This window comes from Ictidomys tridecemlineatus, chromosome 5, assembly GCF_052094955.1.
Source record: "Ictidomys tridecemlineatus isolate mIctTri1 chromosome 5, mIctTri1.hap1, whole genome shotgun sequence".
NCBI lineage: Eukaryota > Metazoa > Chordata > Mammalia > Rodentia > Sciuridae > Ictidomys > Ictidomys tridecemlineatus.
The window spans coordinates 112357937-112418884 of record NC_135481.1 but is presented as its reverse complement, the minus strand read 5'-3'; the positions used below and the strand labels follow the sequence as shown (position 1 = coordinate 112418884).

Below are 60948 nucleotides of genomic sequence, written 5' to 3'. Positions count from 1 at the left end.
TAGTAACAGCAGGCCTCACCCCATGTCTGCCAGGAAGTGAGTCCAAATGTCAGGTTCCCTATTTCCCTTAGCTTCACAGTCAGACAGGGAATGAAGTCCAGGTTAACAACTCCAAAGACCTCCTGTTAATCATTTTGTGCATCTCTCCTCACTGAGTTCTTGATTTCTGAATTTGCATTTGACACTAGTTCTTCCTCTCCTTTATTTCCAAGGTAAAGATTCCAAAACATTAAATCTGTTTAAAGCAGCTCTACCAGCCACAGGGGGGGAAGAAAGGCCCCAAAAGTGGGACAGGTGAGCGGTGTCATGCTGTGAAAGCATTTGGAACAGAGGAAATATCATGTGGCTCTGGATTAAACCCCAGCTTTAACTAAGATGACCATTGTTTGATTTTGAAGTGGTGGCAAGGAAAGCAAAGCCCAGGAAATAAAGAGATCCCAGAGTTTCATTCCATGGGCAGAGAGACACCAGGGTTTCCTTTTCTACAGGGCAGGGAACCCGCTTGTCTTCTTTTACGAACATCCTCACACCCTGCCTCTCATCCACACCACCGTCATCTTCCTTTTCCTGAGTCACCTGCTGCTGTCCCTTTGGGACAGGTCCACAATCCCAGTCACTCCTTTGAATCTACTCTAATCAAGTGTGCACTTGGGGGTATTTAGAACTCTGGATTTGTGTCCTGGCTGTGGTTCTTAATTAGTAATGATAAACGCCCAGAGAAAGCCTGAGTCCTCTCCTCGTCATCATAACATGGGGGCCACTCGTTGGATCTGGCATGAGCCGCTGGGAGCATCAAGTCAAAGTCATGTAGGAGAAGGGAGAGAAACACGCTGGTGTTCACCCATAGCCCTCTTCATTCTAGGCCGGCCACTGAATGGAAACCCTGGGCCTCACATATTGACTGGTGGACAAGGCGCCCTATCACGATGGCTTACAAATGTGCTTCTTGCCAAAAGGAGTTCATCCTGTCGGAGCCAGAAGCACCGGTGCTTCTGGGATGGCTGCTTGAGGCCCACGGGTGGCTCTGGACTTTTCCCAGTTGTCCTGCTTTTCCCCACGGTGAAAGGCCTTTAATGATTACTAGGGAAAAGGGAAATGAGGAGAGGGACAGTTGGAACAATTTTTCTAAAAAATTTGTTCTGGCTCTTCCAGGAGGGTCAGGGTCAAATATGGGCTCCCAAGTTTTAAAGACCTTTTAAAAAATTTATTTTTATAGCAGCCAGAGAAGAAAAAGCAACTGTAGGTAATTCACACATAAGATGCTGGCACTGGAAGTCAATTCTGGGAACAGTGATGTCTCGAGGGAAGGTGGTGCCAAGATTACCAATGGTCTCATTTACTTGTTTTTTTTTTTTTTTTTTTTTTGTGTGTGTGTGTGTGTGGTGCTGGGGACGGACCCCAGGTCCTCCTGCATGCTAGGCAGGTGTTCCAGCCCTGAGCTCCAGCGCTGTTTAGTTGTGAAATGTTGAAGTCTTCCTCCCCAAACAGAGAGGCCACTACACTTTGAGCACAGTCAGGCCACTATGAGGAAGGAAGGAACTCTGCACCTTATGTGATGACCAGCTTCTTGGAGGCTTTTCATGATCCTTAGCTCACTTCTTTGGAAGGTCCTCTCTTTCCAAAACAAATTTTTAAAAATTAAGAGCTACCCCAGCACAAACCTAAAATATCCTTAGTTCCCATTCGCTTTGGCTTCCAGGACCTTGAACAAGCTTCTTTCTCTCTTCTGGCTCTAAGTCAGTTATTAGTATTCTTAAAAAAGTGATACGGAGGCTGAGGCTGCTTGCAATTTTTTGCTAGTGTTAAAATCACCATGAGACCTGACATTACGAATGTCAGCATTTCAGATGACAGAGAAAAAAAATGGAACTCGTCCAACAACTGCAAAGAGCTGAATAATGACGTTTGGACGTATTTGTAAGCATTAAAAGATGTTTATAAACAAGTGAAGTTTTTCTCTAAGGACAAATACAAATTGTATCCACATCAAGGATAACATTTCATTAAAAGAGATGGATGCAAGACTGCGGTTGTGGCTCAGTGGCAGAGCACTTGCCTAGTATATGTGAGCCACCGGATTCAATTCTCAGCACTGTATATAAATAAAATAAAATAAAGGTCCATCCACAACTAAAAACATATTTTTTTAAAAGTTGGATGAAGGCCAAAAAGATAATTAGGATAGGGCTTTTTTCTGTTTGTGTTTTCCTACGCCTTGTAAATTTTCTATAATGTGAATTTATTATTTATTGGGAGGGGGAAGGAAAAAAGGGGAGAGAATGTCTTCTGAGTAGGCTCTGAGTGGAGTCTTACCAAAAATAAAGCAAGACCACCACCATCCTTATTTTAAGGTCTATTAGTAATTGCAGGGCACTACTAGTGCATTAATAATGGGGCCCTATGTTCATCATTATTTTTGGTAGCCATTTCAACTTTAGTCCAGTAAAATGCTTCTTTTTAAAACCTAAAATTCTAACTTTCATCTCTCCATTATAGATTTGTGCCATTAATTCAGAAAGACAAGTGGCATTTCACGTTCTTAGATTTAGCGCACCATCCAAAGTTGTACACGAGCTACTTCTTCCGGTGGCAGGTCATTTGCCAAATTTCTTAAACTGCCACATAATATCCTTAGCCAGGAAACACAAAAATATCAAGTAAAGCAAGATAGCCAGGTGTGGTGCTCCACACCTGTAATCCCAGCGGCCCAGGAGGCTGAAGCAGGAGGATTGCAAGTTCAAGGCCTGTCTCAGCAACTAAGTGAGGCCCTAAGCAACTTAGCAAGACCCTGCCACAAAATTTAAAAAGATAAAAAGGGCTACAGATGTGACTCAGTAGTTAAGTGCCCCTGGGTTTAATCCCCAGTACCAAAAAATAACAAATAAATAAAATGTCAAGTAAAGAAAGATGAAGACAGAACCCGCCAAGTTCAGAATAGCATGTATCTGCCAATGAGCAGCATTTAAAATGGTTTTGAAAGGGTGGGAACTCAGCTGGTCGAATCTTAGCCCAACCCCCACCTGTCCTTCTTGTCCATAAAGATCTTGAGAAACTGTTAGATGGTTTTTTAGAACCCACATATAAGCAATTCTGGATGTTTGAATGTTTCAAGGTCCTCAAGCAGTCTGGATTTTCTTATTTTTGACCAAGAGGTGCCTGTTTGTTATTCTATGGAGAATAGCATAGAACCAGCAGGAAATATGAGAAGATTCAGTATCTTTTTTAATTTATATATATATATATATATATATATATATATATATATATTGTTGATAGAACTTTATTTATTTATATGCAGTGCTGAGAATCAACCCAGTGCCTCACATATGACAGGCAAGTGAGCTACCACTGAGCCCCAGCCCCAAGATTCAGTATCTTAAGATTAACTGCATCACCACATTGACTAAACCAGAAAGGTTGCTGCGTTTAAGTTGTCAGAGAATGTCTCAGACCTGCGTTAGGTAGCGTGGTGTAAATTCCACTGTTATTTCAGGAGATGGTGAGTGATACAGAGGCAGTGACTTTAAAGTAATCTCTTCTGGAAGCTAAAAGGATAAATATCAGAGTGCTTTTCTGTAGATGGAATGGCATGGGAAAAGCACCAATTCACCAGCAATCAGCTGCGTGACTTTGAAAAAGCCACCTAGGCCTCTCAGAGCAAGTGTCTTTAATTGTACAAATGGGGGTGACAACCTAGCTGTCTGGATCATCAGGTCATATAGTGAGTCAGTGTACGGGAGTGTGGCATTGAATTGTGACCCTGTGTGAGATGCTGACCATGCAGCACACTAGAGCTGTGGGTGGTCCCCACGCCAATCACTGACCCTGCCAATGGCGCAACTGCTGCCCCCATATGTTCGGCGTGCTACCAAATAAAGTGGCCCAAGCATGTGATGGCCTTGGCGTCTGAAGCCCCTGGCCCCAGAGCCTTCACGCTTAACTACAGCATCTCGAGTGGATATCTGTAGTTTCACCTCCCAGCTTCCATTCTTCTTCATTTGGGTAACAGCCCATCATGTCTTCTGGAGCGCTCTCCCTATCTGTGTCCAGCTGTGCCGAGGCTGGTGACTAACGCATCCCTGTCACTAGCCATTGAGATGGCACCGAGTGAAACTCCAGGTGATGCTAGATTTTCCTCAGGACACTGTTTGTTGAGGGACCCAAATGGTAGCTGGTTCACTCTCAGTAGAGGGACTGTGGGGTCTGCTGCCTGGGTCCCTGGCGACACCTGGGGATATTGTCTCATCAAACAGCCATTTTCCCCCAGTGGCCAGGGAACAGTTTCTTTTGCTTGGAACTGAAGAGCCCTTAATACATGGTAATGCCCATTGTGTGTGACCACGGCAGGACCAGGCAGACTAGAAGGCGCAGCTTCCTCATCTCTGAGTGGGAGTAGCAGTGCCCGAACTGCCACAGTCGTGATGGTTGACACAGTGCTTGTGAAGTCCTTAGTTCAGCACTTGGTACACAGGAACTGCTCAGTGAGAGCCACCATTGCTTAGGAGCTTGGCTATTTTTATTTTATTTTTTGAGGAAAAGGGCACCTGAGCATTTATTCCCATTAGGTGAACTAAATCTCCAAACTGGAAATAATTATGGTCATAGAATCCATTTTCCACAGGTAGAAATAAGCTCTAATAATTGCTATCCAGGATGCCCACACTGGTTACATAATTGGACTCCATCCTGAGCTTCCTGAGGAATCATTTGTCCAGGGGCAGGATATTATTCCTCCCACTCCAAATGGTTAAGACTGAAGAATAACTGACTGTTTAATAAAAGAACCTCACCACTCAATACAGTGAACTTGGTCCTGACACTCCTAAAACTTACAGAGTTAAGGGGGTGGAAGATCCGAATGATGAACTGACAGCAGCTCTCTTGCAAGGACAGTTATAAAATAATGTGAACACATGATTTAAGATCTTTAACTGCTCCGTGTTCTCTCTGGGAGAGTATTTGGGTTGAGATCATGGCTGTATCACCTTCATTTTCATACTTCCTCCAGTAACCCCATCCACAGCAGTCATTATTCAGTCTGCTGCTTGCTTGAACATTATGTGCAAGACTTAATTACAGAGTAGAAAGGAGGAAAACATTTTAACAAAATGACCAAAACAAAACTCGAAGACTGCACAGTCCCAAAGTGGAAACCTTCAGAACCTGCACATAGCTGATCACTGCTAGAGCACCAGGGATGGAATGCCTGTTTTGGCCCCAGCTGAGCCAAAGGTGCCAGCTTTAAAATACCCTTGATGGCCTTCCATTGGCAGGTGTTGCCATCGATCGGGGAAAGGGAGGAAACAGTTCCTGAAGCAGTTGGGAGCAAAGGAGCCAGCCCATGGTCAGGAGATTGGCTAATCCCGGAGTGAAAAAATAAGCCAATACATTATGAACTCTGAGAGTCTGGTTTTTAAACACAGGGTAAAGGAGTTACAAATGTGGAAAGGGGGGAAACTAGACTAAACCCTGGGAAGTAAGAGTAAACTGGAGATCGGGGGAACTGGTGGTTTGTAATATGTGCAGACGGATGGATGAGGAAACAAGCGTACATGCAGGTATTTCCCAGTCTGTCCGCTAAGAGCACCTAGTAGAAGTGATAGCACAGTGACAAGGAACAAGGCCTGGCACCCAGACCTTGATTCTAAATGCTATTCTCCACTCAAATGAACCAGGACTCCTTGGTGAAACAGCTGTCCCAGCACTGGGTAGGAAAATGCAGATGAGCCAGGGACATCTTGTGGTGCCAGAAACATAAGGAAGTGCTCAAAGTACCATGAGGACATGTCCAAAGGACGGCAGAACCAGCTTGAAAGTGCTCTGCCAGTCAAAGCCAGGGCAACTGGAGCATCAAAATAGATCATAACACAGAAACAAAACAGGAGTCCACACTCCATACTGATGTAGAATAAATAAATGGGGAAGAAGATGAAGTTCTATCTTACAGTAGAATGTCACATGTCGAAGGAATGGTAGAACTGGGAAAATCACCATTGTACAATAAGTGATTCAGATAAAAATCAGCAATGATGTTAAATGCTATGGTTTGGATATGAGGTGTCCCTCAAAACTCATGTGTGGGACAATGCAAGGATGTTCAGAGGTGAAATGGTTAGATAAGGAACTGTATCCAAATGAGTGGATTATGTGGATTAACAAGGTGGTAACTAAGGTAGGTAGGGTGTGACTGGAGGAAGTAAGTCATTGGAGGTGTGACTTTCGGGTTTATACTTTGTCCCTGGTGAGCAGAGCTCTCTGCTCTCAGGTCACTGTGCCCTGAGCTGCTTTCTTATACCACATCTTCTGCCATGCCCTATGGAGTCAGCCAACCAGAGACTGAACTTCTGAAATGTTGAGCCAAAATAAACTTTTCCTCCTCTAAATTGTTCTTAGCAGATATTTTAATTTTTTAAAATTGTAAATGGATGCCATACTTTTATTTATTTTTTATGTGATGCTGACGATCGAAACCAGTGCCTCACACATGCTAGGCAAGCCCTCTACCACTGAGCTACAACCTCAGCCCCTCTTGTAAGATATTTTGGTCACAGCAATGAAAAGCTAATTAAAACATTAAAAACTAGATTGAATTTTGAGAAAGAACAAAATATTGCCACAGTCTCAGAGTAGCTCCTCACAAATACCTAGTCCTCATTAATTAGTAAGTACTGCAGTAAGCATTTCACTGTGAATGTGTATATCAAAATCATGTTTTACATTTCAACCTAATACCCCCCACAAAAAAAGGAAGAAGAAAAAATGGGGAAAATATTTATTAACTTTATAATGGAGAAACCAAACCTTGAAGACATCATAACCCTGTATCAAAAATTAAACCAGGGCCAGGCACGATGGTGCATGCCTATAATCCCAGAAGCTTAGGAGGCTGAGACAGGAGGATCGCAAGTTTAAAGTCAGCCTCAGCAACTTAGCAAGGCACTAAGCAACTCAGCGAACCCTGTTTCTAAATATAAAATAAGAAATAGGGCTAGGGATGTGTGGCTCAGTGGTTGAGTGCCCCCGAGTTCAATTGCCAGTATCAAAAAAAAAAAAAACCCAATTAAACCAGGGGGTGGAAATGTGACTCAGTGGTAGAGCACTTGCCTAGTATGCATGAGGTCCTGGCTTTAATCCCCAGCGTACACACACACCCTCACATACATAAATTCACCAAAAAAATGACTCTATGTGCCTCCTGATATAATGCAGAGAAGAACACAGCATCACTTCTCTGATATTCCTAACCAAAATTCAAAAACTGAATTGAATCATTAGAAAGCACAAATCCAAAAGGGAGAACCACCTATGGACTAACTGGCCTGCACTCTTCAAAAATGCCTATGTCATGCTGGGCAAAGTGGTGCATCCATGTAATTCCAGTGTCTCCAGAGGCTGAGACAGGAGGATCCTGAAGTTCAAGGCCAATGTGGGCAACTTGGCAAGAACTTGTCTTAAAATAAAAAGAACAGGGATTCAGCTCAGTGGTAAAATGCCTTCTGGGTTCTCTCCCCCAAAACAAGGAAAAACATCTAGGTCATATAAAAGTGCAAGCAGAGAAACCACTCCAGATTACGGAAGACAAGAGAGAAAACATAACTAAATGCACACTTCATCCTGGATTGTATCCAGGTCAAAGAGGAGTTGTGACTTTTTTTGAATAATTAGTAACAAATGAATTGGGTTTATGAGTTAAACAGCAGAATTTCATCTATGTTAGTTTCCTGGTTTTTTTTTTTGGGTTATGCAGGACAATGTCCTTATTTTTTAAAAACGCTAAGTATTGAGGATTTATGTGCTAACTGTAACATAGTATCCAATTATTCAAGAAATGATATGTAATAGAACAGTAAAAGTAAAATGGCAAAATATTAACAGAAGACCTAGGGAAGGATATTATTCTTGTAACTCTGCTGTAAGTTTAAAGCTATTTCAAAATAAAAAGTTCTTAAAAATCAGTATATGTGGTCCTTCAGCTACTAGGAATTTATTACATCAGCTTTTATACTAATAGAAAAATCACTACTTAATGGTTTCATTATCTTAAAGTATTCAAAATAATAGTTAAAATAAATGTGAAAGCAGCTTTCCTTAAAGAGTAATAATGTAGTTATAAAATTCTGCTTAAGAGTTAAAAATGCAGTGTTCTAAATCTTCATTAAACATTCTTTCTCCAAAGGAAAAGAGAAATCACAGAAAAGAAATATTTAAAGGGGCTGGGGTTGTGGCTCAAGTGGTAGCGCACTCGCCTGGCATGCGTGCGGCCTGGGTTCGATCCTCAGCACCACATACAAAGATGTTATGTCTGCCGAAAACTAAAAAAAAAAGAAATTAAAAAAAAAAAAAGAAATATTTAAAAACCTTGAGTAGTTACATTCTGCACATTGAGAAGTTATTTCTCTTAATCTCAAAGTACTTATACAATCTCAGGTCTTTGTGTTCTTTTGATATTAATATAAAAATTCACCTATATCACAGCCTATGGGTAAAGTTGGAAAATATCTTTATAGGGGCTGGGGATGTGGCTCAAGCGGTAGCACGCTCGCCTGGCATGCGTGCGGCCCGGGTTCGATCCTCAGCACCACATACAAACAAAGATGTTGTGTTCACCGAGAACTAAAAAATAAATATTAAAAAAAAAAAGAAAATATCTTTATAACTTTTAGTATATATTCCACTATGTTTAGTGAATTTGGTATTAATTTTTAATATAAAAAACTGCCTGAGCCAGGTGTGTTAGCACATGCCCGTTAATCCTAGCTACTCTGAAGGCTGAGGCAGGAGAATGGAATGATCAAGGCCACCCTAAGCAACATAGCAAAACCCTGTCTCATTTACCTAGCATGTGAGAGGCTCTGGGTTCAATCCCCAATACCATCTCCCCTGCAAAAAAAAAAAAAGTATACCCTAAGAGGAAGGGTTTTCAATTTTTTTTCCCCTTCATTTAGAATCAAGTAGTAATGCCCAATTGGGCCAAGACCACAGTGTATTTCTAAAACAATTTACAACATTTCTAATAAGCCTGGGAAATAAACTGGAAGTAAAGCAACAATTTCAAAAACATTAAAAACGAGGGTGGTGGCAGCCCCCTTGGAACAGATTCCCATAATGATTTATCTGAAGGACTTCACTAGTTTTGAATGTCCACTTAGTAGTTCCTTTTTTAAAAAACATAATTGTCAGGAAAAAATACCTGACAAATTGGATATTAAACACTGACACAAACTTAGCCTCAGAAAGTGATTAAGTCCCTAAAAATCCTCTGCATATTCTATACTTATGTAGTTATAAAATTCTGCTTAATAGTCAACAATGCAATGTTCTAAATCTTCATTAAACATTCATTCTCCAAAGGGGGGGGGACACAGACAAAAGATATTAAAAACCTTGAGAAGTTGAATTCTCCACAATTGAGAAGTTATTTCTCTTATACTAGAAGTATTTATACAATCACTCAGCATTAAAAATTTGAGTAGGGGGCTGGGGATGTGGCTCAAGCGGTAGCGCGCTCCCCTGGCGTGCGTGCGGCCCAGGTTCGATCCTCAGCACCACATACAAACAAAGATGTTGTGTCCGCCAAAAAATAAATAAAAAATTAAAATTTGAGTAGGGGCTGAGCCTATGGCTAGCATGCGTGAAGCCCTGGGTTCGATCCTCAGCACCACATAAAGTAAAATATTGTGTCCACCTACAATAAATATATTTAAAAAAATTGAGTAAGGGGTCGGGATGTGGCTCAGTGGTACAGCACTTGCCTAAGTATGTGTGTAGCCCTGGGTTAAACTCCTATTAGCTCCTTTAGAATCATATTTGGACTTCTAGAATAAAAATGAAAGGGACCAAGTAATGAATTTTGAAAAGTTCCACCAAAAGGCGAAGCCATGTGTTGCACATGTGTGGGGAAGATCAGAAGCAAGAAAAATGAGATGCCCCTTGTTCCAGCAATCTTCTGGTTTTTAAATTAATTTTGGTAGTTTTGGGCATCTTTCCACAAACACAACTGAAATGGTTAAAGTAAGAAAAAAAGTGAAAAAGGAGGGCAAATCTTATCTTGGAACCTGCCCAAGTGGGCAGATCTGAATGTTCCTTCTCTAGATCCTGGTGCGTCTTCACGTGTTCATTTTATAGTTACCACTAAAACAATCTGTGACAATCACTGCCTATGAACCACTATTTACATCCTTTGACTTAAGTAATCATCAGTTCATTGATATTTTTGTAAAGGACAATAACTTGTGATAAAACTGTAGAAGCTTACAACCAAAGAGAAGTGCAGAATGTGACATTTACTCTTTCTGGCTGTTACTGGCCATGATATAGAATGGAAATCAATCTCCTTAGCATGCTAGTGTCCTAAATAACAGTTGCCATTCTTAGAGCACATGAATTGAACATGTGGACTGAACAAGCAACTCGGCAGCATAGAAGTGACTGAATTCTGTAAGGCTGGGTCCTGGTCCCAGCTCTCTTTAACTAGCTATGTGGATCTCAAATTCTTTTTGCTTCACAGGCTCATTCATTCAACACTAAAATAAGTGGGTTGAACTAGATGTGTTCTGTAGTCCCTTTTAGCCACTGCATTCAAGGTTTTAAATTGTAAACTTCAACTGCTGTTTTTCCCTATTAAAAATGAGTGGGCTTTTTTGGCAGAAATTGATTAAGCTAATACTCTCATGGAAATGCAAGGAACCCAGCACAGACAAAACAATCTTGAAAAAGAACAAGGTGGAGAATTCACACTTCCTGAATTCAAAACAGTGTGATGTTGGCATACAGGTAGATACATAGATTACTGACACAGAACTGGGAGTCTATTAACATTTATGGGCAATTAATTTTCAAAAAGGATGGCAAAACACTTCAATGGGCAAAGTTTTTCAACAAAAGATGCCAGGCCAACTGGATCTCTAAATGCAAAAAAATAAAATTAGGGCCCTGGCAGAAGGTGGTGACCTTCAGCTGTCTGCTGCTTGTCCTGCCCCTAGCCATGCATCTTCAGGGTACAGGTGTCCCCACAGGGTAGGTGGTTCCACACACTGCACAGCAGCTGGGTAACAGGTGCACTGCTGGGGACTGAGCACTGCCGGGGACTGCATGATGGGCTGCTGGGCTCCGGAAACAGGCAGCCAGAGAGCACCGCCAGGGCCAGAGCGGGGTGGAGAAAGGGCAGGCTGGTCCTCTCCCCGCACTCACTGCACTCTGCTCAGCTCTGGCCGCTCAGTCCTCCTGGAGACAGCCTTGCAGCCATCCAGGGCTCGCCTTCAAGTGCAGCCCATGGGACAGCTCTCTACTGTCCACTGCTTCCCTTTGCGAGTCTGTAACCACCAGTTCTTTGGGTCAGATTTTTTAATGTAATATGAAATCATAAATTTTGATTTAAAAAATGATTAGATCCCCCACCTCACACATTAAACAAAAATCAATTCAAAATGGGTGAAAGAACTAACTTCAAAAACCAAAACTCTTAGAAAAAATAGGTCTCTATCTTTGGATGAGGCAATGGTTTCTAAGAAATGACACGCAGAGCACAGGAACTAAATATCGTACAAGGAACCAAAGGGAAAAAATTGGACTGCATCCAAATTATAAACTGTGTGTGCTTCAAAGTATCTACCAAGTGAAGAAAAGCCAAAGAATGAAATAAAGTAATTACAAAACTTATCATAACTCAACAAAAAGATAAACTAATTTAAAAATGGACAAAGAATTTGAACAGTCATTATTGCAAAGATGACATACAAGTAGCCAATAAGCACAGAGATGCCCAACACCATTATTCCTTAAGGAAATGCAAATCAAAACCTCAAAAACTAGGCTGGCTAAAATAAAAAGATGGGAAATAATAAAGATTGGCAGGGATGCAGAGAAAATGCCATCCTCAAGCACATGTAGGTGGGACATGAAACAGTGTGGTCACTTTGGAGAGTACTCTGGCAGTTTCTCAAATGGTTAGAGTTGTCATATGATCCGGCCATTCTATTCTTAAGTACATAACTCAAAATTACTGAAAATCTCTGCTCATACAAAAAAACATATATGGGTGTTCAAAAGAGCATTCCTCATAACAGCCCCAAACTGGGAACAACTCAAAATGTTCAGCAACTGGTAATAAACAATGTGTACAGTATACGATAGAATATAATTCAGCCCTAAAAAGGATACTGATACATGCTGCATTGATGAAACCTGAAAACATCATGCTAAGTGAAAGAAGTCAGACACAAAAGGCCACGTGTCACATGATTCCATTTTTATGAAATGTCCAGAAGAGATAAATCCACAAAGATAGAATGGTTACTGATTAACAATGTGTTAGGGAGAAGGGAAAATGGGCATAACTGCTAATGGGTAAGGGGTTTCTTTTTGGAATGATGAAATATTCTGGAATTACATAGTAGTAGTGGTTGCACAACTCTAAATACACCAAAAACAAATGAAATATACACTTTAAAAGAATGAGTATTTTATAGTATGTAAATTGTACCTCAATTTTTTAAAAAAAGGTAATAAGCCCTCCTTACATAATTGATTCCCTCCACTTCTATTTCAGGTCTCTTACTGGTTCATGAAAACAGAAATAATTGGAATGATACCTGACATGTACAATCCCACTGCAAAACAAGAAAATTTCTTAACAAAAATATGTGTAGATATCTGATAGTCCACATGCTATTTTTTTATTCTAAACAATAAAAATCTGAGTTTCTCTGAGTTCATGATTTATATCATCGTTGTTTCTAAAACTTCTATTTTTCCTAAGTAACAGACTAAAAGTCTTTATTTTAGTAATACTGTCATCCAGAAATGGGCAGAAGTATTACTCTTCCAATGACACTATTAGCACAGCCACCTTAAAGCACTACTGTAAAATTTAATTCCTGTTCATAAAACCATAGAAGGGCTGGGCAAGAAATAATCTATTCAATATTAGTATTATGATATAATATGCATAACCAGATGCTTTAAACCATGAAACAACTGCAGACTTTCTTTCCCATGGAATATAATAGAATTATAGACTTTATATGGTAAGAGACAAAAAAAATGTTTAAAAGACATTTTTTTTTGAAGTGCTAAAAAGAAAATATACTCTTTATCACCATCTGAAACACTGGTTTGTACATCTGCTCTTCAGTATCAGAAGGCTCTAAACCTGTCTTTCCCCTTTTTTTTTTTTTTTTTTTTTTTTGAGGTACTGGGGATTGAACTCAGGGTCTGAGTCATGCTAGGCAAGCATCTACCACTGAGCTACATCCTCATGTCTTTTTAAAAATTTTTATTTTGAGACAGGGTGCACTAAGTTGTCCAGGCTGGCCTCAAACTTGTGATCCTTCTCCTCAGACTTCCAAACAGCTGGGATCACAGGTGAGTGCCATTAGCATGATAATCCACAGTAAAGTTTTGGAAGCATTTGAAACAAATATCAATTCTGATATCACTGGGTTGAATTATACATAGTTTCAGATAAATTAAATGAAACTGATGCTCCTAAAAATGCTAAGTGTAAAGAAGAGGGTTTAGGTACTTAAGAAGAAATAAGTGTCAAGGTCTGCCATGATTAAGCTACTTTCTAAAAAATCAACAGATTACAGGAGGGCAACATGGTTTTCACTGCTTAAGTTCAGTGAAAATTGCATATATTCAACTTTTACTCTCAAACACAAGTGGTTTATACTATATCGGGACAGCAAAGAATCTCTTATCCAATTTTAGTACTTTTGCAGTAATGTGTATAAAATCCAACCACAATTTAGGTAACCTTAGGAGAGAGCAATCCTAAGAGATTAAAACATTTACATCTTTTAATTAAATTGTACTATTATCTTATAAAAATGTGAGGTTTAACTTTGTTTTCTTAAAAATAGAGCACTAACCAGTTTCAAATACAGCAGTAACCTAGGTGATAGCTAAGATGTGTCTAACCTGTATGCAGAACTCTTAAGACGATAACACATCCAGGAGTTCCTTTAAATGACATATATTTAAATGATGCTATCATAATTCAAACTGAACAACAGAATCTTGATAAAACAAGAAATGGGAGAAATGAAAAAATGATTTCTGAACAAAATGTGTACTACATCACACAAAAGTGAGTCACTGGGCAATATAAGCATGAAGCAGATATGCTCCATGCAAAAATAGATTGCATATTAGAATTTAAGAGTCATAGCACACATGCTGTTTTTGTTTTTTTAAATCCCTAAGCTCAAAAAACTGTTTTATCAATTTTGCTTCTCTTTTGTAACACATCTTTTTTAAATAACTCTCACTTTTCATTCCAGAAAATATAAGAAACAGTTTGCAAGACTGCCTGCAAACCATGTTTCTCTAAGGCCATGAACTGGTTTGCTAAGTTGTATTGTATTCAAGTAAAAAGTCCTTCTAAAATAAGGGGTCTGTAAAAGAAACCAATTACCTTCAATTCTCAGGCCTGTACACTTGTTAGGACCTCTAACACAGTGAAAGCCAAAGGTAGGGAGCTCATTTGGGCATTAGCAAAATGGTCTCTATCTCCTTTTTTTTTTTTTTTTTTTTAATAGCACTGGGGATTGAACCCAGAGTCTTAAGCATGCTAGGTAAACGCTCTACCATTGAGCTACACTCTTAGCCCACTATTTACACATTTTAAAAATGTAATACATGTTCAGTTTTTCTGGCATATTTCTTTCATATGTTACAAAACAAAACAGCAAAAGCTTAAAATAAGAATCCTTTTTCTTAGAAAGGTCAAGCAGATACTTCTTGACATCCTGTCTTTTACACAATAGCATACTGTTCATATAAAAGGTCTCTTATCCTATAAAAATCTTGACAAAGGCAGCCTTCTAATCCGATGCGTCCAGTTTCCGTCTAGAAATCAAGTTTAAAAAAAAAAAAGCTCTTTAGTACATTTTCTGATCATTAATATGCAGACATAATAACCAAACTATATTAAATAGATTACTTTATGATTGGTCTGGAAATGGGTTGCTGTTAATCACAGAATATGGATATAATATTCAAGTAGTGAATTTAAGACACAAAAATGTCAGAGGATTCAAATATAAATTTACCATAAAATTATCATTTTTATAAGCCTCAAGCTCATCATTATAAATATAAATTACTGATCTTTCGTTTTATGGAATTACTAATAAAGAATTTCATAATTCAAAGTGACAAAAACATCAGAAGCATCTTGTTTGATTCGGACCTTATTAAAAGCATACTTACTCTACGAACTGCTACTTGGTTGTTGCAAACAAGTACACCTCCTACAAATTCAGCTTGAATCCCCTCCCGTAAAAGAACTTGCTTGAAGTCTGATAGTCTTGGTTCATTCATAAAAACTGACTGATGTCCAGGAACCTTGCATGAGGTGAAAGGGAAAAGAATAACTTCAAGTAAAATACCAAACACAAGGTTGTACTGTATAAAAAACTCTATATGATCTCTAAAATATTTTCCATTATTCCCTGAAGTCCTTCAACAGATTGTTTCAAGACTGTAAATCACATTCCAAATTTGTTATTCTGAATTTTGCTTCATTATTTAACATTACAAAGCCCTTCACATCTTCTGATGTTTCACAATTTTATTAGTCATGCCTCCTAATAAAGGAGAAGTGTGATGTTATACTCTTCACTCACACACTTGCCCAGAGAGGGTCAACTAGAGGCCAAGAAGCAGTAATGAACCAAAAATTCCTTTTTCACATCTTAGTTTCCTTTATTTTTAGTGTGAAAGATAATTCTTCCTAAATCCCATTTCCACTTTCCCTCCTCCCTCAGAGTGAATACAATGGATGCCATGGGTTCAGAATCAGAATGTCAAGTGGATCTTGCTTCAATTCCTTGAAATTGTTCTGAAAAACACTAGCTTTAGAGAGAAAAAAAGATTCTCTTAATTCCTCCTCCTAATTTCAAGAGTAGTACTAGAAGGGACTCCAATGACAGGCTATTTCTCTGGTCTCAGCCCTATAGCAGGGCTGCAGACTTCACCTGACAAGCCATGTGGGACTCTTACAGTTTTTAATACTGTTCTAAGTTTCATTACCTAAAATCTTTGCTAATGAACTAGATACCTCTTGAGAACATGTAAATACTAGCCTAGAATTATAATCAAACCTAATAAAAGATTTCTAACTGTACCAAAACCAAAAGTGAATTAAAATGAACTGAAAATGCACAAAAATGGAATGCAAGAGAATGACATTCTCAGGTGATCCTCACAATCAAACTTGATATTTAAAAATCCACAATGAAGGCTGGGGATATAGCGCAGTTGGTAGAGTGTTTGCCTCGCTTGCACAAGGCCCTGGGTTCAATTCCCAGCATCACAGAAAAAAAAAAAAAACAACACACATCATGAAACAGAAGATTTGCTAACAGTTTCCTTTAAATTGTTACTAGCCATAGAGAGCTGACACACATACAGAAACACGCCTTGATTCATCTTTTTTAAGAACTCCAAAATTAGCCTATATAAGATATACTTTAAATAGTTAAAAACATACAAGGGAAACTAGAAGGAAAACTTAAGCGACAGAAAAGGCATGGGCTCTTACCTCATGCGGTGGCAAAGGCTCCAAGGTGGGGATGATCTCACTTTCTTCACCCGTTTCCTTCTCATCATCTCCAAACAGACTTTTCATGGCCTTTTGCTGAGCTATTACGCTGGCATCAGAAGGAGCGTCCACCTGCATCTCTGAGTCTTCACCATCATCCTTTAGTTCTCCTTCTTCTAAAATAACTCCTGTGTCTACTTTGGAAACTCTCATGTCTAAGACACCATCTATCCATGCTAATTCAGCATCTTTTGCCTTACAAAACTGAAGGGAGCTGACAAGTGAATCTTTTAATCTCACCTGAATATGCAAGTGGGAGGGGGGGAAATAACACCCAGAGTATAAATTAACAAATAAAATATAACTGCTTAGTGTCATTTTCTAACTCTAACATACGCTTAAAATCTGAAAATCTTTCATTCATCTGATCCTCACAATGAATGACCTGTAAAGACCCAATTTCTTGGAAGATCATCAGGGTTCTTATCTACTTTCCAAAGTGCAGGTTTTCTTAACCCTGACTACACATCAGAATTACATGGCAATCTGTTTGTTTGTTTTCAATATTAACACCAGGGCCTCACCTCCAGTGGTACTAATATAACTAGTGAGATTGAGACCAGAGCATTCAGATGGGTCTCATGTGTATCCAAGGCTGAGAACCACTGGTGCTTGGTGTACTTTAGTTATGAGCTGTTTGTGCTTTCCTGAACATACCATGCAGTTTCACACCTCCATGTTCTTGGAATGCTGCTTCCTCTTGCTCTGCTCAGAATAACTTTTCTGCCTGGGAAATTCTAACCCTTGTTTTCCTCCCCCTGATACAGACCTCACCCCTACTTTAAACTGTCACTTTGTCCCACAACCAGATTAAAGTTCATCTCTCCTCTATACTAATCCTGTTTCCTGACTCCATTTCTCCATTTGTTTCAATTAGAAAAACCCTGATATCTGTGGGGTTTGTTTTTTTTTTTTTACTTTTCATTCTTGAACACTCATCATTCTCTTTATTTCTATACTTTTATAAATACTATTCCCTCTGCCTAGAACACTCTTTGCTCCTCTTTCCTACTCCATCTGTCCCGACAACCCAGCTGCATCCTAGCAGATGTTCAGATTAGTTATTTTCCAGGAAACCTTTCCTACACCTCCAAATATGCGTGGAGTCCTCCTCTTTCCATTCTCATGGCATTCTGCACTTCCGCTAGTGGAGATCTAAGTGTGTGTGAAACACTACTGACTTGTAAACCCACAGACTATCAGATACGCTAAGGCAGGAGCCACATAGGCCTCAGCCCCCTCCCCCAGTACTCCAAATGTATCTGTCCTAATATGCAACAAAAGTACTTATTTCTAAGAGGCTCAACTGTCAGCATATTTACCTGGTAGATGTGTGTTTCACTGGTGGCATCGACTGTTTCGTGTAGCTTTGGCATGTACACTTTAATATCCTTCCCACCAAATGCACGGCAGCACTCTGCCAGATCTTGACTGGCCTCTGGTGGGCCATGGACAATGATCAACTGTCGTGGTTTCATCTGATTAATGATTTTCTTAATGGAATCCCCATCAGAGCGTCCTTCATAGTCTATATAAGTAACCCTGGCTCTGTAATTAAACATGATTATTCAAGCTTACTTTTCCGATAAAAACTAGGCTTTCTAAAAATGAATTTTATCATCAGTAAAGAAACATACAATATATAAAATGATGATTTGAGAAATACATGTTATATTGTTAATAGCATTAGTTACATCTTGGCTATACCAAAGTATATACAAAAGATATCCCTGCAACAAATAAACCAATTTGCTCACTGAAGACTAAAAAAAAAAAAAAATCGAAAATAATCACTTATTGATATTATTAACATATACTAAGTAAAAGGGAAAAAAGGTTTACCTACTTCAGATCATATTAAATTTTCCAGACATTATCACACTGGAGATGTTTGAGTCAAGGAATACATTTTGTGAAAAGAGCAGTTACTAAGAAAAATTAAACTTTTGAGCTGTATTACTTTCTTCCACCTGTTTTTGCACTTACTAAAAGGCTAGAAATAAATGTTTCTCCAAGTAAATGTAAAATTTCCTGTTCAACTCATCCCCCTCCAACTACTAAATCAATTCTTTTGGTATTCAAATATTGTTAACGAAGAGAAAATACCATCATTCTTCACAAGTCTTTTCATTGAAAAATAAATTACTATTACCATTTTTCTGGCACTGGGCACTGTGCATGCAAGTCAGTGCTCTACGACTGATATTAAAATTTAAAAGAATAAACTTACCAGAGGACATTTGGAAATTTCATTTTTGAAACAAGGTAAAAAGACTTACTTTATTTCAATAGACTCTGTTGTAGAAATACACTTGGTAGGAACATCAGATAAATCTTGATCCATGGGTTCATCTCCATTTGTCAAGCCAGATTCTAATTTGCTTTTTTCTTCTTCAGTAGCTTGAAGTTCTGGCACTAAGAAATCCTCTGGTCTAAATAATAAGTCTCTAATTAGAAGTATAAAAAGCAAGCTAATATTATATAATACATATAACTACCTAGTAGGTGGCATAATTTTTAGACTCCTCACATTATTTTAAGACTTAAATATGCATTTGATCCAAAGCCAGGACAATTTCATAATATCAATTATCATATGACTATATATGTTATGTTTCTCCTAACACTAAAAAATGCTCTTTAAGCACATCACATGGACTAGTGAAAGGCCTCTGACAGGTCATTAGAAGACCTCAGTGGCTATAACAAGTGCTGTCATAAGCTGGTCCTGCATTTAAAAAAAAAAAAAAAAAAAAAAAAAAACCACTTTATTTTTTAGTTGTGGGTGGACACAATACCTTTATTTTATTTTCATGTGGTGCTAGGGATCGAACCCAGTGCCTCACACATGGTAGGCAAGCGTTCTACCTCAGAGCCACAACCCAGCCCTCATGCATTCTTATCAATCATTACTTTTGGCCAATGTTTGTGGTTTCCTTCATCAAATCCCAATACCTATAAATCTCAGAACTCCTCTAACGTACTTAAGACCCCCAGTTACTTCCTTTCTGCCCAAAGAAAGCAGAAGACTATTTGCACAACACTGAAAAGGTTGGCATACAAAATTGTTAGTTCCCTCATAGCCTTCATCTTAATTTCAATGTATTAACACATTGCTCTTTCCATTTTTACTTCCAATATCAGAATCCTAACCAAAAGTAAAACCAAAATAATCTTTTAACATTCTCTCTAACCTCCTATAACTGTCTATGCTTTACTCCCAAATCCATTCCCACTCCTGAGAATCCAGATCTCCTCGCAAAACCCAGGTAGTCCATATCTCCAACAACAATCTAAAGAGTAACAACAGCAATAGCAACCACTTAAAGCACATTTATTATGAGCCAGATTCTATACTAAGTGCCTGAGAAACACAACCTTATGCTGGGGAGTATAGCCTGAGTCTAATCCTTAACATCTAAAATAAAACCACCACCAACAAAAAGCAACCTCGTTTAATTCCTATCACCATTTTTCATATAAGGACGTTGAAGCTGCAAGAGCACAGTCCATATGTTAAACACACAGGCCACTTATCAAGTGGAATAGTAAGCAAACTCGCTAGAGTGAAGTTATGTTTCCTCATTATTTTAGACAGCCAAGTAGAAATGGTATTTTCCCAATTATACCCAAGAATGACCTAAGTCATTCTACATGCAGAAGACAGCATTATGGAAGAAAGAAAGAAAGAACAAGAAATACAGAGAAACAAAGCCAGGTGGAGGTGTAAGCCTGTGGTCCCAGCTACTGGAGAGGCTAAGGCAGAAGGACTGCTTGAGCCCAGTATTTTGACACAAGTGAGGGCAACAGAGGGAAACCTGGTCTCAAAAATCAAGGAGGGTTGGGGGGGCCCTAAGCAATTTAGAGAGATCCAGTCTCAAAATACAAAATGAAAAGGGCAGGGATGGGGCTGGGGTTGTGGCTCAAGTGGTAGCGCGCTCACCTGGCATGCATGAGGAGCTGGGTTCAATCCTCAGCACCACATAAAAATAAAATAAAGATGTTGTGTCCACCAAAAACTAAAAAAAAAAGTTTTAAATATTAAAAAAAAACGGGCAGGGGATGTGGATCTGTGGTAGAGCACCTCAGGGTTCAATCTCTGGTATGAGAGAGAGAGAGAGAGAGAGAGAAAGAGAGAGAGAGAGAGAGAGAGAGAGAGAGAGAGAGAGAGAGAGAGAGAGAGAGAATATGAATATGAATAGAAAAGTAGGAAAAAAATGGATTGTGAAAGACACTGTGGCACCTGACATCAACCAGGGAAACAACAGAAACTGCACCCTGAGGATTTCTACACAGGTTAGTGGTATATTCAAATCTGCAAACAGAATATAATTTCAGTAGTTTTTCTAGTAGTGGGTGTAGATTTCCCATGGTTCATCTCATATTCCTCTTGTAACTAAATCCATTTCCTAAACTACAATTACCACTGCAAGTTCTTTTTATCCTATGTCCTTCACCCAAGCATGGCCATTACTTCTCTTCTTAAGTGGGGGAAAGTCTAGGTCATCTTTTTAAACTTTCCCTATAACTAAGTAATAAAACTATCACTTCTCCCTTAATATCAATTATCCAATGTTCCTCAACATTTCTATGTTTCAAACTATAAATCTATATCCTTTAAGCCAAGATGCTCAGAACTTAAAGTACATGGTGATCAAAAAGACTAAATCACTGTGATCCTTAAATAATAACACTGGATCCTTAAATAAAAAAGGTTTTGTTGTGCTCACATACTTGATGATCTCTCCATACTCGTCCCATTTAATCCTTTCTTCTGGGGCAGGAAACATGGGATAAGATTTCTTTGCCTGTTTGAAGAAGCTTCCTTTTCTACTACCTTCACCTTTCATCATCAGGTCGTGCTTTGTCTTATGAGCTGACGGCTGGTCAATATCTTCCTCCACATCACTCTCATCGCTGGAATCAATATCTGCCCTAGGAGGAATTTGGAATAGATCAAGGTCACAAACATCCAAACAGATTTTGAATTAATATTTATAAAATAGTTGAATTAACATTCAATATTATTAATTCAATATTAATTTGAGTGATATCATAAAAATACTTAATATGATTGGATCAATATTTTATAAAACATTAACTGCCAGTTCATAAATATGTTTAATGTTAACATCAAAAGGATTTGTTACTTTAGCCATTTGAAAGATGTAACAAAAGTAATGAAGTCCTAAGAAAGTTGAAATATTTTCAACTGAATGTTTCAAGTCTTAGAAATACATTTCAAATTACATACATAAAATTGTACTATTTATGAAAATAACTCACTCTTTTGATTGTTCAAGTTTTTTAGCAGCTTCCTTCTTTAGCTTCTCTTTTTCCAAGTATTCTTCAAGTTCTTTCCCTTCAAGCTTCACACGTTTCCTCAACTAATGAAAAACAACAGACAAAATATCAGTATTGGAGGTTAAGGCAGTGGGGTGTGAGATACATCATAGTTCTAAATTGATTCATCATCTTTAAACTTTTCTCTGAAATTAAACAAATTTCCATTAATGTAATTATAAATCCTATTTAGATTAGTACTAAAATTGAGTTGTTTTACATCTAAGGTGGGTTTAATTGAAACCGGTTAAAAAGCAGCGGGCAATCTGAAAAAGAAAATACAGGTTAAGTATTTTTATGATTTGGAGTAGATGAGGCAATAAAACCCTTATATGACATAAAGCTCAAAAGACAGAACTAGGCATGGTGGTGCACACCTGTTATGCCATCTGCTCCGGAGGCTAAGACAGGATTGTGAGTTCAAAGCCAGCCTCAACAACTTAGCAAAGCCTTAAGCAACTTAGCAAGACTGCATCTCAAAATAAAATGTCGATCAGTGGTTAAGTACCCCTGGGCTCAATTCCTGGTACCAAAAAATTAAAAATAGGGCTGGGGATGTGGCTCAAGCGGTAGCGTGCTCGCCTGGCATGCGTGCGGCCCGGGTTCGATCCTCAGCACCACATACCAACAAAGATGTTGTGTCCGCCGAGAACTAAAAAATAAATATTAAAAATTCTCTCTCTCTCTCTCTCTCTCTCTCTCTCTCTCTCTCCCCCTCCTCTCTCACTCTCTCTTAAAAAAAAAAAAAAAATTAAAAATACACCACCAACAACAAAAAAACCCTTTAAGTCTTACCAAATTAAGAAACAGAAAAACAGTGGCATATCAGAAGCTACTTTTTCCTAAGAGCTCTTTCAAATCAAGAAAAAGGGGGCTGGGTGGTGGCTCAGTGGTAGAGTGCTTGCCTGGCATGTGTGAGGCACTGGGTTCAATTCTCAGCACCACATATAAATAAATGTTCATCGACAAGTAAATATATTAAAAAAAGAAAAAGGTAACACATCACAAAGGACAAATATATATAAAGCAAATCCAGTAAAAACATTGAAAACTGAGGAATCTGGGCATACTATTTTTGTGACTTTCCTGTTAAGTTTGAAATTAGTTCAAAATACAAAGGAAAAAAAGTTAAACCAAATTCAGGCACTTCTAATATAAGTGAATTACATGTTTACATAGTTATCCCACATCTGTCTAGTAATTTATCTGAAAACAAATTTCATTACAGTGTCTTTTTTTCATTACAGTTAGTAACTCACATAGATACTTTATTCATAAATAAGTTTATTTTGTTTTTGTGGTGCTGGGGATTGAAACCAAAGCCTTGTGCATGCAAGGCAAGCACTCTACCAACTGAGCTATATCCCTAACCCCCATAAGTAAATTTTAATAAAACCTTTATCTTCATGATTTATTATGCCACTGCTATCATAAACTTTGGTCTCCATCTGTCATTTATAAAAAATTTTTAAAAAATGCATGTGGGGGGCTGGGTTTCAATCCTGAGCACCACATAAAAATAAACAAATTAAATAAAGTTTTGTGTCCATGTACAACTAAAAAGAAAAAAAAAAGGAATGATATACTTTCTCTGAATCCTTGGGGTTTATAGAAAATGGGGTTAGGGATGTAGCTCAAAGGTAAAGCACTTGCTCAGCATGCACAAGGCCTTGGGTTCAATCACCAGCACCATTAAAAACTAACACTGGGGCAGGGATTGTAGCTCAGTGGTAGAGCACTTGCCTAGCAGTGAGGCACTAGGTTCTATCCCCAGCACCACATAAAAATAAAACTAATAAAATAAGGTATTGTGTCCATTTACAACTAAAAAATTATTTTTAAAAAATCTTAAAAAAACTAACACTACTGTAATGTACACTTAAACATGGTTAAGATAGCAAATTATATGCATTTTTTACAACCACCACATAAAAGATGGCTTTGGTCACCTTTTATTTTTATTATGATTTTATTTATTATTAAGGGAATGAAAAAGTAAAAATAGAAAAACCAGTTCAGAAACTACTGCAGAGTCTAGGCAAGACACTTAGCATTGGGCTAGGATGACAGTGGAAGAGAGAGAGAAAAGTAGATAATACAGGATACGTCAGGCGGTCAGGTCAATGTAACTTGCTGAACTAGGTGTGGATGTTGAGAGAAAAGTAACAAAAAAAATAAGTTGAATGATCCATGCATTAATAACCTGTACAGGACACTGGTTACCCCCAGGAATAGGGAGAGACAGATTCAGGAAGTAGGCGTATATGGGGCTGATTCTATTTCTTGAACTAGGTGCAGTCTATACAAGTGTGTTCAATATGTGAAAAATATCACACACTATACTTATGATATGCACATTTCAGTATATATTATACTTCAGTGAGCATTTTTAATTTTCTAGATTTTTGGCTCGAGTATAAGGGGAAGCTTTCCCATGAGGAAGACAGAGAAGAGCAGGTCAGGAGGAGGGGTAAAAGATAAGTATAAAAATTGTTTGGGATGTGATCAAGTAGAAGGGGAAAAAAGATGAATGATGGAGAGAAGAGATAGCTGCAGAAGACATATCCCTAAGAAGGTGAGCAAGGAAAGAATCTTCAACAAGTATTATTTTTTAAATACTAAAAATTTGTCATATCCTATTTCAGCTGCTTCGGATTTTATGAGGACACATTGGAATGTCATTTTCTTCAAAGTTTTAATTTTTTTTATTAATTCTTCAAATGGCATATCGGGCCTAATTAAATTTCTAGTAATTAAAATTTTTAAATTCAGTATTTTATATCTCATTAAACTGCTTTAAGTACTTCTGAGTTTTTAATTTTGTATTTCTAAGCTATTAAGTAACCTAAGACAGTATTTTACTTTGATATACTTTCTCTGAATCCTTTGTTCAACAATTCTGTATTTACAGTCAATACATATCAGATATTATTTACTAATATTACAGTTTTCTTATAAATAGGTTATATAAGGCAAAGATACAACTTAGCTTTTAAAAAACCAAATGATCTTTTAAATGGTTGCTATGAAGACAAAATGAAAAGTAATCATCTAAAACTTTATACAACCCTGGCACTTATTAACCAAACCATCCAATATCGATGACTATAAACAGTAGAGTCAATGATACTAGTTTTGGGAAAATGACAGATCTGATGGATTGGTTATCAAGCCAAATCATCTTTTAGCATCTTGGTCATTCTGCTAATTGTCTGCTAAGGCAGCAGGTCTGGATGCAGGAACAGGTTAGTATATTTAGTGACAATGAGATACAGGAATTCCTGTCTAACTACTTCTACTTCTCTGCTACTTTTCAGACAAGATCATGTGCTATGAATAAGACCGTATTGTAGGACATTTAAGGAATTAGAAGCATAAAAATGTCCTTACTAGAGAGAGAGAAAACAAATATCCTATAGAATATAGAGTGCTAGTACTAGGTGCCCTTTTGAGATGTGAAGTCATGAAAATATAGAAAAACCTGTCCACATGGTCACATTTAACTCCAGTGAAAAAGCTGCTTGAATGCAGGTACAGACTAAGCAAATAGTTTAGTGCCAAGGCTTTGCCAGGTGAGTAAAATAAACAGAAGAATGGTAAGAGATTAAAAGGTGTTTACTAAATGATTAATCATGGATCAATGACTCTAAATAAGAATGCTGGACAGTGAGATTCACGAACTGAAAGTCTCAGTGGAACCAAAGAGCTCTTGGCATGGGAGTAGAAGGGAAAGTCAGCTGTAAGATCAGAGTAGGAGAGTTGAGGTAGAGAGCAGGAGAGGGGAATGGACAGCCAGGGCAGAGTGGAGGAAAGCTCACTGAGAAGAAAGGCATAAGGAACTGAGAGGACTAAAGAACTGGACAGAGCAGCCATGTGGACACTCAAGACAACAAGAAAGGAGTCCTGAATACAAGTGGGCAAGCAGGCCATGAACTAGGGTCTAAAATCACTGATGAGTGACAGAGAACAACCACAAGATTAAGAAATGTCAGAAACAAAGAGGGATTCGTATATATATCATCAGGTCTGATGGCATAAGCTGCAAAGAAAAGAAAAATGGCTTAAAAATTGTAGCACAGAACAAGGAGGAGACTTACCCAGCACAAGAAGAAATGAGAAAAGGAAAAGACTATCTATTTAAGAGGCCTATAGAAGAGAACACTATGCGAAGCAGCCAGATTTCAATTAGGGAAAGCAAAGACAGGGAACTTTTCAGAGAAAGAAGATACTGTCTATATGTATTCCCTCCCAGTATGATTCTAGAAGGTACCCTGCAGGAGTTTAAGATTGAGAAGAGGCTTGTAAGTTTGTGCTGTAAAAGGCTCTCTAACTCAGCCTTAAAAAAGAATGAAATTATGGCTTTTGTCAGTAAATGGATGGAGCTGGAGGATATTATGCTAAGTGAAATAAGCCCATTCCAAAACCCAAAGGCCAAATGTTTTCTCTGATATGCTAATTCACAATAAGGAAAGGGGGGCTAGGGAACAATAGAGTTATGACCAGTGGGATTCTACATCATGTACAACCAGAAGAATGAGAAATTATCCTCCATCTATGTATGATGATGTAACAAAGTACATTCTACTGTCATGTATAATTAAAAAAGTCAAAAAACAAAAAAAAGGCTCTCTACTGTTATTCTTTTTTTTATTTTTGTTTTTCTTCTCTACTGCTATTCTTAAAAAAATTCCAAAACAATTTCAAGTTTTGCTTTTGGTCCCTGATTTTTATACATTATGCATAAAATACCCCCAGTTATACAATACAGTGTTTGCTCACCTCTATTTCTGTAATTTTTTCAGAAGGATTATCAATTAGGAAACGTGCTAAAGTCCCAGGAGTAGTTCTATAAGTCAGAATGATTGAGTTTTTAGGGTCCTGACACCACTGAATAAAGAGATCCCTTGAAAATCCACATTCCAGGTCAGGTTGGCTGGCAAGTACAACTTTGGGGCTAGGCACACGAGCCAAGTCAGAAAGACCGTGGCACAAAGAGAGATGGCGAAACTGAAATGGATTATTTCTTTTGTCTTCAAAACATCTCATCAATTTATCACTCATCCATTCTACCTAATATAGGAAAAAAAGATGACAATTATTAGAAAATACTGTAACTTCAATGTATTCTAAAACAGTCAAGGAATTCAAGTTCTATCTTGTTTCAAGTCTTTTTACCCCACAATAGCTTAAGTCTATACCATTTGATAAGCAAATTGTGTTCCCCATTAGATCCTCGCACCCCTAAAAATTTCATCCTTAAAAATCAAATTCTGTACTGTTTCATTATAAGTGATCTAAATCTTTTAGAGAAGGCAGTGTATATGTTCTAAATAAATAACTTACCCTACAGACTGATATTTCAAGAGAAACACCTTATTCAAAAGAAAGAACAATGAATTCTAATATTTATATCCTATGAAGTAGGATATATATTTATTCCCATTTTACAGACTGGTAGAACAAGAGTTAGAAGAGAAGCAACCTGCTTAATCTGTAAAATGGAGGCAAACACTACTTCATAGGGTGCATGTAGATTAAATAACACATACATATAAAGCACCCATAGCCAGTAAACAGTTAATGCTAGCTATTATTATTAACCACCCCTTCAGAAAAAAGAAATACAAAAGGCAATTAAGACACTAAAGTCCATAAGCCCAATCACTGTAGCAAAGTTCTTTATTATGGACAATAACAAACCTGGGACTTAGAAAACTCCACCACATTATAACTGACATTATTTAGGAGTGCCAAGGAGTAAACACCCAATCCTGCATCTTTAGTTCTCCAGATCTGATCAAGAAGTTGAGCAAGTTCCAAAACTCTGCCTGCAGTGTCCACTGCTATTAATACATTTCCATCACCTCGAAGTGTTTCCAGGACATTTGCTAGAAAACAGGAATGTAAAATCTTTGTAGTTCAAAATAATACTTTGCTATAAAATTAAAGACAACTCTGTCTCCCTTTTTTATGACAAATACTATAATTTATACATAAGCAATTACTAGGTCAGGTACAAAGTGAAAGAATTTTGTTTAAGTCAGCATAACCTTTTTTTTTTTTGCAGTTGTATCTGGACAGCTTGCCTTTATTTTACTTGTTTATTTTTATGCAGTGCTAAGGATCAAATCTAGTGCCCCACACATGCTAGGAAAGCACTCTGCTACTGAGCTATAGCCTCAACCCCAGCACATCCACTTTTGATTCTGTTAAATATATCTTCATAAGAGTAAAAAAAATACCATTAACTCTCAATTTTTAAGTCATTGAAAAATTATAAATCAGTAGTTCCTAACATTTTCATGTCAAGTCCACATAGAAAGTGGTACTTGTAACACTGGGAAAATTCAATGACTAGGTCAAATGCAACCAGCTTGGGGCTTCCAGGTCATCCTGGACTTACCACCTGTCTAGCCCAATGAAGTTTGTTAAGATTAATTACCAAATTTATATGTACATTCAAACACATGCACATAATTTATATATCTGTGTGTATATATGTGTGTGTGTATATATATGTGTACATATAAAATATATATTTTGTATACATGTAGAATAAAATATAGATCATATTCTCTTCCAACAAAAGCATTTTTATAAATAGATTTCTTTGCTCTGGTAAAAGTCTTAGAAATACTTGGTAAAAGCAAACTCTAGCAAATAAACAAACAAAAGCAAGAGCTTTCTAAAATCAGTGAATTACAGAAATGCAATATACTATTTATACTTAAAAGAAATTTTTTTTTTGTAATTATAGATGGACAGAATGCCTTTATTTGTTTATTTTTATGTGGTGCTGAGGATCAAACCCAATGCCTAACACATGCTAGGCAATTGCTCTACCACTGAGCTACAGCCCCAGCCCTAAATTAAGGTAGTGGTTATTAACATATGTATTTAATATATGTAAATATTGTATTAACATAGTGAAATCTAATTTTCCCATTGAAATCTCATACAACTTATAAAAAAAAAAAAAATGAAGTGAAGCAGCTCAAACTAAAGCAGAAGTGAACCATAATGACTCAGAGGCTCTTGAAGACCAAGATGACTAATTATAATTAAAACACCCAACACCAAACCAGAGGACTATTTGTACCCTCATATCTTCTAGTTTTCTTTTAGAGTGTGTTTTTCTATTAAATATGTATGAGGTCTTTATATACCAGTAGCGCCCAGGAGAGCTAACTAGCCATGTGTTGAATGGCAGGGAGAAGACAATTCACATCCATTCCACAAAAGCATTTTGTTATACAAAATACTGAGGTGGCCATATATTTCTTCAAAAAAGTAGTAGTTAGCCAATCTCTTTTGACTAAGTTAAACACAATTCATAGTGATTCATGCTACCATGCACTCACACAGCTCTTTAAAAGGGACAGTGGATAATACATACTCAGAAGTTGTTCATCTCTCTGTTTTCTTCTAGGCTGCACATATGTAGCATTAAATGAATCTGTGATAAGTAGAGAGGGTCTGCTTAGCATTTCCAGGGAACATCCATTTAAGTGGCTATAACAAAGTTTAAGAAGAATATTTTATATCATTTCAAATAAACAATAATAGCTTCTCTTAAAAAAAAAAATAAGCAACTGCTTTTAAAAGCATTTTTTATTTCCCTGGTTAATATATTTGCTCGTTAATTTTTTGAAATCTGATAAATTCAAAATGTATAAAGAAAAAAAATTTCCAGAGTACCATCATTCAAGATTACTGATATACTATTAGGTTCATCCTTCTAAGCATATAAATTTTTCTATGCATATACATATGCATGTTTTTAAATTTTTTATTCTGAGACAGGGTCTCATTAAGTTGCCCAAGCTGGCCTCAAATTTGTGATCCTCCTGTTTCAGTCTCCCAAGTTGCTAGGTTACAGGAACAACCCCCACCATGCCCAGCATTTTAAAAAGTGGCTATCCATGTATGCCTCTACATTCAGTTCTATATCTGCTTTTTTTCCCATTAAAATTTTTTCCTAAACCTAATTTTTAACAATTGTGAAAACTTTCTATCAATTCTATACTACGTTTATTTGATCATTTCCTTTTATTGAAGTTTAGTTCTCTTTTTGCCATTATATCTTTCAAAGAACATCTTTACAAAAAGCTTCAGTTGCATTCTGATTGTTTTTTAAGGACACATTCCCAGAAATGTATTTATTAGAATACACAAGTATTACTAAATACTAGAATATTATATATATAAATATTATATATATATCATATATAAAATATATAATATTTATCTTTTTAAGTTATTTGTTCTAACTTGTTATACATATACATACAGCAGAATGCATTTTGATTCACAGTACACATATGGAGCACAATTTTTCATTTCTCTAGTTGTACACAAAGTAGAGTCATACCATGTGTCTTCATATATATTATGTAATGTAATTATATATTTATATATAAATATATGTATGTGTGTGTGTGTACATACACACACCACCACACACACACAACTACATTTACTAGAATATACAAGTATTCCAGAAAACTCCCTTTTCCAGGAAGGTTTACCAGAAAGACTGACTAACTCATGAACTCACCAATATTACTTTCTTTTCTATTTAATTCTAAGGCATTTGAAATTTATTTTGTCATATTATAAAAGACACAAATTAATTCTTTTCCAATATTGTTAAGTTCATTTACCATTTACTCAAACATCCACACTGTCTTCATTAATCTATGATTACAAGAGTCTAAACTCAATCTATTAGTTTTAAATATTTCTTAATATAAAGACCTTGAGGCTACTTGTAATATAAAATATCGATGAACAATGTGTAGATATGGCAAAAGAAACCTGTATGAAACCAAACATCAAAAATGTTAAAATAATGCTGTACCAAATGAAATATGTAAAATTATAATTATTGTGTCCTCCTTTAAAGGGAATCTGACATTATTAGAGCTGATAAATTCAGCAAAATAGCAAGAAACAAAATGAACATACAAAAATCAACACTTTTTCTATACACCAATATAATGAACACCCCGAGAAACAAAGCAGAAAAACAATTCCAGTCACAGTAATTTAATTAAAAAAAAAAAAAAAACCCAGGAATAAAAATAACCAAGCAGATAAAAGACCTATACACAATGAAAAGTATAAAACACTAAGAAAGAAATTGAAGACATTAGATAAAGAATAGACCTCCCATGCTCATGGAGTAGAAGGATTAATACTGTTAAAATGGCCATACTATTGAAAGTAATCTATAGATTCAAGGTAATCCCTATCAAAATATCAAAGACACTGTTCATAGAACTAGAAAAAAGAACTCTAAAATTCATATGGAACCACAAAAGAACCTTAAGAGCCAAAGCAATCCTGAGCAAAAAGAGCAATGCTGGAGGCATCACAATACCTGATTTCAAAACATACTATTGAACCACAGTAACAAACAGCATGGAAAAATGTGGAAAAAACAAATAAACAAATAGTATGGTATTTACATCAAAACAGACATGTTGGTCAAAAGAATAAACTAGAGGACCCAGAAATAAAGGCACTTATCTACAGGTAACTGATTCTCAACAAAGGTGCTAAAAACATATGTTCGAAAAAGACAGCCTCTTCAACAAATGCTGCTAATAAAACTCGGACAACCATAGGTAGAAGACTATACCATGCTTCCCATCTCTCACCCTGTACAAAAATCAACTAAAAAATGGATCAAAGACCATAATGTAAGACCTAAAACTTCTAGAAGAAAACATGGGAGAAATACTTCAAGACTTGGCATAGACAACAATTTTCTGAACAGGATTCCAATAGCTCAGGAAACAAAAGCAAGAACAAACAGGATTATTCAAATTTAAAAAGCTTCTGCACAGCAAAGGAACCAATCAACAGTGAAGAAATGGCCTTCAGAATAGGAGAAAATATTGGCCAGCTATTTATCTGATGCAGGATTAATATCCAGAATAAAAAAAAAATTAACAATGAAAGAACAAGTAATCCAATTAAAAAATGGGCAAACAACCTGATTAGACACTTCTCAAAAGAAGTATGAGCCACTCCTGGTAGTGCTCACCTGTAATCTCAGTGACTTGAAAGGTTGAGGCAAGTGGATCACAAATTCTAGGCCAGCCTCAGCACCTTAGTGAGACCCTGTCTTAAAATAAACAATAAAAAGGACTGTGTATATCTAAGTGGTAAAGCAAACCTGGGTTCAAACCCTAGTACAGGGGAAAAAAAAAAAAAAGTAGTATATGAATGGCCAATAAAGATATGGGGGAAAATATCTTTAGCCATCAGGGAAATGCAAATCAAAACTACATTGAGGGCTGGGGATATGGTTCAGTGGTAGACCAGGCATGCACAAGGCCCCAGATTCAAGCCCCAGCACTACCAAAAAAAAAACAAAAAAAGGCACTATATTGAGATTTATCTCACCCCAGCCACAATGATCACTGTCAAGAGAACAAAAACTAACAAATGCTGGCTAGAGGTAGAGACAAAGGAACCTGTATACACTTGGTGGGAATGTAAATTAGTACAGCCACTAAGGAAAACAATACAGGTTCCTCAAAAAACTAAAAATAGAACTACCATATGATCTAGTTATACCACTCCCAGGTACTGATCTAAGGAAAATAAAGTGAGCACACAAAAGATACACCTGCATGTCTATGTTTATTGTGGCACTATTCTCAACAGCCAAGATATGGAATCAACCTAGGTTCCCATCAACAGATGAATAGATAAAGAAAACATGGCATACCCAATGGAGTATTATTCAGCCATAAAGAAGAATGAAATTATGTAATTTGCAGGAAAATGGATAGAACTATAATATCATGTTAAGTGAAATAAGTTAAACACAATGACAAGTATCATGTGTTTTCTCTCAATATCTGTAGCCATCAGGGAAATGCAAATCAAGAGAAAAAAGACCCTGAAAGTAGAAGAACTATTAGGGAAAGAGGAGGGGATTATTGGGGAACAGGATGAGATGACAGTAGAAAAGAGGGTAGACATGATCAAAGCACAATATATAGCCAGGTATGGTGGCACACACCTGTAATACCACAGCTCAGGAGGCTGAGGCAGGAGGATGGAGAGTTCAAATCAGCTTCAGCAATAGCGAGGTGCTAAGCAACTCAGTGAGACCCTGTCTCTAAATAAAATACAAAATAGGGCTGGGGATGTGGCTTAGTGGCCAAGTACCTCTGAGTTCAATCCCTGGTACCCCGCACCAAAAAAAAAAAAAAAAAAAGGCACATATATGGCTGGCTGCAGCGGCACTCTCCTGTAATCCAAGCAATTGGGAAGGCTGAGGCAGGAGCACTGCAAGTTTGAGGCCACCCTGGACAACTTAACAAGACCTATCTCAAAATAAAAATTTTCTAAAAAAAGGTCTGGGAATGTAGCTCAGTGGTAAAGCACCCCTGAGTTCAATGCCCAGTAACCAGCCCCCCACACAACACAATATTTGCATATATGGAAATGTCAGAGTGAAAACCATAAATCTGTATATGTGCTAATAATTATAATAAAAAATAGTTATATGTAATTACTGACTTAACAACCCTCCCACAAAGACTGTTAAATAGTAAACCAAGAGCATAAAATCTAATTTAATGTACAAAAATTCACTTCCTCTGCAACACATGCAGGGAGACACCTATTTTATAGAGTGCATACACAAATAAAATCACTTTTATGTCCTGTACCAAACTTTCCCCTTACAAAGCAGGTAATAACAAAAACATTCACTATTTGGTACTTTTAAGTTACTTTATATTTCTGGTTGGAGAGAAGGAAAAAAAAACCAAAACATTGCTTCTAATTTTCCCTTCAAATAAAATAATACCAATTGCAATTTCTTTATCTTTTGTCTTGATATACCTACATCTCCCTCTTGTGGTTGAAGTCAACTGCATAAACAATTTCTTCTTCTCCATCTTTGACTATTTTCCATATTGTTCCACCTATCATGTGACCAGCTGGCAAAGGTGTGATAGACAAGCCATGTCCTTTACCTATGTCAACAAGATAATGACAACATTCAGATTGGTTTCACAACCCTAAAGAAAGGTTGTATTTTAGAAATAAAAATGCAAATAGTGAAAAATAAGTCTGGTGGGAAGGCTGGGATTGTAGCCCAGTGGTAAAGCACTTGCCTAGAAAGTGTGAGGCACTGGGTTCAATTTTCAGCACCACATATAAATAAATAAAATAAAGGTCCATCAACAACTTAAAAAAAAAAAAAAGTAAATCTGACTCTCCTATCCCCATTTCCTTAATGAAGACAAACACCTGTCACTTTATGATGTATTTTTTAATATTTTAATTTTTTTTAGTTGTAGTTGGACACAACACCTTTATTTTATGTGGTGCGGAGGATTGAACCCAGCTCCTTGCACGTGCTAGGCAAGAGCTCTACCACTGAGCCACAGCCACAGCCCCTTATTATGTATTTTTGTGGAGATATTTGTACTGATAAACAGAAGGTCAGAGATTATACTTTAAAGTCAGCGCACTATTAAACTATTTAATAGGAACAGATAAGATTCAATTAATTAATTTATTTTTTGTGGTGCTGGGGACTGAACTCAGGATCTTACACATACTAGGCAAGTGCTTAACCACTACAGAACATTCACAGTCGTAAATTTTAATATTTATATTGTACAAACAATTATCAAGTGTTTCCATTTTTGCTAACCTTCAAACAGAAAATAAAAATATAAATCTCATTAAGGAAAAGAATTTATCCTATGGAAAAACTAAATACAAGCAAAACTATTAATACTATTCTTAGTTTCTTGTTAAATCCCAACAGTTCATTAGTATACCATTTTTTCCAACGTTGGCATGATCTCTGGAGTTCATTTCAAAGAAAATCACTAAAACATTTGTTTATATCATCAATATAGACTTAATATGACATCCTGACCTAATTAAAAAATTAGCTTTTTATATCCCAATTCTAGAATTCAGTCATTACAGTACTTCATTTTCTTTAATTTCTACATTTGTACATCTGAGCTACTCAATCAAACCATAAGCCCCAAGGAGGAGGATCTGGACACATTACTTTTGTTCATTTTACACTGTCAACACCAAAATAAGCCTTTCCCAAGCTAAATATAAAAAGGTCTGAGCTATTAAAATTGTTAGTTTTTAGTTTGGCATACTTTTAAAATCAGGAAGTTCAGAGATCCATGTCAAGGCAGAAAATGCTAACGATTTGTCTTCAGACCACAGCACCCATAATTTTTTTTTAATGTTTATTTTTTAGTTTTAGATGGACACAATATCTTTATTTTTTACATTTATGTGGTGCTGAGGATTGAACCCAGTGCCTCATGCATGCTAGGCGAGCATTCCACCACTGAGCCACAACCCCAGCACCTACTCATAAATTTTATTATGAATTCTCAGTATTTTTCAGAGGATTAAACTGTATGAGTCTGGGCTGAGGATATAGCTCAATGGGAGAGCACTTGCCTAACACACGTAAGGCCCTGGGTTTGATCCCCAGCACCAAAAGATAAAATCCAAAACAAAACAAAACCTCTATTAGTACAACTATTTACTAAACTATTTACTACAGATAATATTTTTTACCTTTCAAATTTACAATCTGAGAGAATTTCAGCTGCTGTATTTTATCAAAGGCTGCATCCACATCATCTAACGTAAAGAGTGTAAAATCTTCTGTATTGTGTCGAGACTAAAAGAATAACACAAACAAAAGGTTAAAAATGATCACTGATGAGAATATAAAATTTTTTTCTTAATTGTTCAAATTACCTGGTAAAGATCATACATGAACATCTGTCCCATTTTATAAACAGGAATGGTTGCATAGATGGCACAATTGAGCCCCAACTTTCCCACAGCGTACGGGAGGGCACCCAGATGGAGAGGATCCGGGTGAGACAGCAGCACTGCATCGATCTGGTGAACATGCCTGGGAGAACACAACCAATAGTGACCACTTTTTTATTCTTGTATTTAAAGGCAAAGGTAGAATAGTCAAAACTATTCACCCATTCTGGACTGAAGACAATACTGGGAAACAAAGAGCAAAATGAAGAGCTACAATTACAACACCTGTGAGTTTCAATCGTAACTAACCACATTCTACACAGATAACAAAATCATGTCATAAGCTGCATCTAAACATGATGTCTAGACATGTTTACAAAAGAAAAAAAGGAGACACCACAAATAAGGTGATCTTAAAGGGCTATCTTCTATGTTACCATTTTAAATGCAATAACTCAGCTTGGAATTTCAAAAATTGGTAAGGAGGAGATATTTAAATGGTCGCAGATTTACGACGGATTTTGTCTCAGCTTTGTAGGATGGTGACCAACAGCACATTCATTAGAGTAAATACCAATTAATCAATGAAGCATACATTCTCACTGACAAAGGAAAAACAAGTGATTTGGGGTTTTTTTCCCTTCACATTAAATTTTTAAAAATGTAATTTCTTTCAACAATTAGCACAATTCTGCAAAAGTAGCCGAACTTATTTTATTTGTTTGTTTATTTTTGGTAGATTAGGATCCTTTTGTAACTCGCAGCTATTATTCTGAGAACTAAGGCACAATGTTAGGCATCCGGAGATGCAGGAATGAGCTATCAAAATGCAACTGCAGTATCAAAATACAAAATATTCCACAAAGACTTGAATCAATATATATCATACTGACTTATTTGGATGATTAGGGGGAGCTGGGGATACAGGGCAGGAAGGAAGAGGGATATCCAGTTCATTTCAAATGATACCATATAAGTTGATTATGCATCCATAGACCTTTCTTTAGTACTCAGATAAGACAGTTTCCATGGGCCATCACATTTTGATACTGATTCATGTAATCATGAATTTATTAAGTTTACTACCTATGTGTAGAGAGGTGTATTATTTGTTTTACTTTTGTTCTACCTTCTTTTTTTTTGTTTTGATACTACCTTATTAAAAAAAAATTGAGAAGCATGAAGCAGCACATATCAGATGAAGAGCTTTCCTTAAAATATGAAGATATGATAAAACTGGTTATAATATATGATGATCCTTTAAATATTTACATTAAACTGTGATTTAATTCAAATATGTACACCTTAATTCAAAATATACAATATATTTCTAAAAAAAAAAATGCAATTGCAATGCAACTTCAGGACTTCCACGTGGAAGGTAGAATAGTCAAAATTTTTAACAAACTCTTCCTTTTTCCAGAAATTAAGGAACAAAACTTCTACTGCAATCTACTAGCCAAGTAACAACTAACTTAAAATTTTGCTGAATTTTAATAAACAAAGCTTATAAGTCAATTGAAGTTAAAACAGTAACTATTTAGGGCCAGGGCTATGGCTCAACGGTAGCACACTTGTCTGGCATGAGTGAGGCACTGGGTTCGATCCTCAGCATCACATAAAAATAAAGGTATTGTGTCCATCTACAACTAAAAAAAAGATTTCCAAATGGTCACTATTTAGCTTTTTTGGCTTAAATAAAATTCTTTTACTCTAAACTAAACTAGTGAAAAGACAGCAACCCTCTAACATTAAAATGGTATTATAAAAGCATAGAAATAAGAAGCTGATTTTTCTTAAGTTTATTTAATAAAAGTCTTGAAATATGAAATGTAACTTACTTCCTCAGGGAATCTATAATATCCATAGAAAAGTGCTCATCCCAGCCACAGTCCAATAGAAATCTAAACTCATCAACCTGGAGAAGATAGCAAAGAGCAGACTCCTCTTGGACCCCAGAGAGGGTAGTTAATTTGATAATAGATGTCATCTTTTTGTTTGAGTAACAGTAACCTAAAAAGGTCCCTTCAAAAGAAAAATATAATTAAACAAAAGCACATTCTAACATATAATAGACAAATTATTTCAAATTTGTAAGTGAACAGAAATTCCATAAAGATGGAAAGCAAATATTTTTAAGACCCACTTCTGCTATTATCAAGCTTAACAATCCAAGCATAATCCTACACTCTTGTTTACAGTCTTTCAGTGTTTCCCCAACATGATGAAAAGAAAATGAGATTTTGGAATCAGACAGATCCAGATTTGAAGGTACTCCTATGTGATTTGGAGCAAGTTAATTAACCTTTCCTCAATTAAACATTAATTATATAATATTTATGTAAAAAGGATATTGGAGATTTCAAATAATAAGTAAATTACCTAGAACAGGGACTACCACATCTAAGTTCCTTCTAAATAAAACCATTTACTGAAATAATGAACTCATTCCTCAAGGTCAATCTGCTCCCCCTTTACCTTGCTCTATGATGACATTGATTACATTGCACCACAGTGACTGATTAACATGTCTTTCTCTCCTATTAGCCCAAAGGTCCTTAAATAAATAGACCCCTTCAAGAATCTGATAAAAAGCTATGGACCCGCCTTTTCCCTCCACAATTCTCAAAACACTAAGAAACCCCCAAAATACATATGCATATAGAAATTCACATACTTTACAGAGTTAAATGTTAACAACCCTTTCTCAGGCACATAGTAACTAAAAAACAGAGGTTGTATCTTATATTTGCAATTCCTAAAACAAAACCTGACACACATTCCTGATGGAATGCATGTTGAGATGCCTATTACATGCATTTCTAAAAGATATATCAGGGACACATCTATGGGGATTTAGGACCTAGAACTGTGTATTAGAGAACAAATGTCACAAAAGTATTTATTAACAAAGTTCAACTCTAGAGCAATATTTCAGAATTTAGCTCCTTAAGATAAAATCAGCCTTTCCTGGCTAACTAGGCAAGTAAGAAACACTGAATTACTTATGATCTCTCACCACCTACCCAAGGTCATCAGCAAACTAAGGTTAACCGATGGTCTACCTTCCACAACCAGCTCACTGGAAATTAATCCCACCACATCTGCTATTCTTGTTTACCTGAGTTACAGCAAAAACTCAATGACCCCTAGGTTGTCAATTATCACTGATGCTTTTATCTCCTAGTTGAACCCAATCCCCTACTTCCTCTCAAGTCCTTTTGGTATACTCTCTGAAACTATGCTTACACCCACCTGAAATTTCAACCTCCTTTTTGATTATCTTCACAGAAACCTGGCTATTCCCTAATGATGCAGTTTCTTCCACAGCCTTCTCAAAGGCTTTATTTTTAGATCTCTCCATACTTCATCTCAAAAGCAAGAAGTGTGTTCCCTGCTCCTCAATGCAACTTCCAAATTATGTCTTCTCCTTCCCCTTTCAAATACTCCAGTCCTGAAGAAGCTCACACCAGCAGCTAGTTCACTATTAGCCTCCATAGCTCCTCCTCAGCATGGGTATCTACTAACCCAACCTGATTCACTGAGGACTTTAGCTCCTGGCTCAGTCTTTCTCCCAGTAACTTCAACACTGACCTCTCAGTTCCTTGACTTTCTTGATCCCCACAACCTCCATTTCACTTCAGCCATCCACCCTTGACCTTATTACCACCTGTGCCTACACCCCTTTTGCCTTCAAGCATCTCACTACCTCTGCAAAAAAAACCTTTGAGCTCCACTCTAATTCACTGATCATTCTTCACGATCCACAATGCCCTTGTATCTCAACCCAGGTCCTCACCTTCAGTTCATGACCCACTGTGATTACTTTGCAAATGTTCTCAAATATCTTGCTCTTGTAGTGTTCTTCTTTGTACTCATCCCCAACCTTGATTAACTCCTACATTCACTTTGTCTACTCCAGCAGCTGAATTTTGGGGGGGGAGGATCACACAAATGTGCTATTTGCTTTTTAAATTCACAGCCAAAGATCTCAAAACAGATTTAAGTACTCCTGTCATTCCTACTCTTCTTCATAGGTTGACTTTCCATCTCAGATTATTTCACTCCTCTTTCTGCTCAACCATAAACCTGTTCTATTTCTCCCTACTCTCAGGTGATAATCTCACTTTCTCGAATCTACATCTATCAATCTGTCTGCACACACACTGTGGTCTCCTGCTATACATAACAAATTGCCCTGTCTCCATCGAAGGCCATCCCTCTTGTACCTTATCTCAATTTATAAGACTCCTCTTAACCCTACTACTACTACAGAATCTCATTTTTCAGAGCAAAATTTCTCAGAATATTCATGTACAAACATGTCTCCACTTCACCTCATATTCACACTACCAAATCTGAGAAGCCAGAGGTTTATGCACCAACTCAGGTTGTGTGGAGGTTTATGGATGGCCTTCATCCTCTGATACAGTTTGGTACTAACCACTACATTTCTCAAATTTCCTTTTACCCACTGTGACCAAGATTTCTAAATAGACTGTACAATTTCCTTACCCCCAATTTATCCCGCAACATTCTTTGACCACCCTGAGGTCCTTCTCTACTTCTGTTACATTCTACAACATCATTCTCTCTCAAATTACTTAGTGCTATCTATAATTGCTCTTTATTTACTTGCTTTTTATCTGTCCTTTTCTCTCCTCCTGATCCCAATACTAGAATGTGAACTCCTTGAGGTTAGAGAACTTATTAATCAATATTCCAGTGTCTCCATGTCATATTTAGTGGTGGTCAATGTTTCTTATATGAATGAATGGGCATGGCTAAGATTAAATGAGCTTAGTGCTCTTACCACACCATTAAGAGTTACCTATTTACATGTTTATCCTTACTTGAGAGCTGAGTGTAGGACTATACTTGATCTATTCAGTACATTAGCACATGCCCTGCACATAGTAGTTGTTTAATAAATTACTAATAAAATTTGAAATAAATTGACCTAGTGTAGGAAAAAGTAGTTAAGACATGAGAAGTATAAAGACATCAATTCTCTATTTGGTGAAAAATGTTTTATAATTTTGGAAAGGACTTAGAAAATTCTCCCTGGCAAAAAGTTTCTTATACCACAATAATATTAATGGTCTAAGAGAAACTTTCTTCTCAAATCTACCTTCACTCCCACTTTCATTTAGATTATGAAGTCAAAATACAAAGTTATCTCGCAGATACAAATTAATGAGTTCTTGCTAAAATTTTGCAGAGATCCTGATTTCAACAGATGAAAAGACTTTTGTTATAAATACTCATAATAAAGTATATCCTTTAGTGTGTGTGGTGCTAAGGATTGAACCCAGGTCCTCATGCATGCTAGGTAGGTACTTTACTACTGAGCTATATTCCCAGGCCTTTTTTATTTGAGACATGGTCTAACTGAATTGCCCATGCTGGCACTGAACTTGCCTTTCTCTTGCCTCAGCCTCCTGAATGGCTAGGATTACAGGTACATACCAGCACACCTGGATATTAAGCTGTATCTTTATCAGACATAAAGTACTTACTGATTTTTCAGTTGTATATATGATGAAACACCATGAATTCAGAGGAAGAGTTCCTTATAAATCTATAAAATAAATAAAGAATCTCATAAATGTGGTATGATTTACTTATGTTTATAATTATAGCACTTTAATTTGTATATCTTCCCCTAAGCATAAGCAGAGGCAAGTTGTATAATATATATGTTTCATTTTTTAAAGAGAAACATAATCTTAGGAATTTGTATAAATCTCTAAAACTTATACAAAAATGAATAGGGATAATAAAAGCAATAAAAATAAGTAATAATGAGACATGTTGGTAATAATCAGGGGCTTAAGTATAAAGCTTAAGAAATAAAATTTTAAAATTTCTAAATAGCTTCTATAATATATATGACTCCCAGAGAGTCACAGAAGAGGTGGGATCTATGATTATTCATTAAGGAGCTATGGAAATGAGATAGAAAGAAGGTATTCAAAACAGGGATAATGAGCAGAGGTATAAAACAAAAACAGTATCATTGAAAAACCTAACCTGGCACACTTTCATATAATCAAAAAATAAAAGGAAAAAATAAGTTCTAATAAACAGAGAAGCCAGATAATGAAAGGCCCTGGAAACCCTGGAGCTAGTTCTCAGGAAAAAGAGAAATGTTTTAAGATTCATTAACAAGTTGAAAAATGTTAATTCTGTAGTTTAGGAAAATTAGTTGGTAGGTATGACTGAATAGATAACAGCAGGGAGATGAAGAGAGAGAATTTAGCAGACTACTTCCTCCTCTCTGCTGGTTCTATTTTGGGACTAAATTTCTTCAACCCCAAATAAATTTTGTAATTGAAATATTAATACTAGGTAACCAAGGTTTGAAAATGGTTCTTCCTTTTACTTTCCCTTGGACTGCTACCAATTCCAAATTACTTCTCCCCCAGAATGCCTTGCACACATATCATTCCCTTTCTGTTCCTACTGCCAGTACTTAAATGTGAGCCTTATTACCTTATATGAGTTTCTCCTTTTCTCTGCCTCCAGCTTTTCTTTCCTTCCTCTCAATTTAAACAATGCCGCCAGATTAGCCTCAGAAACATCCCTATATACATTACCCCTTGCTCAGAAATGTTTGTGGGTTTCTTTCTGTCTGAGGAAAAAAAGCAAAATAACCTGAATGCTTTAACTGCAATGCAGGGTCCTAGGAAGCTTCCTGGACATCCCCGCTCACCACATCTCTCAAGGTCCAGCTCAAATGCCACCTTCTGATCAATTCCCCCCTCATAAATTTAGACCAGACTAGTTGTCAACAGAAATATAACACATGCCACAGATGTCCCTTTAATTTTTTTCACACTAAAAAGTATAAACAGGTAAAATATTTTATGTAACCCAGTAAGTCCAAAATACTATCATTTCAATATGTAATCATTTTTAAAAAATTAAGATTGTTTACATTGTTTTTTTGTACTAAGTCTTCAAAATCCAGGAGTACTTTCTATTTTCAGCACACCTCAATTCAAACTAACCACTGGCCAGTGCTCAATACCTCAAGTGACCGGTTGCTACTGTAAAAGTGCAGGTCTAGACTCTAAAATCAACACCTTCAACTGTGGAGCACTGTTTTGCCACTCCTGCAGACCAGGCTAACACCACCCTGTTTTTATGTATATGTCTCACACTGGACTTTAATATTACCACTGACCATATAGTCTCCCAGACTGAAAACTAAGGTCTTATCAGCTAATTAGTGGCCAGGAGTTAAATCCTAATTGGCATTTACTTAGTCTGATATCCTTTACTGTCCTGCCTCAGTAGAGACACTCATTGTCTTATCTGAATGACTGAAATTTCCTCTCATCTAGTTTTCCTGTTTCAAGTGGATCTTCCACAGTTTTCAATGAACCATTTTAAGAAACAAATATCCCCCTGCCCACCCTCTTGCTCTAAGGATCTACTGGCTTCCTGCTAACTACTGGATAAAACCTGAACCCCTTGGCTAGAAATCAGGATCATTCACAAGCTGCTTTCAATCTACTTCTTGCTTCATCAACCACCCTGCACTGCCTCTCAAGCACCATTTATTTTCCCACTCTCCCTAACTATGCCCGAACTTAAGTTTTCAGCTCTATTTTAGATCCAGGAGCGAATGTGTCCTCCTGAGTTTAGCAAATTCCTTTTGATTCTTCATGGCCCAGCTCAAACATTTACTTTTATAAACCTTCTTCATGGTCCCCAGATAAAGTTGGTTATTTTTTTACTAAGCAGAAAGGAGGCACAAAGAATATTTGTTAGCTGTCAAGTGTAGAGAAGAAGGGTAAAGTGGTATCTTTTTATCTCCACTACCAAGCACAGTGTGCTCACAGCACAGTCCGCTGACCGGAGTGAATCATTACCTTATCGTAAATTCCTCCTGGGCACTGATTTTGACCAACACTACCTCATCTCAAATATATATATCACAGTTACTCCCTCTCTCCATATGATCACGCAAATTGATGACAACCGAGAAGTAGGCAAAATCCAAGGAAAAAGGAAGAGGTCTGGGTTAGCCTCGGAACTGAGTGAGGCTGGGGTGGCATCTCTTCCTAGTCATTCAAGGAAAGCAGCCCTTCATGACAGGGTCAAGGGGGTTGGTTGTAAAATAAAAAATTCGGGGATGCGCAATAAATGATGGCCCAGGTCCGCCTGGTCACAGGAGGCCAGACTGGCCAGGGACTAAGCTAGCCTGAACTGTTTTCTGAACAGCACGTTAAAGAGTACAAAGGTAAGAAAGAATGAGGTCTTGGCAAAGTGCAGGTAGTGGAAGCGCTCGAGGACCATGGTGGGAGGCTGCAGAGGGCCGAGACAATTCTAATTAAGCACGGTACAAACATCTGAAAGGTCTTTGGAGATGGGGAGCTAAAAGGACGCCTACTATGCCTAGTGCTTAGCAGCCTCGAGGTCTCTGAGCCGGCGAAGACGGCGAGACCCCGGGTGGGGAGGCCTAGGGCGCGGCGGCCACGAGGAGAAGGAGCCAAAGCCGGCGTGGGATAAACTCGTCCAGCGCCAGGAGACCGAGCGCGCAGCGGGGACCGTGGAAAGGAGGGAGTGAACCGCACGCACGGCCGCAAACGACCGCGGAGTCTTCGACCCATGGAAAAGTCACTTGTCTGTCCCTCCACTTCTGCTGGGGGTCACCAGGGCAGTGGCAGCCGGCACCGCGGAGCACGTCCTCGGGAGAGACCGGGTGGGAGTCGGAGCCGGGCTCTGCCTAAGGCCGAGGACGCCCCCTCCCCCATGCAATGGCTCACTCTGTCCTCCCGCTACCACTTGCCTCGCGGGCCTCCCCCAACGCCGTCCACTGCCCTTCCCAACCCCTGCTCGAAGCCAGGTTCCGGAAGGAGGAAAGCTGATGCTGGGTCAGTAGTAGCCGTGACGACCGGCCGGCAGGAGACCCTCCGTGGCGGCCGCCATCTTGGCCCCGCGGCTAGGGGCCCTGGCGGGGAAGAGCCCGGACGATACCATCTGCGGGGTGGGGGTGGGGGGACCAAGCCGTGGGACGGCGACGGCGACAACGCCCACGCGTCTCCTCGCCTTGGGCAGCACTTTGATTCAGAAAGTATTGGTAATGTTTAAAAGCTTAAAGGAGGAGAAAAGTGAAACATTAGCAGAAAGAAAAGGCAGGCTTTGCTGCCGCCACCCCCTCTCCTCCGTGCGGGCGCGGCAAGTGGCAGGTCCCGAGGTCGCCGCTTCCGTCCGCGCCGGCGGCGGTGCTTGCTGCTTCTGTCCTTGATCTTTGGTGTCGTTTGTGGGCGCCAGGGCCGCAGGTGGGTCTGGGGACCCCGGGCGGCCGCGGCGCCTCGGGTCGGGTTGTGCAGGCTGGGCGGTGTGTGCATGTGGAGGGGTGGCCAGGGCCTCCGGGCTGGCGAGCTAAGGAGAGGGAAAGTAAAGGGGAACAAATAGGGCTGTCTTTGGGTGGACGACTGGGTTCACGTTTCCCACCAGCCAGTTTTTGGAAGGGGTACCTTGAGGCTGTCATAACTGGGAAACGTCTTTAGAGATGACCGATGGCCGCCCCCAGGCTGGACTGCAGAGGAGACCAGCCTGGATCCCATGCCCAGCCAGAAGCAAGGAAGGGCTGCTGGTCCTGGAGCACCTCACGTTTGTCCAAGTCGCAGCGATCCACTTCCTCACTAATCTCATTCCCTTCTAAACATCAAACTTTCTTGAGCTGACCATTCCACAAAATGTGCACTTACCTGTTTACTTTTTAAATGCGTGATGAATTGTGCTTGGTTTCCCGGGTATGTATATCATACACAAATGGTCGACCTCCAGGAGTTCTGTAACTCCTTGCATTTACTCCGTTTTGCATAGGTTAATCGATACTTGTATAAAGTGGTGTGGGAACCAATAAAATAATAGAATGCTAATCTTTTAAGTGTCTAATTATCCACGTTTCCAACGTGAGTTTGGAACGACTATAAAAAAGATACACACCAGTTTTCTTTTTAGAAGTTGGGGAGAAAATTGGGTTGAAGAAAAATTAATATTAGGAAAGATAAATTGAGGTTAACATTTGTTTACCTCTCAGATTGCCTGGGTTCTGTAGTAATCCCACCTCTACCCCTATTTGCACATATGACCTTAGGCAAGTTACTTCACCAAAATTGGCCCTAGATTTCCTCATCTGAAAAATACGTGCCAACTGCATTGGAAACGTTATATTATTGAATACCTGTGCAGTACTATTGTGAAGATTATGTGAGTTGGTGGTTACAAAAACGAGTAAAAGTTATACCCGTCAGTGCTCTAAGATTCAGCTTTTGCTAGGGGTGGTCCAAAAAATTTGCATCATCTTCGTGGGCAAAGATCCATGACAGGGGCTGGAAGCATAGCCCAGAGGTAGAGCCCATGCTTACACAAGGTCCGGTTCATTCCCTAGGAATCCCTCAACCTCTCCCAATAAAGAAAGAAAAAGATACATGACTATTTAAATCCACAAGGTAAAACCCAATTCATTTTTCAGGAATACCATAGCTACTCTTGGTTTTGAAGTAAAAGCAAAACTTTTTTTATGGGTCCTCATATAAGAGGAGACTGGTGGGCTGGGGGATATAGCTCAGTTGGTTGAGTGCTTGCCTTATATACACAAGGCCCTTGGTTCAATCCCCAGCATCACACAAAAAAAGAGACACTGGTAATACATATAGTACTCCTATGGGCACATGGGGATGACCCCCTAAAGCAGTTGGTCCTTTTTTTTCCTGCAAAACCTAGGCTTGCCTCAGTGAATCATGCCCTAGTCCTTACTGCCCTTTGCCTCTCAAATAAAGCTCTCAAAGAACCCAGTTACCCATCTGCTCTCTCCCTCCTACCCATCTCAGGGGAAATCATTCTAGCTTACTTTTTTTTCTTGTGCTAAGGACGGAACCTAGGGCCTCTTGTACGTTAGGCAAGTGCTCCACTACCGAACTACCTCCCCAATCCTTCTTGTATCCATAAATCTTTATCCTTCCTAGTCATCCATTTGCTGGAAAACATACAGGACAAATGAAGTACAGTGAACTACTCCCAATGTCCATTGAATATAGATTGTACAATTGTAACATGAAGCGCCTTAGCACTAAAGATTTGTCATTTACCTCTTAAGGATGTTCTTTTGTGGTTGTTGAGTTCAACTCTGGAAATCCATCAATCCCACTGTCTTGGTTCTGGAGTCTGGAGAGCTGTATCCAGCTAAGAGCCACAGAGACCTGTCTCATCTCATGCTCAGGGGAGAGGCAGACCAAACCAAACCTTAGCTTTTGGCCCTTGTTAAGAGAATGCTAGCAGTAATGCTTATACCCTGCAGGTGGCCATGGGCTTATATAAGACTGTCTGGAGCTAAAAATCAGCAAGTACTTGTTGGTTAAATACAAGATGATAACTAACAGCTGTGATAGGGTAGATTTGACACCTCTTAAGAAAATTTAAGGAGTCTAATAAGGGTAGAAGAATAGGTGACCACTGAATTTGCTGAACATGCATGAACACAGAGACAAATTGTCTAGTGTTTTGCAGTTTAGTACTTTTTTAAAGTTACACGATAGGGCTGGGGTTGTAGCTCAGTGGTAGAGCACTAGACTAGCATGTGTGACACACTGGGTTCAATCCTTAGCACCACATAAAAATAAAGGTATTATGTTCATCTACAACTAAATTTTTTTTTTTAATAAAGTTACAACTGGGCATGGGACATGCCTGTAATCCCAGTGCCTCAGGAGGCTGAGACAAGAGGATCACAAGTTCAAAGCCAGCCTCAAGAAAAGCGAGGCACTAAGCACCTCAGACCCTGGCTCTAAATAGAATACAGAAAAGGGCTGGGGATATGGCTCAGTGGTCAACTGATTGCCTCTGAGTTCAATCCCCGGTACCAAAAAAGAAAAAAGGGAAAAAAAAAAGGAAAATTATCTTATTTAAGGTCCTCATTATTATTTCCATCTTTACTGGCTCAAGTTTATAAAGCAAGTAAACAGTTAAATTGGCACTTGATTGGTATCACAAAAAGTACTTTAAGATCTAAATGTAAGAAATGTTATTTAATAAAAACATGGTGCTAAAAAACTATCATCTTATAGGAAATAAGTAAAATTGCTTGCCCCTACCTTCCTCCAAGATTTGCATCAAAATCAACTAAGGACTTCTTTCAGCTACTTATCTCTCCAGCCTTGCCCTGGAGGTGAGGCCAGGGAGTCCCTGTTCTGAAAATGGCTCCCCAGATGATTCTGATGTGCACTCAAGGTTGAGAACTCCAGCTGTAGACAGCAGACTAAACCTTAATTGATAACTGAATTGTAATCATGCATGTAAATATCTCATTGGGTACTTGCATCGTTTTCTTTTTTTAATAATGTTTTTTAGTTCTAGATGAACATAATACCTTTATTTGATTTTTATGTGGTGCTGAGGGTTGAACCCAGTGCCTCAAGATACTAGGCAAGTACTCTACCACTGAGCTACAAACTCAGCCCTCCATCAAAATTTTCTACCTCAGTAGTCTTTAGACTGGAACCTGCTGTGGGTAGCATTACTTGTTACTTATGAAGTACAGTATATATAGTAACTGTGCAGATTTTAAACTTCATTGCCATGACCACATCCAGTGACTTGGATAATGGGTGTTTAAAACGTGAGAAATAGGGTTGGGGATATAGCTCAGTTGGTAGAGGGCCTGTTTGCACTAAGGCTCTGGGTTCAACCCCCAGTACCACCAAAAAAGGAAAAAACTAAAGTGTGAGATATAAAGAAATAGAATTATGTAAATATGCAGATCAATGTCAGAAGGAGAGGTAGGAATTGAGTCTGCATTAAGCCTAGCACATATTGAACTAATTACTGTTTACAGTAATATATTGCCCTCTCTACTAGGATGTTGTCACGTCTTTGCTATTGTGTGATTTATTCATGTGCATGTGGATCTACTTTTATTTCATCTGTTTGCACAAATTTTTAAAGAAAATTGGCAATTCAGTTATGTTATCATTAATGCATGTGTTATTTTTTCACCTGGTGACTATGGTTCTATTCCTCCTCCTCTTTCAAAAGCACTTAGATCTTAAGAGCTCTTAAGTATCATAAATACCAGTTCAGGGTGCCAGGCTCGGTGGTGCCTGCCTGTAATCCCTACCACTCAAGAGGCTGAGGCAGGAGGAACCGGAGTTCAAAGCCACCCCAGCAATTTATGGAGACCTTAAGCAGCTCAGTGAGACCCTGTCTCTAATAAAATATGAAAAAAGGGCTGGGGATGTGGCTTGGTGGTGAAGCACACCTGCGCTCAATCCCTGGTACCAAAATGAATAAATAAATAAATTCAGGGGGGGCCGATGTTAGAGGAGGCAGAGTTTTGGAATAAACCCGAATTTGAATTCCAGCCCTGGGCTTAATAGTTATTTTATTTGAGCTGTTTTCTTATCTGTAAAATTATAAAAATAATAGTTATTTCACCTTAAACATAGAAAATAAATAGTAGCTCTACTACCTAGTAGTCATCCCATAAATGTGTATTCCTGTCTCCTTTTACATTCTTTTTAATAGTTGATTGATCTTATTTATTTATTTATTTATTTATTTATTTATTTATTTATTTATTTATGGTGCTGAGAATCGAACCCCGTGCCTCACAAATGCCAGGCAAGTGCTGTACTGCTGAGCCACAACCCCAGGCCCTCCTTTTACATTTTGTAGTCTTTTAATTGAGCTTTCAAATTTGTGACATTGTAATTTTTTTAAAAAATTTCTCATAGGATTAATTTTCATTAATTATAACAACATAAACAATTCCACTTCTGGCAAGATAGCATTATTAAAATTGTTTGCATTATAAGAAATTCTAAAGCAATTTTACATGTATAAAACTTCTGAATTAGGGGCTGGAGTTGTGGCTCAGCGGTAGAGCACTTGCCTAGCATGTGCTAGGCCCTGTGTTCAATCATAAGCACCACATAAAAATAAAATAAAGATATTGTGTCCAACTACAAAAAATAAATATAAAAAACTTCTGAATTAATATTAGGAGGATGCAAATAATCAACTTCTATGGGTAGAATTTTTTCTCTCCATTTGTTATAACAATTCACTGATGAAGAGAGAAATAAAATTTAATAAATAGACTTCAGTGTAGTGTAATTTTTATACTGATCATTTTTTCCAATCTTCATCAAGTTGATTTTAATTACTGTACTATATGCTGATGACAAGTAAATATACAAAGGCTTTTAAACCTATTTTTTACATTTCATACCTGTTATACTTTCAATACCTATCTCTTAACATCCACAGCTATCTTCCTCTTTCATATGCAATTTAAAAGACATTTCAAAGGCAATTTTATGCTTCTATTAATATATTTTTCTTTTTAGCAGTCATGGTGAACTTACTTCAGATTGTGCGTGACCACTGGGTTCATGTACTCGTCCCTATGGGATTTGTTGTTGGATGTTATCTAGACAGAAAGAATGATGAAAAACTGTCTACCTTCCGCAACAAGAGTATGTTGTACAGAAGGTCAGTTCACGCATTGTTTTAAACCAGCTATTGACCCACTTTGGGGAATATTCTTAATATGAAATGTGTCAAAGATAAACAAAAGGGGTCATTTTTCTTCCCTGGGTAATTATATGCAGGAGATACTGTGTTCTAGACTTGCTTGTTATTTAATTCTTGGATAAAATTGTGTGATTAACTCTAGAATGTAGGCAGTCTCTAGTTTATGAACAGCCTATTTCAAATCTTTGTCACACTTTTTAAAATTCAACTGCAATCATTCAACCACCATTTCTGAAGTTCTCAGGTAGTGTTGCTGAAAATAACAATACCCCACTCTTACCGTTTGTGTGTATGTGTGTGTGTGTGTGTGTGTGTGTGTGTATGTATATATATATATATATATATATATATATATATTTTTTTTTTTTTTTGGACTGGGGATTGAACTAAGGGGCATTCGACCCCTGAGCCACATCCCCAGCCCTATTTTGTATTTTATTTAGAGACAGGGTCTCGTTGAATTGCTTAGCACCTTGCTTTTGCTGAGGCTGGCCTTTTAGTATAGAAACACAGGTGGGTTTTGTTTGGTTTGGTTTTTTAAAGAGCTGGGGGTTAAACCCAGGGCTTTGTGCACATAGGCAAGCACTGCTACCACTAAGTTACATCCCCCGTGCAGAAACAAAATTTTAAACTAACCGATCGGAGCCTACCTGTATGCAGCTTTCACATATATTATTGTATACTATGTAATTTAAGACATGCTATAGCCGAAATAAATATAGTAAGAGTAGAGCGAAGAATGGTGGCACACGCCTGTAATCCCAGTGGCTTGGGAGGCTGAGACAGGAGGATTACAAGTTCAAAGCCAGCCTCATCAAAAGCAAGGTGCTAAGCAATTCAATGAGACCCTGTCTAATTGAATTAAATACAAAATCGGGTTGGGGATGTGGCTCAGTTTCAAGTGACCCTTAGTTCAATCCCCAGTACAAAAAAAAAATATATATATATATATATATACATATACACACATATGGTAAGAGTTGGGTAGTGCTATTTTCAGCAACACTACCTGAGAACTTCAGATATGGTGGTTGAATGATTGCAGTTGGGAGCTGCCTGATTCCCTTGTGTGTTTAGAAATGGCTGGCAGTGGAAGTGTATGGTTAGCAAAACTGTCTATTTTCCAGTGAGTATACATCTGTCTGAATTAGAAGGAGCTTAATGGGCAAGAGGATTGAGTTGCATCCACAGTCATTATGGAAAGGTGGGTCACAAGTCAGGGATTTTAAAAAGGATAAAAATAAGCCAGAAAGCCTCAAGTAAACATTAAATGAACTGATTAGGAAGATAAAAGCTGGGATATAAATTACAGCTTTAAAGAAATTATAATTCTTTACTCCAGAAAAATGCTACAAGTTTAAAATCATGAAAGAATAGAATGAATATGATGAATCTAATGTAAAATTTTTAAAATGGTTCTGTTTAGTAAAATGTAAAATATTCTGATCTGCTCATGAAAATTTTATTTACAGTATTTCCTTTCCTTCCTTATTTCTTCCAATACAGGGAATTGAGGCCCAATGAAGAAGTTACCTGGAAGTAAAGACTATGGCTGAATCACAGAATATTCACATTTTAAAAGTTATGGTACAAATAAAACCATGTTTATTATTTAATTAGAAGAATTCAAAGTGTAATTCTTTTGATAACTTTTTTTTTGCGGGGGGTGAGAGAAGTACCAGGAATTGAACCCAGAGATGCTTTACCACTGAGCCACATCCCCATCCCTTTTTATTTTTTGAGATAGGTTCTTCCTGAGTTACTCAGGGCCTCACTAAGTTGCTGAGGCTGGGTTTGAGCTTGGGGTCCTTCTGTCTCAGCCTCCTGAACCACTGGGATTATAGGCATTTGCCTCCATGCCCAGCTTCTTTTTATACCTTTTATTGAGGTAATCTTTATTTTTTTATGAGGTAATCTTCAAGTGTCCTGCACACTCAGCTTAAAAAATGTTTATTGACTACCTGATTATATATGTAGGTATTAAATTTGTATTTAGCGTTTAATTTTGTTTCTTATTTTGGACCATAGTATCATTAAATCATATCCTTTTTTGGGCAGGGGGGTGGATACCAGGGATTGAACTCAGAGGCACTCAGCCACTGAGCCACATCCCCAGCCCTATTTTGTATTTTATTTAGAGACAGGGTCTCACTGAGTTGCTTAGCACCTTGCCATTGCTGAGGCTAGCTTTGAACTCCTGATCCTCCTGTCTCAGCCTCCTGAGCCACTGGGATTACAGGCGTGCACCACCATGCCTGGCTCCAATTCTTTTTCAGAAAAAAATTTTTTTCAAGAAATGTATGCTATGTTTGGATATATTCCAGAGTATCCCCCAATAATTCATGTGTTAAAACTTAGTCCCCATTGTGAAATATTAAGAGGTGGAGATAGTCTGACTGGATTGTAGTGTATGAGGTAGGGCCTGGGTGGTGGTTAGGGTTAGTGTCCTCAGGTGGAGCTCATGATGGAATTGCTTGTGACTATATGAAGGAGAGAGCCCAGCAACTGCACAGAGAGAGAGAGAGAGCATGCTCCCTAATTCCATACAAGGTCAAGATATAACCCTTGACCTCAGACCCCTAGAACCATGAGCCAAAATAGACCCTCTCTTTCTAAAGTTGCCCAACCTCAGGTTTTTTTTGTTACAGTAACGCAAAGTAGGCCCACAGTGTGCATCAAAGGCACTTTCAAAGGAGGATGCTAGGATTTTATTTGACAAAAATCACACAGATGAAAATTTTAGTGACCTTGGGGTTAACAAAGATTTCTTAATATACAGAGCATGAACTATTTTCTAAAATCACCAAACTACCTTAATAAAATTTAGCTCTGGGGGGCTAGGGATATAGCTCAGTTGGTAGAGTGCTTGCCTCACATGCACAGTGCCATGGGTTTAATCCCTAGCACCACACACACACAAAAGCTCCTCAAACAATACTGTTAGGGCTGAAGATATAGCTCAGAAGTAAATCCTATTCCAGTCATTTCATATAAATGAATCATAATATGTGGCCTTTTGTGTCTGGTTTCATTGAGCATGTTTGTTCTTTTTTCTTTTTTTTTTTTTGTACTGGGGATTGAACCCAGGGTCACTCTACTAATGAGTTAAATCCCCAAGCTCTTCTTTGATACAGTCTCACAAAGTTACCCAGACTGGCTTCAAACCTGCAGTCCTCCAGCCTCAGCCTCTGGAGTTGCTGGGATACAGGTGTGTGCCACCACACCCAGATGTTTCAAGGTTCATCCATGTAGCATGTGTCAGTGCTTCATTCCTTTTTTATGGATGGATCACATTGTGTTTGTCCATTAACTAAATGATGGGACACTTGGGCTATATGTATCTCCTGTCAACCATTTGCATGCCTGAATGAATAAATGAATGAATGACCACTGTTACGGAAATGAAACTGCAGTCACAGACTGGGAGAAAATATTCACAAAATATATACAAGGAACTTATTTGGGATGTGTAAAGAATCTTATGACAAAATGAGCTAATGATTTTAAGACTGTATACACACACAAAAAAAAATGATCTGAGAATGGTAAGCTCATTCAAAGATGCTCATCATCAGTGTTCTCTACGAAAATGCAAATTAACAGCACAATGATATTCCACTACACAACTATCAAATGGTTAAAATCAGCTGGGCGCAGTGTCAGTAGGATCACAAGTTCAAAGCCAGTTTCAGCAACAGCAAGGCACTAATCAACTCAGTGAGACCCTGTCTCTAAATAAAGTACAAATGGGCTGGAGATGTGGCTCAGTAGTTGAGTGCCCCTGAGTTCAATCCCCAGTACCAAATAATAATAATAATTAAAATTAGAAGGACTGACCTTACCAATTGTTGGCAAGGATGTAGCCAGGGCAAGTCACATACTGCTAGCAGAAATGTAAAATGTAGTGGAGTACTATTCACAAATAGAGGAATAATCTAATGATACATACAACATGGATAAATTTCAAATTATTTGTGGTGAATGAAAGAAGCTAGACAAAAAAAAAGAACATAGCATTATATGATTTATATTTATATAAACTGTTATAAATTGCAATGTATTGTAACAAAGCAGATCAGTGGTTGCCTGGGAGATTGAGGTTCAGAAAGTGTTAGAAGAATTAAAGAGGTGCACAAGAAAACTTTTGGATATGTTATATTGAAGTTTCACAGGTATATACATAGGTGTCTGTAATATTTAGTGTGTATATGTCAAGTTGATTTTTCCATATTCCCACTTAATATTCTTCAACAAACATTAAACCACTTAAGCACAGAGAGCTGCCTTTTTATTTTTATTTATTTATTTTTTAGAACTCAATGTGAAACCTAACATATCAACTTTTTTTTTTTTGGTACTGGGGAATGAACTCAGGGGCACTCAGCCAGTGAGCCACATCCCTAGCACTTTTTTTAAAATTTTTATTAGAGACAGGGTCTCACTAAGTTGCTTGGCGCCTTGCCATTGCTGAGGCTGGCTTTGAACCCCTGATCCTCCTGCTCAGGCTTCTGAGCCACTGGGATTACAGGCATACAGCACCATGTCCAGCTCAACTAATTTTTATCTATCTATTTTTGGTGCTGGGGATCAGACCCAGGGTCTTACTCTGCTAAGTAAGTGATCTACCACTGAGTTACACCCCAGCCCTAAAATTTTAAATGTGCAATATAGTACCATTAACTATAAGCGCAAGGTAGTAAAGCAGATGTCTAGAATTTATCTTTTATAACTGGAACTTTACACCATTGATCAGCAACTTCCCACTTTCCCTTCTTCCATTCGAAGTGCCTGGTAACCACCATTCCACCTGATTCTATGATACTTCATATGAGTGGAATTGTGCAGTATCTGTCCTTCCGTGACTGGCTTATTTCACTTACAATAATGTCTTCAAGTTCACTTATATTGTTGTGTATAACAGGTTTGCCTTCTTTTTACCAGCTGAATTATATTCCATTGTGTAGCCACATTGTCCTTACCTTACATTCATTCATCAGTGAATATGTAGGTTGTTTCCACATTTTGGCTAAAGTGAATATAAGTAACAATGAACATATGAACATGGGCTTTCTACAGCTCTTCAAGATCCTGATTTCTGTGGCTGGGGCTGGAACTCAGTGGTAGAGCTAGAGCTTGCCTTGAATGTGAGAGGTACTGGGTTTGATCCTCAGCACCACATAAAAATAAATAAACAAAATAAAGGTATTGTGTTCATCTACAAATATATAATATTAAAAGATCCTGGGCTGGGGATGTGGCTCAAGCGGTAGCGTGCTCGCCTGGCATGCGTGCGGCCCGGGTTCGATCCTCAGCACCACATACAAACAAAGATGTTGTGTCTGCCAAAAACTAAAAAATAAATATTAAAAAAATCCTCTCCCTCCCTCCCTCCCCTTCTCTCTCTCAAAAAGAAAAAAAAAAAGCTCCTGATTTTAGTTCATTTGGGTAAATATTCATAAGTGGGATTTTTGGAGTTGTAGATGGACAGAATGCCTTTATTTTATTTGCTTAATCATGTGGTAGTTTTAAGTTCTTGAGTATTTAAAAAAAATGATTCTAACAGGTGTGAGGTGATATTAGATTGTGGTTCCCTTTGTATACTTTAAACATATACCAAGAAAGTATAACCATTATATGTCAATAAAACTGTAAGACTCACCCCATCCTCCAAAAAAACCCACATAACCTTGAGCTGGAGGCCTAGCTCCATGGTAGAGTACTTGCCTAGCACATGCAATGTCCTGAATTTGATCCCCAGCACCAGAGAACAAAATATAAAAACATACTACAGAAATAACCAGTTATGGTACTGATTACTGGGATGATTCTAAAAAGAACATGAGAGAAATAAAATATCTCTTGAAAATGTTCCTCTGCCTTCAGTATATGAAAGTGAATTAATTAATAACCCTTTAAAAATAAGCAATCAAGTATGTATTAGGAGCCAGGCATGGTGGCACATACCTGTAATCCCAGCCACTCAGAAGGCTGAGGCAGGAGGATTGCAAGTTCAAAGCCAGCCTCAACAACTTAGAGAGGCCCTAAGCAACTGAGTAAGACCCTGTTGCTAAATAAAATACAAAAAAGGGCTGGGGATTTGTCTCAGTGGTTAAGCACCCTGAGTTCAATCCTTGGTACAAAAAAAAAAAAATGTGTTCAGGACCATAATATCTTTAGAAAGGGAAAAATAATAATAATAAATAAATAAAAATAATAAATAGCACGGTGTGGAACATTAGGTTGTATTTCTTTGGTTTTTCTTTGATTTGTTTCTAGCATATATATCGTATTGCCAGCACTGATAGCACTAAATCTTTGATTTTTGAAAGATGTATGGTGTTAATACAATGCTGTTGTGTATGTTTCTTGTGAAACATGAATTGTTAATGTTAAGATTTGTATAATTAAATTTGCATAAATTACGTTCTCTCTTGATATTTTTTAAAATATATATTGTCAAATCCAACTACCTCTTCTTGGAAACCAAAATTCATTTGTTTTAGGGAAGACTAGTTCAGGAGAAATAAGATTATAACCGAACGATATTCCCTAACTTCTAGTGACTCTTGTCAGAACTCAGTACACTTAAATTGACACACGTTATTATTTTTAAAATGCCAAACATTTGAAATTCTGTCAAATTGTTAGTTTTGGGTAACAGAATCAACACCAGTTTGAATTTAAACAGTAAGACATAAAATTTCAATGAAGTATATTCAGAAATGTTGAGTTGTCCAAGGTGACACAGGACATCTATTTGGCCTATTTTGGCTCAGTAACATCTCTCTCCTGCTGAATTATTGTGATTTGTGTGTGTGTGTGTTTGTGTGTGCGCACAAACAAAAATTCATGCATTTATTCACTGTTCTGCACCAATCCTCTTTACATAATGAGCTAGATTTCTTTGGCTCTCAAAAGCTGATAGTTTATGAGCACACCAAATCTTATTAGTAGTATGGTGTAGTGGGTATTTTAACACAAGCAGTATGAGGTACAGTGATAGTACAAAGGATTTTTCTTCAGTGTACTCTCCAGAAGTCAAGAGAAGAAGTTGGTATGATTGATTGAAGCAGAAGTCCTTCAGGAAGATACAATGGAACAGATGGTTGTCCCAGATCACATTTCCCCACCCCCCCAGTGGCAACAGGAAGGTAGTGGGAAACCACTGAAGGATTTTAATGAAAAAAAGAAAAAAAAATTTATGTAATTATGTAAGAACACCAACCAAGGTAAGTTCTATGAAAGTGGGACTGTGTCTTTTATTTATTTGTTTGTTTTTTAGTTATAGATGGACACAATATCTTTATTTATTTTTATGTGGTGCTGAGGATCTAACCCAGTGCCTCAAATGTGTGAGGCAGGTGCTCTACCACTGAGCTACAGTCCCAGCCCAGGATTGTGTCTTTTTAATGATTAGAGTCCCAGGACTTGTGTATGGTTTAGATATGTGGTGTCATCCAAAAGCTCATGTGTGAAACATTATGTGTGAAAGTTTAGAAGTGACTGATAGGGTTATGAGACTCTTAACCTGAAAAGTGAATTAACACCCTGATAGGGATTAACAGGATAGTCACTGTAGCCAGGCCAGGTGCTGGAGAAGGTGAGTCATTGGGGACATACCTTTGGGGGATCTGTTTTGTATGTGATGAGCAAAGACTATCTGCTTCCTGGTTATGTCCTGAGCCACTTTGCTCCAACCACACTCTTCCACCTTGATGTTCAGCCTCATCTTAAGCCCCAAAGAACAGAGCTGAAGGTGGACTGAGACCTCTGAAACCATAATCCTCCAAATAAACTTTTACATCTCTAATTGTTCTTGTGAGGTCTTTTGGTTACAGCAACGAAATAGCTAACTAAAACAGCTTGATACACAGAAACATTGTGTTCAATAAAGAAAAATTGGTGAGATTTGCATTTTTGAAAAGTCACTGACGGTTCTATGAATTGGACATATTGAGAATGGAATCAGAAGATGAGTTCAGAGTTCCTAGGACTGACCACACAAGAGACACAGAAGGCTTAACTTAAGCATAGAAAGGGAGAACTGGGGGCAGGGAATGGCAGCCAGAAGTGGATACACAGCATCTGAGAACTACTTGAAATAAGGGGTGAGGTAGAAAGTACTCTGGGAAAGGAATAAAAAATGGTTCCCATAGTTGGAGCTATGGTCTGAATGTCTGTGTGCCTCCAAAGTTCATTTGTTGAAATCTAACCTGCAGGCGTTAGTGCATTAAGAGGTGGGTCCTTGGGGAGGTGACTGGGTCATGACAGCAGAGCCATCATGAATGGGGTTAATGCCCCTAAATGAAGGACTGTGAAAGCTTGTTTGTCCCCTTGGCCCTTCCACCATGAGAAGACACAGAAGTCACCATCAATGAGGAAGACGACCTCACCAGACTCGGAATCTGCTGGAGCCTTGATCCTGGATTTCCCACCCCCTCTGAAACTGTGAGCAATAAATTTATGTTGATAAATTACCCAATCTAAGGTATTTGATTATAGCAGCCTAAATATACCAAAACTCCTGGCTTCATTTATTTATTTGAAAGATATCAACTATGTCTTTAAAAAAATACCAGAAAATGTTGTTTGTATTTTTTTTTCTTTTTTACTTGGTGAGACTGGGCTGTGCATGCAGAAATATTCAATAAATGGTAACCAGCCCCTCTCCTCTAGCACCTGGTTACCGGTAGTCTTCATTCCCTTATCTCCCACTGTTGCTTCTCTTCCTCTTGAACTTGCACTCACCAAAATGGTCTCCATAGCAACAAAATTTAGTGGTCTCTTGTAAGTCCTTGTGTTGCTTGACTTCTTGGCAGCAATTGACATTGACTGGTCCTTGAAGCATTTTCTTCCCAGGGCTTCCATAATATTATACTCTCTTGGTTTTCCACCCAAGGGGCAGGAGGCACAGAAGCTCCTCCAGACTGCTATTGTAAGGGTCCGGCAAAAAGTCGGAGGAAGAGACCACCAAGAGACTGACTCATGCAATTGCAGAATGGGATTTATTGAGGATCCAATTCAGCGCACTGAGGCTGCAGGCTCACTCAAGAAGGGGGAGCAGCCCAGAGCCCTGAGCAGAGGCTAAGCAGTGCTTAAGTACACTTTTTGGGGAGGGTGGAGGCTTTGCATACATCAGGACAAATTATCGTGAGGCTCGGGGAAAATCAAACAACAATTCTTAAACTTGATTAGTACATTCATTGGCTGGAACAGGTCGGGTGGGGGTGATTGGTCACTCCTAAGCAGGGTACACATTCAAACTGATTGGTTCGGGCCCTGTATGCTTACGTGACAAGCTGCACAGGGCCCTAGGCTAAATGGCCAGTAGGGCGTTGTCTTAACTGCCTCAGGAATTTCAGGTTCTGGGTATAGCAGAGGAACTTAGCAATACCTGGTCCTTCACTTTTTAACTCAGGCCTTGCAGCTTAGAAACTTTACAATGCCCGGTCTTTTACATATTAACTCAGGCTTTGCAGCTTAGAAACTTTACCCTTTCACTATTACTTCTCTTCCCTAGGGCTCAACTCTAAATCCTCTTTTCAATCTCTTGCTTTGTCTAGGATAATTTGATTCACTCTTATGGCATTAGTTATCCTTTTATATCAACAAATCTTCATCTTACAGCTCAAACCAGCATCTTGAGCTGCAGACCTGGTATTGAAGCCAGATTTAAAGTTAGGTAGTTAGTGTAGTTAGGTAAATTGGGTCTAATACGGAGAGAAACCTAAAATGGAGGCCATGCTGGGAATGACTCAGGAAAAACACAGGACAATTCATGAAATGTTAATGAAGTCCCAAAAAGGCCCTAGGCCAAAATCCATCCCAAAGAAGTGATAATGAAGTCCTTCCTGACCAGATTACTTCTTTGGCCTGAAAGGGTAAAGTTTCTAAGCTGGAAAGCTTGAATGTAAAAGATTAGGTATTATTAAGTTCCTCTGTTACACCCAGAACCTGAAATTCCTGAGATAGTTAAAACAATGCTCTACTGTCCATTTAGCCTAGGGCCCTGTGCAGTTCTTCACAGGGCCCGAACCAATCAGTTTGAATGTGTAACCCTCTTAGGAATGACCAATCACCAACCTGTTTCCGCCAATGAATGTGCCAATCACGTCTCAGAGTTGTTGTTCAATTTTCCCGCGCCTCATGATGATTTCTTCTGATGTATGCAAAGCCCACTGCCCTCTCCAAAAAGTGTACTTAAGCTCTGCTTGACTTCAGCTCGGGGCTCTGGGCTGCTCTCCCTTCTTGAGTGAGCACGGAGCCCCAGCGTGCTGGAATGGATCCCCAATAAATCCCCTTTTGCCAATTGCATGGAGTAAGTCTCTTGTGTGGTCTCTCCCTCCAACGCTCTGCCGGACACCTCTTACAGGCCCACCTGTGTCCCACCCCTTGGGCCTTCCAACCTACATTCCATCACCAAAACTATAAAAAGGGGAAACAACCGCACTTCCACGGTTTCCACCTCTTGGGTCCCCTTATTCCTCCGGGAGAAGTCTTTTCTGCTGTCCTTTAATAAACTTCGAATCTCTACTCTGACCTTGCCTCGGCGTGCTTCTTTGGTGTTAGTCTTCAACATCGGGGAAGCAAGGACTTGTCACCAGTCAACAGTATCTAACCACTACTCAACAAAAGTACTTGAAGGTCTC

General features: G+C 38.0%; 2 protein-coding genes across 4 annotated transcripts; one reads left to right on the top strand and one right to left on the bottom strand.

Moving 5' to 3' along the window:
• Window positions 1-12232: 12232 nt before the first annotated feature.
• Window positions 12233-44722, bottom strand: Cpsf2 (cleavage and polyadenylation specific factor 2). Of its 2 annotated transcripts, XM_078050735.1 has the most exons (17): window positions 44543-44722; window positions 42242-42376; window positions 41266-41327; window positions 37588-37771; window positions 35729-35888; window positions 35543-35648; window positions 33822-33951; window positions 29346-29461; window positions 27650-27837; window positions 26729-27019; window positions 21893-21993; window positions 21341-21541; window positions 18886-19038; window positions 17929-18154; window positions 16547-16846; window positions 15214-15348; window positions 12233-14850 (listed from the first exon to the last, which is right to left on the bottom strand). In XM_078050735.1, the coding sequence occupies exons 4-17, from the start codon at window positions 37734-37736 to the stop codon at window positions 14758-14760; spliced, it is 2349 nt and encodes a 782-aa protein (XP_077906861.1). In that variant the 5' UTR covers window positions 37737-37771; window positions 41266-41327; window positions 42242-42376; window positions 44543-44722; the 3' UTR covers window positions 12233-14757. The 2 variants fall into 2 exon arrangements, with proteins under 2 accessions (XP_077906861.1, XP_005339196.1); XM_005339139.5 differs by lacking the exon at window positions 42242-42376 and having other exon boundaries at window positions 44547-44722.
• Window positions 44723-44879: 157 nt separating this feature from the next.
• Ndufb1 (NADH:ubiquinone oxidoreductase subunit B1) lies at window positions 44880-51915 on the top strand. 2 transcript variants are annotated; one of them, XM_040273989.2, is made up of 3 exons: window positions 44880-45039; window positions 50113-50257; window positions 51806-51915. In XM_040273989.2, exons 2-3 carry the CDS (start codon window positions 50118-50120, stop codon window positions 51840-51842), a joined length of 177 nt encoding a protein of 58 aa, XP_040129923.1. In that variant the 5' UTR covers window positions 44880-45039; window positions 50113-50117; the 3' UTR covers window positions 51843-51915. The 2 variants fall into 2 exon arrangements, with proteins under 2 accessions (XP_040129923.1, XP_040129924.1); XM_040273990.2 differs by having other exon boundaries at window positions 44881-45039; window positions 50116-50257.
• Window positions 51916-60948: the final 9033 nt, after the last annotated feature.

Excerpts from the sequence above, each read along its gene's own strand:
- Ndufb1 (XM_040273989.2), top strand. The coding sequence starts at position 50,118 with ATGGTGAACTTACTTCAGATTGTGCGTGACCACTGGGTTCATGTACTC. Across the intron at positions 50,258-51,805 it reads AAGAGTATGTTGTACAGAAG|GGAATTGAGGCCCAATGAAG; the intron begins GTCAGTTCACGC and ends CTTCCAATACAG.
- Cpsf2 (XM_078050735.1), bottom strand. The coding sequence starts at position 37,736 with ATGACATCTATTATCAAATTAACTACCCTCTCTGGGGTCCAAGAGGAG. Across the intron at positions 21,994-26,728 it reads AAAAAATTACAGAAATAGAG|TTGAGGAAACGTGTGAAGCT; the intron begins GTGAGCAAACAC and ends GTTTTTCATTAG. Across the intron at positions 19,039-21,340 it reads GAGTATGGAGAGATCATCAA|ACCAGAGGATTTCTTAGTGC; the intron begins GTATGTGAGCAC and ends CTTATTATTTAG.